Raw genomic sequence first — 72,089 nt, forward strand, 5'->3', positions numbered from 1 at the left:
ACTAAATCAGCCACCACAAACTAAGATTAACAACACAATATGAAGACAAGATGAACAATAACAACATGAAGAACAACAACACACGGCTTACATTACCAAGAACACAAACGAGTATACGATTACAAGAAAGGAAAGGATAGATAGTGTGACATACAATATTACATACTCTAAGAACCTAAAGATGTATCAAATCTAAGGACCCTTAAAACAGACAATATGAACACCTACACTCTTCGGTGTACACAAGAGGGACCTCAATCCTTTAAGAACCTAACGTTCCAAGCCATGAATCCAACACGAGTGATTCCACACTCAAGTTGAAACCTAGTTACAATTTTCGGTTAAGGCGGGCCTTTCTCACAGGAGAAATTTCCTAAGTGTTAAAACTTCAATATTCATCAAAATCTAATAAAAGAAAATCCTACAATGTTCTTTATATAGTGTATTACAAATAGAAGCTAAAAAGACCAAAAGGCCCCTTAGTAAAGGGGTGCCCCTCTAGTGTAGTATCTTGTAGTGTTTGGACGGTTTTTGGGTGCATTTTGGTGCTCCTTTGCACTTCTCTTGCTCACACTAAGTTGCGGGTCCAACTTACACCCTCATAAGTCTATCTACGTGATCGTGCTTGTATCATCCTCCCCTTTTTGAAAAAAATTCGACCTCGAATCCATACCTTGCAAAATCAAAAGAAGATAAACAAACACGTATCCTCATGACATGAAGGTTAGGGTTAGCAAAATAAACACATCAACATGCCATGCCGAGTTGGAACAAACTTGAAGTATATCCATGGGTCCTTTGTATTAAACATGAAAAGCTTAGTACAAATGTCACACAGGAAGTGGCTATAGTGAGCATGGGTCGAGACTACTCCTATCATACCCTAAGATGGCACCGGGATCAAATGGGAGAAGTAGCCATTGACATGGGTTTCGGACATACTCCCTTTCAAAAGGGTTATCCACATTTAGCTTCAAACCACCACGGGCAGCCAAGGGATTACGACCAAAACCATTTTCACAAGAACAATCATATTTCGGGTTCCCTAAACATTCAAGCAATTCAAGGTCATTTTCACCCGATTGACTATTCCTTTTCGAGACTACACATTCCCTACCCTTAAGAGTACTCTCATTTTCCAAGAAGAGATTTTCATCTTAAGGAGGAATGTTGTCACACCATAGTGGGTTGGCATATAAGCTATAGCCTTCAACGCAAGTTATGTCGTTGACATCACTTGCACCGCTAGGTTCATTAAGAGAGATTAAACTACCTTCAAACAAGACATTGTACCTAAAGAGAGAAGGTTTTACCCCATGGGCAGATTTGCGACAAGCAAGCTCGCACTCTTTAAGTTCACTATCAAGTTTCGAAGAGGTTTCAATCTCTTCTCTGAGAGGCAAAACCGAAACTACACCCTTTTGGATATTACTAGCCATATCACAACATTCGACACTTATGGTAATGTAGGAAGTAACGTTTTTACCTTGTAACTTATATAAGCTACGGTCTTTACCTTGGTGTGGGTTGGGGCAGCCCATCTCTTCCTTCGGGAAGCTCTTATCACAAGGTGTTTGGACAAGAGTAATTGGATTTTGTGGGAAAAGTTTGGGTATCAATTGGCGTATATCTTCAATGTGTCGTTTGATATCTTCACAATGGTTATGGAGGCGATCACACGTGGCATTGATATTATTGGCAGTCATGGTACCTAAAAGAAAATACAACAACAAACAACAAAACAAACTAGTTAGCTCAAAATAGCCTCACCACACTCTCGCTCTTTGATTGCATCACATGTAGCTTCACTCGTGTTGTAAGTCAGGTAAGGAACTGTGAGGAGTTGAGGGTCGATTCTACTCTTGTCCAAAATAGATTTTGGTTTGAAACACAAACAAAATCTTGTAGAACTTGAGTCAAGAACTAACAACGTATTCAAAACGATAAAAGTACACAACAAACGCTAACACAAACAAACGCACTCTACAATTAACTTACAATCTAGTAGGAGATTACTAGTTTGTCAATTAGTATTAGAATCAACAAATGAAACTAAGAATCCAAGATTTTAAGCCAAATTTTTTTTTTGGTATTGTATGGAATTTGGTGATGTGGCGGTCTAGGATTAGTTGCGGTTTTTGAAAGGTTCTTATTTTTTCCAACTTTGAAATTTTGGTTTGAATTTCAGTTCTTGAGGTGGTATGGCCGCCCTAGGAGAAGAAAATAATAAAATTAGAGCCCTTTTTACCTTTTAAAAAGGTTTGACTTTTCTTACATCTTTTAGGCAAGACACCTTTTTGGAGGGTTGGTGGATTTTTCCTCTTTTGTACACCTAGGAAAGTGGTCTTTCTCTCTTTTGGAAACTAGTTTTTTTGGTAGATCTTTAGTTCCCCTTCCCTTTTGGTTGGTCTTTGGGCTTTGTTTTCAAGACTAACAAAGACTTCACTTCTTTCCACTTGGTTTTTGAATCAAAACAACACTATTGAAGAGTCTTCTTGGAACTAGATATGAAAATTGGTCTAGAACAACAAGAACCTTCAATAGAAGTTTGAAAACCAAACATCACGTGAACCTTCAATAGAAGTTTGAAAACCAAGCATCACGTGAACCTCCAAGAATCAAAACACATCTTGTCAAGCTTATAACCCAAAACACAATATCAACAACTCAAGTTCAAGACAACACCTTCAAGATTTCAGATCCACAACAACAACACCAATAATGTTCAAGTTTTTGAAACCGTAACAACAATACCAACAACAATGCTCAAGTTCAACTTGGATCTAGACTCAAGGGTGTTAGTGAAGACAAAACTAACACTTAGAAACAACTAAGACAAGTAAAACACACCTAGATCTAGACACAAATCTCGACAACACACAACAAGAACATAATTTCGGTCAAGAACGCAAACACGAACAGATTGCTATTTTTCTAGAATTTTTAGTTTTCAATAATTTTATTTTTTGATTTTCATGTTTACGAGCCCAAGATTGATCTTATGGAACAAAATCAGTCTTATCTCTAATACCAAATGATGCGACACGAACAAGGAAGACACGAAAATACACTCCGAAACAGTCCACAATGCACAAGGAATCGAGGACCTTTTGGAGACCACTCTCGGATTCAACAATAACACCAAGAAAAGAAATAACAAAGGTATATTAGAACCAAATCAGCCACCACAAATAAGATTAACAACACAATATGAAGAAAATATGAACAATAACAACATGAAGAACAACAACACACGGCTTATATTAACAAGAACACAAACGGGTACACGATTACAAGAAAGGAAACGATAGATAGTGTGGCATACAATATTACATACACTGAGAACCCAAAGATGTATCAAATCTAAGGACCCTTAAAACATGTAATATGAACATCTACACTCTTTGGTGGACACAAGAGGGACCTCAATCCTTCAAGCACCCAACGTTCCAAGCCATGAATCCAACACGAGTGATTCCACACTTAAGTTGAAACCTAGTTTTAATTTTTGGCGAAGGAGGGCATTTCTCACGAGAGAAATGTTCTAAGTGTTACAACTTAAATATTCATCAAAATCTAATGAAAGAAAATCCTATAATGTTCTTTATATAATGTATTACAAATAGAAGCTAAAAATACCAAAAGGCCCCTTAGGAAAGGGGTGCCCCTATAGTGTAGTATCTTGTAGTGTTTGGATGGTTTTTGGGTGCATTTTGGTGCTCTTTTGCACTTCGCTTGCTCACATCATGATACGGGACAAATGGTTCTCTTATCTTTTGATGACATCTTTGGAGGCCAACACATAGAGGCTCAAGACTTGGTCATCTCTAGGATACGAAAGCATATATGTAGAGACCATTTTGGGCACTTGATGGAGCAATGCCGCATGTGGAAGATTGCTTGGAGCATTCGAGACTTGATGACTCACGGCCTTGGACAATACTTAATGGCTCACGACTTTGGACATCTTCATTAAGGGAATTTTGGTCACTTTACTTTGTCCAAATACACTCCATGGCCTCCTCTCCTCATTAAGGGCATTGTTGTTATTTTGTCTTGTCTTGTAATTGAATAAATAGAACATGTTAGGGTTATTTTCACTTAGTTGATGAAGGATGAAATATTGAAAGACGTATTCTCTCTCTTTGAAAGTGTTTCACCTTAGTGTAGTACTTAGATAGGGCTTGGAATAGCCATGGTAGTATAGGGCTTGGAAAAGCTAATATTGATCTTTGCTTGGAAATAATGGATCTTGAGGTGAGTTGATTACCTTGGCAGTCACCGTAAGAGTGTGGTTTTGATTATTACATTCATTAGGGGTTTTTGAGTTTAATACACTCTTTAGTTCTTAATCTTGTAATAATCTTGGTCTCACTATCTATCCTTTACTTTTGTTGTTGTTATCTTGTGTAGTGAACTGTTTTGGGTCCTTTATTGAATCCGAAACTTGCATTATTGTTATTCATCTTGTTCCTCATGTTTTGTACTTGTTTTTGGTGTTATATACACTATTGTATCTTGTATTCTTCTTGTTGATAGCGAATTCGAGAGTGGTCTCCATCTTGGTCCTCGGATCCTTAAGATTGTGGATTGATTTGAAGTGTGTTTTGTGTCTTTCGTTGTCATTCTCGTATCATTTGGTATCAAATCATGGCTTGATCTAGTTCCTACAATATCAAATATTGGGATAGCTCACTTGAAAAATAAAAAAAAATAAAAAAAATAAAAATCTGAAAATTCTAGAAAAAAAAAAACAATCTGTCTATTTTGTGTTCTTGGCCAAAAATTGTGTTTTTGTTGTGTCTTGGCCGAGATTTTTACTTGTATTTGTTGTCTCTAAGTGTTAGTTTTGTTTCTCTCTAACACATTGAGTCTACATCTTGATTTGAGCTTGTATTTTGATGTTGTTGTTGTGAACAAAAGCTTGGCCCTTTGTTGTTGAACATTGTTGTGGTAGAAATTGTTGTTGAGAAACTAGACTGGCCGTGTGTGTGGTTGTTGTTATTGAAAGGAATGTTGTTGTTGTTGTTCTTGGTGAATGTTGTTGTTGTTCTTGAAGTTCTTCACAACCTTCATCTCTTGTTAAAACCGAAGATACAACACCAAAGAGACTTGGCCGTTTGTTGGTGTGGATTGGAGTTGGCCGTTGGAATTGTTGTTATTCTTGAAGGTTATTGTTATTGTTATTGGTGTGGTTGTTGTTGTTCTTTAAGTTCTTCACCTTCCTTCATATATTTTTAGAACATAAAGTGAATGATAGATCCTAAAAGGTGAAGGAAAGAGGTATAAGTAATTGTTAGTCTTGAAAGACCCTCAACCACCAAAAGACTTTACATCAATTGTCAACCACTTTCCCATGAAACAAGGCTCCATGTTTTAAGGAAAAGTACTATAAAAGTCAAGTCTTGAAAATTGAAACTTGAAAAAAGGCTCCACGACTTATTCTTCCCTCTTAAAACAAATTCCACCAATTCAAATAAAAATTGGTTAAGACTTGGGCTTTGGAAAATAAAAATTGTAGAAACCGCAACCAATATGTGGCTGCCATGTCATCAAGTTACTATTCATGCATCAAATTTTGGCTCAAATTTTAGATTATTAGTTTCACTTTATTGTTTCCTTAGTTTCCTATCTTGATTCTAGAATTAATTAAAAACTAGTAATCACCTACTTAGTTGTAGATTAATTGTTGAATCCATTTCTTTCGTGTCTTTGTTATTTGTGTGCTTTTTCTCATTTTTAACTCGTAGTAACTTCTTTGTTTCAATTTCGTAAGTAAATTTTATTTTTGTACCTTGAGTCGATCAAACAAGAATTTATTCCAGCTGCCAACTAGAATTGACATCCTATTGACTACCGGGGTATAAGAAACTTTCAATATTCACCGCTCCAATTGTGAGAATCACAAAGGTGAGTGTATATGAGTGTTAGTGAGGAGCTTTTACTACTAATCTTGTTTGTTCATTGTGTAGGTACAAAGGTGATATAAGGGGAATATGTCTTTGATAGTTGGGGATTATTGTGACTACAACATGGGAGACTATGATTGTAGTGAGGGGTTTTATGGCTACGAAGTTGATAGAGATTGCAGAGGCTATGAAAATAGCTATGATAAAAACTTGGGCAGATTTGAGAGTTACAATTTTGAGGTAGAAAATGAGGTGAATGAAGTGCCTAGTTCTTAGGGTGACTTTGGAGATGATGTAGGACTTCGTGATGGATCTTATGATAACATTAGGGCATGTGAGGAGTCTTACACTTCTCACTCCAAACATAGATTTGGTGTTAGGTATAACCCTTTCGTTCGCAAAGCTTATGAGAGTTATGATGAGAGTATACGTGAGGAGTGTGAAGATTCATATTCTTCACCTTGTATTACTTCTTATCAAGGTCGATATAGTATGAATGGTTATACTAGCTCTAGTAGAGGTTGTCCAACGAGAAGAAAAGAGTATGTATCTCCAAAATCGAGGGGTACTTGTGTGCTTTATAATGTTGATCCGAGAAGGAGTGTACACTCCAGAAAAGTGACCATTTTTGGGATACCGGGATGCCTTATTGTGTTAAATGATAGGTACTATAAAAACTATATCATTCCATCCATGGTTGACTACTTGGGGTTGTTTCGCAAGCCTTTACTTGTTCCATACTTCTTGGACGGGTTTAAGGTTATCGAGAGAGTCAAAGTTGTCTTCTCACAATTTGAATACCATGAGGCGGTATGGTGCGATATTCTTTCATTGACATATGGTCATGCAGCTTAAGTGCCAATTGGTTTCCACAACATAGAGTCCTAAATGTACAAAATTAGCCTAATATTGTAAGAGACCGGTGGGGAAATCACCTCGTAACTTACATGCTGCCTGAGCCACAAAGAGCAGTGAATACTTACTCCAATCAGAATGCTTATAAAAGACAAAAGATTGAGAGAAGTAAGGGTGTGCAAGGTGGTAATCTGACAGTGGAAAAAGGAGAGGTTGTGGGAAGTGAAGTAAGGGGATTTTCACCAAAACGAGCTAACATTGTTTGTCCTTCTATTTCTAAGAACATTTGTGTAGGTACCGACATGGAAAGTGAAGGAGAGCAATGCCAAAGTAAATTTGCTGCCCAAGCTTGTGGAGGACCTTCACAACACGGCAAAGGAGAGTTTACTCAAGAACTTCAAGGTAAAATAGCTAACTCTTACACTTTTGTGCATGTGAATGATAATTGTGTGGCTAGTAGCCCATTGAGTGAGAGTAGTAGCTTACTTACTTGTGAGTCTAATGATTCTTTTCCTCTTGTTGATGATGTACATGTTGTGAGTGTGGATACACTAGTTGATCTTATTGATGACCAAATTGACTCTTCTTGTAAGATCAATTTATGTCCACCTAGTGTTGAAGCCTATATGTTGAACGTAAGTACATCGTCTTGTATAATTGGTATTGATTAACTTATTTGTGAAAAGTATCCACCACTTGAGTATGTGTGTAATATGATTAATAGAATTCAAGTGAGTAAAGTACTTGAAAATATTGGTCAACAAAAAGGGAGTGAACCCGAGTGATATTCTTGGGACAATCTTATGCTTGAAACTACTTTGAAACTTGATATTGATCTCTTAGAGAGTGAGGAACTTGCTTGTTCCAAATCTTCCCGTGGGTTAGATCATGCACTCTTTAGGTATAATGTCTTGTTTGAAGATGATATAAACACTCTTAATGAGCCTAATGGTGAAAAAGATGGTATAGCTTACCTTGTAGGCTATAGCCTACATGTTAACCCACTATGGTGTGACAACATTCCTACTAAAGATTGAAATCTCTTCTTGAAAGGGGAGAGTACTCTTAAGGGTAAGAAATGTGTAGTCTTGAAAGTTACCCCTTCTTATACATCATGTGACTTTATTGTCGAGAGTACTCATGGTGATGATTGGAAAACTAGTAGTGAGTACACACATGAGGGCACCTTAGTAGAAGTCGACTTGAGTGATACTTTTCTCTACTCTCTATTTGCTTTGGATGATATGTATGATATTGTAGAGAGTATGTCATTTAGTTTGGGTGGAGACCACGGGAAAGGGAAGTGTTGTCTAGACCCGTGTCTATGGCCACTCCCCGTTTGACCCCGGTGCGAAATATGGAAATGATGATGTTAGTGCACCCAACTTGTTGCTTGGTCTCCATGACAAGAAAAATGTCATTCTTGGTGATTCCTGTAACCAAGTCCTTTGTGTACCTTTTATTGAGCTTTTAATATTTAATGTAAAGGATCCTTGGTTATATTGCAAATATGTGCGACCTTGGTATGTTGAGATGATTTGTTGTTCTAACCCTAACCCTCATGCCATGAGGAGTTTGTATTTTCTTGTCCTCTCTTCGGTTTTGTAAGGTTTGGATTTAAAGTTGAATCTTTTTCAAGAAGGGGGGATGATACGGGACAAATGGCCCTCTTATCTTTTGGTGACATCTTTAGAGGCCAACACATAGAGGCTCAAGACTTAGTCACCTCGAGGATACGAGAGCATACATATAGAGACCGTTTTGGGCACTTGATGGAGTAATGCCGCATGTGGAAGATTTCTTGGAGCATTCGAGACTTGATGACTCACGGCCTTGGACAACACTTAATGGCTCATGACTTTGGACACCTTCAATAAGGGCATTTTGGTCACTTCACTTTGTCTAAATGCACTCCATGGCCTACCCTCCTTATTAAGGGCATTGTCATCATTTTGTCTTTTCTTATAATTGAATAAATAGAATATGTTAGGGTTATTTTCACTTAGTTGATGAAGGATGAAATATTGAAAGACTTATTCTCTCTCTTTGAGAGTGCTTCACCTTAGTGTAGTTCTTAGATAGGGCTTGGATTGCCATGGTAATATAGGGCTTCAAAAAAGCTAATATTGATCTTTGCTTGGAAATGGTGGATCTTGACGTGAGTCGATTACCTTGGCGGTCACCATAAAAGTGTGGTTTTAATTATTACATTAATTAGGGGGTTTTGAGTTTAATACACTCTTTAATTCTTAATCTTGTAATAATCTTGGTCTCACTATCTATCCTTTACTTGTGGTTATCTTGTGTAGTGGACTGTTTTGGGTCCTTTATTGAATCTGAAACATGCGTTATTGTTATTCATCTTGTTCCTCACGTTTTGTAGCTATTTTTGGTGTTATATACACTATTGTATCTTGTATTCTTCTTGTTGATAGTGAATCCGAGAGTGGTCTCCATCTTGGTCCTCGGATCCTTAAGATTGTGGACTGATTTGGAGTGTGTTTTGTGTCTTCCATTGTCATTCTCGTATCACACCATGTCGCGGGTCCAACTTCCACCCTCATAAGTTCATCTATATGATCTTGCTTGTATAAAGAGAGATGGGAGAAAAGCTTGTCATAGTACACCTATTAATAATGCTCCAATGGGGATAGGGTGCTCATGGTAAGGTTCTGCAAGACCAAACCAATCAGCTGTATTTTCTTCTTTCAATGTTTCACCAGCCTACTAGGGGCATCAACAACATCATAAGCATGGTGGTTCATCTCGTGCAGGGACCCACACTTGTAAGCTATGTGGGAAGCTCATTATGGTTAGTTCATGAAGACCAAGGAAGGACTTCAACTATCATTCAAACACCATCTCAATCAGTCGGGCTACTACTCAGGCTACCAGGGTACAGGGAGCTCAAGCAGAGACCCCTCCTTGTTTGTTTGATATGGTCAGACAAGATATGAATGCATTCAATGCAGTGGTTTCCGATTATATTGCTTGCACTCTCTAAAAATATTTTTGCACCCATATTGAATCCTCCAAAGCACACTGCTTTTCGAGACTCTTTGACATGCACCCATTGATATATTGAAGAGTCGAACAACATATGTTGCATGTATGCGTTCCTTATGTTCTCATGATGCTTTTGCACTTATATATCCGTGGTGTACTTCAATGTGTTTTAATTTTTTTGCTCCATTTTTTAATAGGAAAGTTGTTATACTTTATGTTCCATTTAATATATTGACCCCAATGAGAGAACCTGTTAAGAGTAGACATTAGTCTATATATTACACAAATTTTAATAGTGAACAAAAAATAACTTTATTTATCCAGTATTCAGATTAAAAATTCATCTTAATGATCAGACATATAAACTGATTCAAACCTTTCAATCTAATAACAAACGGAGCCTTATGTGATCCACTCCTAGCCATCTGTATTTTTGTTCTCTTCTAATTTATTAGTGGAAAATTTTCCTGTTATGTCAGCAGCATATTCTTTTTTTTTTAATCCGTTTGTAATTGTGGTTGACAGTGGAAGATAGGACAAAATTAAACCCACAAGCCTTTTGAGAATGAAGGGCTAAAATTGAATTTGATTTTGAGTGAACATCACATTCACAAAATGACTGGTGAATCCGGCTATGTTGATAAACTGACAAAGCTAGCCACAGCACGTTGATGCGTGGAAGATAAACCAACCTTACCCTTCTCCAAACCGCACTATATCCACAAGACCCTCTCTTGTTCAATCCTCATATCTCCAGTGAGAGCAAAGAAGCACAAAGAAAAGAATTCTAAAAATGGCTAGTGTTTCTGGTACCATGTTTAGCACTTCTTTCCTCCCAAGAAAGCCTGTTGTGACTAGACTCAAAGCCATACCAAATGTTGCGCAGGCTCTCTTTGGGCTTGACCTAGTAGAAGTGGCAGGATTACTTGCATGGCCACTTATAAAATAAAGCTTGTTAAACCAGATTGGCCTGTTTCTTGACCAAGCTGAGGAAGGAGGCATGAGCTTCCTTACTCATGCAGGGCTGGTTCTTGCTCATCTTGTACTGGAACTGTCGATCAGTCTGATGGCAACTACCTTGATGATGACCAAATTGCTGACGAATTTGTGCAGTTGTGCTCACCTGTGTTGTTTACCCACAGTCTAATGCTACCGTTGAGATCCACAAGGAGGAGCTCAGTGGCTAAGTTCAACATTTATTCACCTACATACATAAAATAAAATTTTTAAAAACTCTTCATTTGTAATCACCCCCCCCCCCCCCCCCCCCCCTCTTTTGTTATCACAAGAGATGCTATGTAGCTCTTTTAAGTCAATGACTTGGCTCAATATATCAACTCCTATCTCCTCTTTAGATAATGATTGAAGTGTTAATTTTCATTTTCATCTATTTTACCCTAATCTCAGACTGACCTGCTAAATTGTACGCCATTATTGAAATGGTATAGAAATTTCATGCGTAGATGGTAAATGTAATCCATGTCCAACCAAGATAAATGGAGTATATCTCATCTTTATCACATTCTGTTCAGCTAAATAAGAGAATCACCATTAATACCTTGGTCAATATGAAGATATTACTTTATTGAATGGACGTGGGGCTATTGAAAATTTATAAAGTTAAGAAGTCTTAGATGTCCAAGCACATCATCTTTGATGGTCATTAATTCTTATGAGAAGCCACAATTTTTGCGTACAAAGATATTAATGATGTGGAAGACTTTTCATTAATACTTAGCTCTATTATTTTACCCAAGCCTAGGTGAAAAAGAGTTATGGGTGTAAAACAAAAACATTTTGAAGGCCCAATGTTATCAACTGAAAATTAGGCATATATTCAACCATGTTCATCAGACTTTCTTTACAAATCAATGTATGCTCACTTTCTGAGTTACATAATAACATAGATTAATCCTAGAGAAGTGGTCTCTTTGTCAGATAGCAAATGCAACAATAAGTACTTGTGTAAAAAGGGCTTATCCCGTGCACGACTTGCTCTGCAGCTAGTCAGCTCGTGCAGCGTATGGGAAGGTGGGTGTACAATGTACAGATTAAATACTCTGTAGCATGAGAAAAGTTCATGTCTTCTGGAACAGCTCGAACAGAGTTTCTGTCTTGTCTGCATCATCATTATCCATATCATCCAGAGGTTCAGATGAATGCTTCTCATCATCCATAATCTCCAGAGCTTCACATGAATATTCCCTGTTTCTGAAGGATAGTTCATGTCCTGGTTGGTTTGAAGTTCCACCAATGCAATCTTCTTGCTGGTCATTTGACAGCACATTCTCATCTAGGTGGTGAAATGAGCCTCTAGAGGAGCATGGAGATAAAGTTACTGATGCCACTGTTGCTATCTCATCTCCCTCGTCAATCATTGATTCAAGGGAACATGTTGATCTTGTAGCTATAGAGCGTAGAGCATCTTGTTTCGACCTGTTCTTCACTCTCCTACACCAACTGTGAAGTGAATCTTGAACACTTTCAGCTACGAGAGCCTTTCCACACCGCGAACCCATCTGTAAAGTTCATGCAAAGATGATTTCTGACTATGTGAATAGCCCAAGACTAGTTCAATTGGCATACCAATGCTTGCTATGTATTATTAGAGATACAATAGAGAAAGATCACCTGTGAGATAATCACGTTTAAAGGAACAGTGCTGTGGCTACACCAGAACTGCACAAGCACCCTGTTCAAAGAGTGAGTACCAGATAGGTCTACAGGAATCTATTATGAATAATCAAAAGGCAAAATTATATAAAATAACTATTAAAAATCCTCTGTGCATCGTAAAGAATGACGCAGTATCTGAACTGCCCAAGAACTATTTTCAATGAATGCAGTTTCTTGTCAACAAAACACCTTCTTAGGGTCCCGCAGTGCATTATAGCAGAACATATTACATTACAAGACAAGTAACAAGAACAAAACCATGATATATGTGTTGATAGCTAGTCTTCTACTAGATTTTTGTACAACAAAGGTAGTGGGGCAATTTTAATGTCTATTATCCAAAGAATACAATGATTTAAATACAGGTAAAGAAAAGGCTAAGGTAATTAGATATTTAAATCCCTAAAAATCAGCTACTCCCTCCGTTTAAAAAAGAATGACCTACTTTTCTTTGTAGTCTGTTTCAAAAAGAACGATCCCTTTCCTTTTTTGACAATACTTTAATTTCAACTTTCCACATGGCATGTTTAGGACCACAAGATTAAAAAGCATTTTGGTTCATTTGACACAACTTTAATTTAAGGCTACAAGATTCAAAAGTCTTTATTATTTTCTTAAACTTTGTGTCAAGTCAAAATAAGTCATTCTTTTTTAAACGGAGGGAGTAGAATAGTATATACAAGGACACATTTTACTTTATGATTCTCCGACACTCCCCCCTCAAGTTGGAGCATAGATATTGATCATGTCCATCTTGTTACAATGGTTCAACTCAAGTTCCATTCAACGCTTTATTCACATAGCCAGTGAAAATCAGGTTTACCTAAATCTTCTCACGAATAAAATGACAGTTGACAATACGTTTAGTTCTTTCATGATACACTATATTTGATGCAATAAGAAGAGTAGCTTGATTACCGCATCAAATTTTTGCCGGTCTATGATGCTTTAACCCAGTTTCAGTTAAAAGATGATGTACCCACATAATTTCACACGTAAACTGTGACATATATCTGTAGTCGAATTCTACACTTCATCGAGATGCAACACCTTGCTCTCACTCCTTCATAATACAAGATTCCTCCAACAAAGACAGAATAGCTTGTAGTAGATCTTATATCAACTTTAGATCCAGCCCACGCAGCATCTACAAAATACAAAACACTCAACACAAGTATGATCGTGATTGTTATACAGTACGCCAAGTCGAAGAGCTCCTTTCAAGTAACATAGAATATGTTCCAAAGCTTCCCAATGTTTAACCGTAGGTGCGAATATGAACTGGCTAACAACACTTACTACAAAAGCAATACCTAGACGAGTCACACTAAGGTAGTTTAACTTCCCAAGCAGCCTTCTATATCCCTTTGGATCGTTAAAAGGATCATCATCACCTCTCATAAGATGCATGTTGGGAAACATTAGAGTATTGCAGGGTTTGGCTGCCAACTTTTCAGTATTTGCAAGCAGGTCAAGAATACGCTTTCTCTGAAACAGAAAAATTCCCTTCTAGCTTCTGTTCACTTCTACTCCCAAGAAGTATTTCAACTAGCCCAAGACTTTTGTATGAAACCAGTATGCAGGAAAGACATACACTGCATATGTTATGATAATGTCATCAACATTTATAACAGAGAGGATTATGCCACTTGTTGATTGTCGGTAGAGGACTGAGTGATCACCTTTGCTCATTTTCAACCAAAATTCCTGAAATACCTTACTCAACTTGTCAAACAAAGCCCGGGGACTTTGTTTCAAGCCATACAAGGACTTCTTCAAATGATAGACTTTCCCATACTCCCCATGCGCAATGACACCAGGTGGTTGCTCAATATTCACTTCCTCTTAAACATCACTATGAAGGAACGCATTCTTGATATCCAACTGATGTTGATGCATGCACGTCAAGCCAAGACAAGGAGTTTAAGAGCTTTGGGTCAAGTCAATATCTTGGAGGTTTGGAAGGAGCTTGAAACAAAGGCTTGAAGCTTAGGAACGTGCAAAAATAGAAGTACAAGGCTCCACGTGAAAGACCACTCGGATAAGGAGGAAGAGGCTATGAATGCAAAGTGGTATTCTTAAAATGCAAGCCTATTGACCAAGAAGACGCTTAGTTCATTAAGGGTATTGTAATAGTGAGATTAGGTTATAAATAATGGAGAATAACTCCTCTACACTTAGAAAATTTTGATTATTGATATCTTGATAAGTGAAACCCTTGTGAGAGTTGAAGCTATGGTCTTTGTTGTATTAATTGTTGATGGGATTGCTTGCTTGGTGAAATCATTCCTCTTGAGGGTATTTCTATAGTATATGTGCTTGTTTTGTGTTCTTAATAGGAGTTTTTGGCTTCGATATAGTCATTGTTGCTTATTAATCTTATTCTTGTGTCTTACTTGATTTATAGGTTTAGGTGCTTATCTTGAACACTCAAGGAGGTCTATAATATAGTATTGGTTGTCTTAATTTCAATTTATGTCTCTATATTTCTATTCTTTTATCTTTAATTGTTGTTCTACTATTAGGGTTTCCATTCGGTGTATTTCATATTGCGGTTTGGTAATATTAAAAAAAATCCATTTTTTTTGTTTTGATTTGTTATTTTTGACACTAGATCTTTGCTCCCTAGTGTCTTTTGAATCCAAATTCAAAAAATTTCATCCAATTTTGAGTTGTAGAGATGAATACACCATTGTTGAGCTTGAAAGTTTGGAAAGTTGAAATTGGGTCTTGAAGATTTAGTGTGAATAAGAGGTTAAAAATTAGTGGGATTCGTTCACTAGGTCTAGGGGGAGCTAATCCTATAATTTTAGTCAATTCCAAATTGATTTCAGGGATGTTGGAATTTCAAAGTGTTCTTGGTGTCTTTCAAGTGTTCTTGAGGAAGGAGCGAAGAAAGTATATTTGATCCAAAGACCCAAGAAGAAATTTATTTAAAGTTGTGTGGTACAAAAATTGGGCATGGTGGGGCCAAAGGAGTACAAAAGAGAATTCTATTTTTTTTTAAAAGAAGGATTTTTCAGTAATTATTCATGGCCAATTAGAAGTTGCCAAATCAGCGCGTCATCCGCCTGGACCGTATCATCAGCTTCCGCTTGAGCCATCTCCAGCCTCAGCAAAAACACCTTCCGCATCCAGGAGCTGCCTAACATCGACTTTCACGTAGCTTGGAACAACCAGCTATTTACAAATGGCTTCCGCATTGAGCCTCCAGCTTCTACCCCTCATCTCAGCTCCAGTGCTCAAGCCAGTGCCTCCAGACCATCCAGCCTGCTCCAGCTCCCTTCAGCGACGGCTCCAGCAATTTTTGGAGCTAATTTCCCATGTTTTTCCATGTTTAAGCTCCACTTTTGGATCCTTTTTCTCCATGGAATTCAACCAACTTTCTTCTCGAATGATTTTCTTAGTACAAATCTTTTTAAAATGGTTTATTTTTCATTAATTATACCTTTATTTGGCTTCATAACTTGAATCTAATTAGTAGATTACCCTACTAAATATTATCAAGTTCTTTGAGTCCAATTTTTTTTCTTTTGTGCTAATTTCTTTCTTGTGCTTTTCTAGTGTTATTTCATTGTTAATTTTCTTGATTCAAGTCCATTAGATTTTATTGAGTCATCTGTACTTCTAGGAACAAAAATCCATTCTACCCTCAAGGTTGTTTGTGGCTCTTAACAAGCAATTGATCAAATTGAATAGCAACTTTGGTCGGATCTTTGAGTGGTAAAAGGCTAGAGTATATGAGTACATTTGAGTTGTGCTAGCCAAACACAAGAAGTGGAAATACCAGTGATTGTGAGGAACTTTTATTACTAATCTTGTTTGCTCGTTTTGTAGGTGATAAAAGAAATGGACCTTGGGCCTAACTTAACCTCAAAAGCTAACTCATGAGGGGAGGATTGCCCAAGACCATATAAGGAGACCAAGAACCCTTTAGCCCACCGATGTGGGACTCCAACACCCCCCGCACGCCCAGGGCTGGACATTTGGAGCGTGGACAATATAAGACAGGGGACCCAACATCGAAAACAATGAACTGGAAGGGTCTGGCTCTGATACCATCTTGATCATTGCCGGTGATAACAATATCGTCAACATAAACCACCAAATAAATACACAGATTTGGTTCAGAATGGCGATAAAACACTGAATGATCAGCTCCAGTATAAATCATGCCAAACTCCTAAATAACTGTGCTAAACTTTCCGAACCAGGCTCGAGGGGATTGTTTCAAACAATAGAGTGACTTGCGCAATCGACATACAAGGTTGCTAGACTCCCCCTGAGCAACAAAACCAAGTGGTTGCTCCATATAAACTTCTTCCTCAAGATCACCATGCAGAAAAACATTCTTAATGTCCAACTGATAAAGAGGCCAATGACGAACGACAGCCATAGAGAGAAAAAGACAGACCAATGCTATTTTAGCCACAGGAGAGAAAGTGTCACTATAATCAAGCCAAAATATCTGTGTATATTCTTTGGCAACAAGGCAAGCCTTCATCCGATCAACCTGACCATCTGGACCAACTTTGACTGTATAAACCCAACAACAACCAACAGTAGATTTACCTGCAGGAAGGGAAACAAGCTCCCAAGTACCACTCGTATGTAAAACAGACATCTCATCAATCATAGCATGTTTCCATCGGAAAGTGCTTTACTTGTAGTCTTAGAATGAAAATAGAGGACAAAGATGATACAAAAACATAATAAGGTGATGACAAACGATGATAACTCAAGAAAGTATAATGTGGGTTAGCATTACGAGTGGATCTTATACCTTTTTGAAGTGCAACTGATTGACTAGGAAGAGGCAGATCCGCAGTAGGGGAAGTGTCACGCGCAGGACATGAATCATCTAGGACTGATACTGGACATGGGCGCCAGTGATAAGTCAAAAGTGGTAGCACTGAGGCTGGAGATAGAGAAGTAACCGTAGATTCCTCAAAGATTGGTGTGGGTAAGACTTGAGGTATGGGTAAAATCTCAGAGATATTAAGATGATCAGAAGATGTATAGTAAGGTTGAGATTCAAAGAATGTGACATCAGCGGACATAAGGTAGTGACTCAGATCAGGTGAATAGCATCAATACCCTTTTTGAACTCGAGAGTAACAAAGAAAGACATATTTGAGAGCACGAGGGGCTAATTTATCTTTTCCTGAGACTAAGTTATGAACAAAACATGTGCTCCCAAAAACATGAAGGGAGATAGTAGAGATGTGATTGAGGAAATAGTATGGAATGGGGAACCTTATTCTGGATCGAAGATGATGGCATTCTGTTAATGAGATAGCAAGATGTGAGGACCGCATCGCCCCAAAAACACAGTGGAACATGGGATTCAATGAGAAGAGTGCGAGCAGTCTCAATGAGATGCCTATTTTTTCTTTCTTCTATACCGTTCTGCTAAGGGGTGTATGAACATGATGTTTGGTGAATGATTCCTTAATGAGTCATAAACTCCTGAAACTGGGAAGATAAGTATTCTAAAGCATTATCACTACAAAAAGCACGAATAGAAACACCAAATTGATTTTGTATTTCAGCACAAAAACTTTTGAATATAGAAAATAACTCGGAACGATCTTTCGTTAAGTAAATCCAAGTACATCGATGAAAGTAACAAAGTCACGAAATCCTAACGGTGAACTGACTCGACTAGGACCCCAAATATCAGAATAAACTAATGAGAAAATAGACTTTGAGCGACTCTCAATACTATGTGAAAATGTAGCACGGGTGTGTTTCCCAAGTTAACACGACTCACAATCTAATGTGGACAGACTAGACAAACTAGGCACCATCTTTTGTAGCTTGGATAGACTAGGATGTCCCAAACGTTTGTGAATAAGGTTGGGAGAATCTGTAGCGGAGCATGCTGTGAAGGAATTTGAAGCGGTAAGATGGTAAAGGCCTTGTAATTCATGTCCTATGTCAATTGTCTATCCCGTTTTGCGGTCCTGCATTAGAAAAGAATCATCAAAAAAAGTTATACTACAATCAAAGGCATGTGCCAAACGACTAACAGATGCAAGATATAAAGGACAAACAAGGACATAAAGAACAGAGTCTAGAGTGATAGAAGATAGGGGTTTGGCTTGTCTAACTCCCTTAGGCTCTGTTCGAATTCCATTAGCTCAAGTAATAGCTGAAAGAGATTGTGAATAAACAATATCAGACAAAAGTGATTTACAACCAGAAATATGATTAGAAGCACCTGAGTCCACAACCCATGATCCAAACGTTTGGGACATCCGATTCTTTTGGTGGTGTTGTATTTTTCACACAACCCACAAAATAAAAATTGACCCAAATCAGTCACCGAAATTGACCCACCCAGTTCATTGTTTCCGATGTTGGACCTCCCGTCTTATATTGTCTACGCTCCAGATGTCCAGCCCTGGGCGTGCGGGGAGGTGTTGTTGTCCCACATCGGTGGGTTAAAGGTCCTTGATCTCCTTATATGGTCTTGGGCAATCCTCCCCTCACGAGCTAGCTTTTGAGGAGAGGATTGCTCAAGACCATATAAGGAGACCAAGGACCCTTTAACCCACCGATATAGGACTCCAACAGTAGATATAAATGAGTTGTAAGGAAACTCAATGTTATCGTGAAAGGTTAATCCGAAGAGGCTGTGTCTTGAAATAAAGGTGAATATTTGTGGATATTCGAACTTCTCTCTTATCCTAGACAATCTCCTACAAACTTTATCGCCCCTTATGCACTTGAATGCACTTGAATGGTTGAGGTCACCTTGTGTGAAGAAATGGAATCTTTATTATGATATGTAAGGGGATTGGATTGACAAAATCTTGGAGGTAGCCTATTCACGAGTGAATACCAAAAAGAAGTTTACGGCATACTTTCCCTGTGTACTCATCACTTGTGTTTAGGAATCGATTGGTTTAGTGAACATTATTAGCCTACAAATAATCTTCATCAAGGACTTGCGGGCTCTTATTCCAAATTCCCTAAGTTTGAGAGACGAGATAGAGAAGAGCAAGCATTCAAACTACATTCCGCCACACCGAAGAAATGAGAGACAAAAGATTGGCAGAAGCAAAGGAGTGAATAGTAGCAACTCAGGATATCTGGAGTGAATTGAGAGAGTTGCCACAAAGCCAATCTAACCCTCTTGTTTGTACTTCTCTTTGTAAAAATTCTTCTGTAGGTACATGAATGGTGATTGAAGGAAAACAAATGCCCAACAAAGAGGCTACATTTAGGGATTTGAAGAATTTGCTAGTCCATTAGACCGAGCAGATTGGCTTGCCTAATGACATGAGTGGGAGCTTCGTTTCAAGATAAAGAACATCCTTCTTGTGACCCTCAAGGTACAATAGCTAAAATTAAAACTTCTAAAATTTCAAATTAACAAAGTGAGAGTGATAGCTTGTTTTCATGTGAGTTAATGATTCTTTGCCATATAGTGATAATGTCCTTATTGAAAGTGTTCAAACACTAGTTGATTGACACTTATAATGTGATTGATAGTACATTGTCATGAACTTGTTTGTGATTCTAGTTCACTAGGTGACGGACTGTGTGATTTGATTAATGAGCTACAAATTAATGATGACATTGATAAAGTTGGTCATTTGAAAGGACGTAATTCTTTGAACATCTCTTATTGAAGATATTATTGCTTGTATTGCTCCTAGAAATCATGTGACTAAACTTCCTCAAAAGACGACACTTGTCTTTTTGAGAACGAGATTATATGCTTTAATCTGCACCCTTGATTTATTATTCTATCTTTAAGAATAGTCTCTTGTTTGATGATGATACAGTCATTCCTAGTGTAGTGCTTAGTAGTGTTAACAATGATGGTGACGTAGCTCTTTTTGAGGGCTATAACACGTATGATAACCCATTATGGGATGTTGAGAAGGAAGGTGATGTATGTATGCCAATTGCTACTTCTTCTTTGAGTGACCCAACTCTTAATAACATGCTTGAAATTCTTGAGTCTACTAGTGATCTTATATGTGAGGACACCTTATATAAAGTTGTTTTGCGTGATATCTTTCTTTACAACCTATTTGCATATGATTATGCTCATGCTTGTGGGGAGGGTACATTATTATGTTGGTAGGAGCCTATTTGGGGCAAATGATTGTTTTCTTTATCAAAATGCATGGATATTTTTTCCTTTTGGCCCCATTGATACTTTGAAAGTGTGATTTGGCCATGGTACTATATTGAAGGTGGTCTAGTTTGGGAATAAAGGATCCATTTAGTTGCATGTCTAATAGAATCAATTTGACATTGCTTGCATGCTATTTTGAATCCATTAGTTCTTTTGTGATATCATTATTTTTTGATTTTTGAAATAGTCAAGTATTTCATGCTCCATTTGAAAGATTGTTCTTGATAAGAATAGTTTATGCTTGCTAATATATTAAGTTTGTGCATCATTGACATATTGATATATTTGTTAACACTAACCCTCATGCTTTGGGGTCCTTCTTGTTGTTTGTTTTTCCTATAGCTTTGCTAGGTGTGGATTTGAGGACGAATCCTTCACAAGAAAGGGAGAATGATACACGCATGCCAAGTCAAGATAAGTAGTCCAAGAGCTTTGGAACAAGTCAATACTTTAGAGGGTTGGAAGAAGCTAGGAACGAAGGATTGCTTAGGAACGTGGCAAAATGGAAGTACCAGGCTCCACTTGGAAGACACTTAGATTAAGTAGGAAAGGATATTAACAAAAAAGTGGTATTCTTAAAAGCAAGCCTCTAGGCCAAGAAGACCCTTAATACATTAAGAATATTTTTGTAATAGTGAGATTATGCTATAAATAATGGAGAATAGCTCCTTTAGACTTAGACTATTTTGATTATTGATATTTTGATGAGTGGAACTCTTAGTGAGAATTGAAGCTATGACCTTTGTTGCTATTGAATGTTGATGGGATTGTTTGCTTGAAGAAATCATTTCTCTTGAGGATATCTCTACAATATAGGTGTTTGTTTGGTGTTTCTTAATAGGAGGTTTTGGTTGTGATATAGTCATTGTTTCCTATTAGTACCATTCTTGTGTCTGGCTTGATTTATAGGTTTATGTGCTTATCTTGAACATTCAAGGAGGTCTATACTTTAATAGAGTATTGGTTGCCTTGATTTCAATTTGTGTCTCTACCTTTGTATCCTTTTATCTTTAATTGTTGTTCTTTAGTACTAGGATTTCCATTCCGCGTAATGCATATTGCATCAAATGTAAAGGCCAATTCACGATAGCAGCTAGAGAAATGAATAGGTGGACAAAAGTGAGCTTGGCAACTAGAGAGAAAGGTGTTTGAATAATCTACCCCATACGTTCGAGCATACCCTTTAGCCACAAGTCTAGCCTTAAATCTTGCTATAGACCCATCTGGATTACCTTTAACTTTGAAGACCCACTTATATGCCATTAATTTCTTTCCCTTGGATAAATCCATCAAATCCCACGTGTAATTTTCCTCTAAGGCTTGTATTTCATCAAGCATTGCATCAGATCATCCAGGATAATTCAATGCCTCTTTCATTGATTTGGGTACAGAGATGGAGTCTAGAGAGGCTGTCAAAGATCTAGACATAGAGGAAAAGCCGCAATAAGAAACAAAATTAGCAATAGAATATGTCAATTTTCAACTACGATTACCTTTGAGAAGAGCAATAGAGAGGTCAAGATCTGATGGAAAAAGGACTGCTGCAAGACATGTATCATTGATCTCTCGCCTCCTTGAGTGAAACTTGAACAATTGGCGGCTTGCTACCACAACTGGAGTAGGTGTTGATGGGACAATAGTTAATTGGTTCTTAATAGGAAAAATGGGAGATGGAGAGACTATATCTGACTCTTCTGTCAGAACATGGGTAAACCAATACACTAGCCACTCATCCTCCTCTTTCTGACTTGTAGAGATTATGCATAGAAAACGATTTAGTCTCTGAAAATGCCACATCAAATTGACACCAAATATTTTCCAAGTTCATTAGAATAACATTCATATCCCTTCCGAAGGCGAGAATAACCTAGAAAAATGCACTTCAACGCATATCTCTGACATAACATGTGCATCCAAATACCTTAAGTTCCATCTAAAAAAGTGATGTGTTACAGTGGATGGCATGAGACTAATCAGAAAGTAAGCCGCAGAGACCTTCTCTCAGCAACTCCATTTTGAGAGAGTGTATCAACACATGAAGATTGATGGAGAATACCATGTTGTCTGATATATGACTGAAATAAATCTGGCCTATCTTCTTTAGCATTGTCACCCCGTAGAATACATATCAAAGCATTGAATTGAGTTTTGACTTCATCACAGAAGGCACAAATGTAAACACTTCTAAGCGACTCTTCATGAAACAAACCCAAGTCATCCAATAGAAATCATCCACAAAAGTGATAAAGTATGGCCAATCTTGGAAACAACACGACTTGGTCCCAAACATCAAAATGAACTAATTCAAAACCCCGAGATAGCCCTCTTATTAAGCCTCGGACTTAACGAGTTGCAATAACGCTTTGCAAATCAACATGATTCACATTCCAATGAAGAAATATTCAGGAACTGAGAACACAACTTCGTTAATAGATGTAGAAAAAGATGTCCTAAACAACAATGTGCTTCAAATGGAGACATGACACTAGAGCAAGCAACTGACTGAGACTCCCACTCATCAAGGATGTAAGATTATCATATACATGTCCTTTACCAACAACCTGATTTGTCTTAATATCAAGAAAAATATACTGATCGGGAAAGATAAAGATAATGATCGGGAAAAAACGAAATATAACAATTAAGACTCTGGTAAGTTTACTAACATAGATCAAGTTAAAAGATAATTTTGGTAGAATTAATATGGATGACTGGGTAATAAAGGAGGTTGGCTTAACAGTTCCAAATCAAAGACTGGTTAAATAGATCCATCAGCTACAATGACTGTTGAGGGAGCTTTATACAATTGAACGCTAGAAAAAAATATAAGAATTACAAGTCATGTGATTTGTGGCACCTGAAACAATCACCCATTTATTTGAAGAGGTGATGAGAGATGTTTCATGTCACTTGGCCATTTATTTGAAGAGGTGATAAGAGATGTTTCATTTCACTTAGCAAGTGCATTAGCTGAAGTGAATTTCTTCAATGATTCTGGATATTGACCGAATTTTGCAAACTCATGTATCCGATAAAAATTATTTTATCCGAAGATAAACTGTTGGTAGTGGCAAAACTCTCTCTCTCTCTTACTGGCCATTTTATTAATGAAGTAACAGTAACAAAAAGAAACCAATTCAGTAATGGAACTTCCTAAAGGAACGCAAATATAACCTGGAGCCTGACGAAGGTCAAATGCAGGTCATCGATCAAGGAAATAAAACTTGGTGCTTTCATGATGCCTGGCCGAAACTTGAAGAAAACACAAACTACATAATAAAGAATGGAACCCAAAACACCAAATACCATCAGGAAGCACCAGATAACAATCTATTAACTCCTCAAGATGCTGGCCAGAAGGAGGAGCGAGGTAATAACCACATTCTCTTGGCTGGAAACAGGTGTCCTCAGATCAAGGTCTGCTGAACAAGCACCACTAAATCTTGACAGGAAATAACAAGAAGATGTAGGAAAAGCAAGGTCGGCAGAAAGCAAAATCGCGACATATATTCCACTTTCCCTCACACACTCGCCGGAGCATGAGACTCACGAACTGAGGACCCGGTCGCCAGATCTTGGATTATTGTAGATCGGAAGTGGTTAATTTTAATGCAACAGTGATCGCACAATCACTATTAACTTCCAGTGAAGCAACAGCGTGTGCCTCCAAGAGATGGAGATGACTCAACTCCGACAAGACTGAAACAAGACAAATCACCTCAAGACTTCTTACAAAAAGGCAAGCACGAGAACTACAGACACTCCAAGGTTTCAAACCATCTTGGTATCATTTAAGGAGTGTTGTGTGTTGCCCAATGCATTCAAGAAGGATGGAGGTCCATTGGAAGGGTCGTTGGAGAGTAAGAGGAGATTGGAGGCATTATGGAATGGCCGGCGCCCTCACCTGCACCAGCAGATACCCAATTTGATATATTAGAGCTACCTGCGCCCTGACATGCGCTAGCAGTGCCCCATCTGCATGGACGGATGCCCAATTTCTTGAAAATGGGTCACTTTTGACCCAATATTTGTATTAATAGCCCATGGCTATAAATAATAGCAGGCCTCTTTCATTTTAGTTAGTTTTTTGTTGAATTATGATGAACTGTACACTTGAGAGTGTGAGAGCTAGGATTAGCTTGCTTTGAACAATCGTTTTGAAACGTTTGGTTACTTGGGAGATTGATTCCTAGTGGTCTATGTAAGATCTTGGTGCTTATAGTGAATACGATTAGAGGTCTAAGGGTTTGATATACCCTTAGGTTGCTTATCTTTTCATTGTTTGTGTCAATCTATCTATTGATTTCCTTTTTGTCTTTCAAATTACTTGTTATCTTTTTAGCCTCATTTCTTCATTTTCGAAGCTTGTTCTTATTTCATAGTTTGCCCATTATCATTTGGTATCAAAGCTTGGTTTAGATTTGTTCTTACGATTCTAAATCTTGGGCCGTGATATTGAAGAAAAGTCAAAATAAAAATCTGAAATTTTCGCTTTTGAGCAAAACCCCAAAAATATTTTGTGTTTGAGTCATTCTTGTAGTTTCAACACTAGATTTGTTTTTCCTAGTGTTATTAGAGTCGAAATCTTGAGTTTTGGGTGTGTTTTGAGAAGGTTTGAAGAAAACCCAATTGTTGAGATTGAGCTTGAAGAAATTTGAAAGAGGGTTCTTAGATCTATCGATTTTTGGGTTGGAATTGAAGGATAAAATTATTGGGAAGTGTTCCCCAAACCAAAAGGACCCTAGATTTGAGATTGGGTGTTACTTGGAGAGTTCTTGGAAAAATCCACTATTTTTGGGTTTAGACTTTGAAAAAAATTGCAAGTCGACTTGAATATTTGAAAATTTTGGTGTGGATTTGAGTGTTAAAAAGTGTAGGAAAGTGTTCTCCACGTCAAAGAGAACCTAGATCAGAAGTTGCGTGCCATTCCAAGCAAAAAAGAGTTAGTTCGGAAATTTTGAGTTCTTGGTGTTCTTGAAGTTCATTTCTTCAAGAGGAAGATTCGTCAAAAAGTTGTTATTAGATCAAAAAATGGAATAAAAGAAACAAGAAAAGGTGTTGGTCCCAAGGAATATCCAAAATGAAGGGATTATTCTTGGAAAGAGAGAGCAAGAGGGCCCACAGAAAGCCAAGTCTCGAAAGTTTCAGCTACACTGCCAAGGGGCATTTGTGCCTGCACCTGCCCACGCAGGTCATCCACGTAAGTGACTTTCCAGCAACACTGATTCTTGACCTGCGAAGTCATCTGCGAGGGCATGTGCCCCACCTGCGCCCACATCTCAGAAAATGCATTTCAACTACTCCAAAGCCAAATTTGCTCAAGTTCCAACTTCTTAGTTTTGATTTTTGATTCCTAAACTAATTAACAACGAGAATTTGATCTACTTAGTTGATTAATTTGTCTTAGAGTCTGTTGTTTCTTCGTCCCATTTCTTTTGTGCTCTTCTCATTTTGTTTCATTGTTATTTCTTGATTCAATTTTGTGTTTGTTTGTTTGAGTCACCTATTCTTCTTCAAACAAGAATCCATTCCAAACACAAGTAGTAATTGACACCATGTCTTCCATTTGAGTAGAAATGTGAGACAAACCAAGGTGTTTAGAGATGGTGACGTTGATTTCTTAATGTTAACTTGTTTGTTGCTTGTGTTTAGTGTCTCTTCTTAATAGGTACCATGGCTCCAGATGGTGAAACACCACAAGATTTGGATGACAACACCCCTAATGAGATCTTGACGGCAATCGAATCCTTGGATCGTAGAATGGAATCAATAGAAGGTCAAATGACCACACTCCAAGGATGTTTGTCGAATATGAGCGGGAGGATAGCCAATATGGCTGTGAGAAATATAAGAGAAAAATATTATTGAATTGTTGTAACTACACATTGAGGCCCTATTTATAGACAATACATTCCAATCCTTTACCTAATAGGACACTACATTACAATTCTTTTCCAAGTAGGATTGTGTATGTTATTCCTATTCCTACTCATATTCTAACACTCCCCTCAAGCTGGTGCATAGAAGACATATGTACCAAGCTTGTCATGGAAGTAACTAATATGAGAATCAGTGAGGGACTTGGTGAAGATATCTGCAAGAAAACTGATAAGGACTACTTTGAACGTCTAGGAGACCTCAATTGAAACGGAACAAACTGAAAAAGTGATCCGAAAAGTAGTAAATATTGTCGTAAAGTAGATGTGTCGCTGGAAAATTGTCAAAAACTGGTATAAAATATACGGGTCATCTCGAAATCAAGAGACGAGTAGATCTTGAACGTGAAAGTCACCGGAAACTTAGCCGAAACATGCTCACACGTCGGATTATTAGATTTGATGGCTGAAAAGTGACTACAATCCGAGGAAAAAAGGGTATACGGGTAGGGTCGGAATGATGACACGACCCTACTGAAAAAGAGAAATATGTATAGGGTCGGAATAACGGCACGACCCTATTGAGAAATAGAAATTATATGAGTAGGGTCGGAATGGCGGCACGATCCTACTGAAAAAGAGAAATTATATGGGCAGGGTCGGAATGATGGCACGACCCTACTGAAAAGGATATGAGGAGTCACCGGAAAGACATACGAGACTATGTAAATTAAATCTGAGTCACCAGAAAATGCATGATTCTATGCAACTCAGATATGAGACAGTAGTCCGAAAAAATGCACGGTGCTACGCAAATCAGATATGAGAAAATAGTCACCGAAAAAAAGTACGGTGCTAAGAAAAATAGATATGAAAAAGTAGTCACCGGACAGATGTATGGTGCTATGCAAAGATACGAGAAAATAGTCACTAGAAAGATACACAGTGAGCCAGTGACCCAACTTTTGCTAACATAATCATTGGCCAGACGGGCGGCATATATGGATTATAGCCGCCCTCAGGTAGCGGAAACTCTTTGATTCTTTACCAAGATCGTGGAAGCTCTGATACCATGTGAGAAATATAAGAGAAAAATATTAATGAATTGTTGTAACTGTAGAATATGAATAGGAATAATAGATTGAATTCTACTTGAAAAGGGATTGTAATGTAGTGTCTTATTAGGAATAGGATTGGAATGTAATGTCTATAATAGGGTCTCAATGTAATAATTTAGAGACAATAATTCAATAATATTTTTCTCTATTATTTCTCACATGGTATCAGAATATCAGAAAAGATAACTCAGTCACTGTGCGTCAATTCCGGTGACTGATTTGGGTCAATTTTTATTTTGTGGGTTGTGTGAAAAATAAAACACCACCAAAAGGATTGGAAAGATCAGGCGACAAAAACCCGACGAAAACCGCCGGAAAATTACCCTCTACGCGCCGCCACGCGCCAGCCGGAATCCAGAAATTCCGGCGAGATCTGCGTCACGCGCCGGCTCGTGAGCCCATCTCCGGATAATTTTTGAGTTGTTTCTTTTTCTGTTGGAGTCGCCGGTCTATTCTGACTCCAACCACTTGCTCCTTTCTAGATTCCGACAATTATTTTGAGATTTCGACCACCGAAACCCTAATTCCAACAACATCAGTTTTTTTTTTCGAGGATTTTTTTTTTCAAAAATTCAGATTTGGTTCTTGGGATTTTCAAGTCAAATTCCCAAGATATCTTTTGGGCATGATATTTTATTTTGGCTCCAAAAATATGGAAATTGAAAGTTCAAGGCCTATGATTAAATCTGACCCCTTAATGAGAAGATCAGAAAATCAAACGTCACAGTCCATGAAGAATCGACGAGGGGATGGTCGATTTGGAAGATCTCGTCCTAGGTGTAGTTATTGTAAAAGGCTTGGACATACTCGTGGCGTATGTTATTCTAGACCTAAGTGTAGTTATTATAATAGGCTTGGACATACTCGTGGAATATGCTATTCTTTGCATGGTGACCAACTAAAAATGCTCATATTGCTCAATCTAACACCATAGGTGATCAACGGGTGTATTTATCTGATAAAGAATATAATGAGTATCTTCAGTATTAAGCAAGTAATCATATATTTCTACCAATAGCCTCTACTGCATTATCTCCTACCTTTGGATCATGGGTTGTGGACTCAGGTGCTTCTGATCATATTTCCGGTGATAAATCACTTTTGTCTGATATTGTTTATTCACAATCTCTTCCAACTATTACTTTAACTAATGGAATTCGAACAGAGCCAAAAGGAGTTGGACAAGCCAAACCCCTATATTCTGTCACTCTAGACTCCGTTCTTTATGTCCCTGGTTGTCCTTTTAATCTTGTATCTGTTAGTCGTTTGCAACGTGCCCTTGATTGTAGTATAACCTTTTTTGATGATTCTTTTCTAATGCAGGACCGCAAAACGGGACAGACAATTGGCATAGGACATGAATCACAAGGCTTTTACCATCTTACCGCTTCAAATTCCTTCACAGCATGCTCCGCTACAGATATTGTTTATTCACAATCTCTTCCAACTATTACTTTAACTAATGGAATTCGAACAGAGCCAAAAGGAGTTGGACAAGCCAAACACCTATATTCTGTCACTCTAGACTCTGTTCTTTATGTCCCTGGTTGTCCTTTTAATCTTGCATCTGTTAGTCGTTTGACACGTGCCCTTGATTGTAGTATAACCTTTTTTGATGATTCTTTTCTAATGCAGGACCGCAAAACGGGACAGACAATTGGCATAGGACATGAATCACAAGGCTTTTACCATCTTACCGCTTCAAATTCCTTCACAGCATGCTCCGCTACAGATCCTCCCAACCTTATTCACAAACATTTGGGACATCCTAGTCTATCCAAGCTACAAAAGAAGGTGCCTAGTTTGTCTAGTCTATCCACATTAGATTGCGAGTCGTGTCAACTTAGGAAACACACCCATGTGACATTTTCACGTAGTATTGAGAGTCGCTCAGAGTCTATTTTCTCATTAGTTCATTCCGATATTTGGGGTCCTAGTAGAGTCAGTTCACCGTTAGGATTTCGTTACTTCGTTACTTTCATCAATGATTTTTCAAGATGTACTTAGGTTTACTTAATGAAAGATCGTTCCGAGTTATTCTCTATATTCAAAAGTTTTTGTGCTGAAATACAAAATCAATTTGGTGTTTCTATTCATGCTTTTCGTAGTGATAATTCCTTAGAATACTTATCCTCCCAGTTTCAGGAGTTTATCACTCATCAAGGAATCATTCACCAAACATCATGTCCATACACCCCTCAGCAGAATGGTATAGCAAAAAGAAAAAATAGGCATCTCATTGAGATTGTTCGCACTCTTCTCATTGAATCCCATGTTCCACTGCGGTTTTGGGGTTATTCGGTCCTCACATCTTGTTATCTCATTAACGGAATGACATCATCTTCGATCCAGAATAAGGTTCCTCATTCCATACTATTTCCTCAGTCACATCTCTACTCTATCCCCCCCTCGTGATTTTGGGAGCACATGTTTTGTTCATAACTTAGCCCCAGGAAAAGATAAATTAGCCCCTCGTGCTCTCAAATGTGTCTTCCTTGGTAACTCTCGAGTTCAAAAAGGGTATCGATGCTATTCACCTGATCTGAGTCACTACCTTATGTCCGTTGATGTCACATTATTTGAATCTTAACCTTACTATACATCTTAATATCTCTGAGGTTTTACCCATACCTCAAGTCTTACCCATACCAATCTTTGAGGAATCTACGGTTACTTCTCTATCTCCAGCCTCAGTGCCACCACTTTTGACTTATCACCGACGCCCACTTCCAGTATTAGTCCCAGATGATTCATGCCCTGCGCCTGACACTTCCCCTACTGCGGACCTGCCTCTTCCTAATCAATCAGTTGCACTCCAAAAAGGTATAACATCCACTCGTAATGATAACCCACATTATACTTTCTTGAGTTATCATCGTTTGTCATCACCCCATATGCTTTTGTATCATTTTTGTCCTCTATTTCCATTCCTAAGACTACAGGTGAAGCATTTTCCCATTCAGCATGCAAACAGGCTATGATTGAAAAAATGCCTGCTTTACATATGAGTGGTACTTGGGAGCTTGTTTCCCTTCCTGCAGGTAAATCTACTGTTGGTTGTCGTTGGGTTTATACAATCAAAGTTGGTCCAGATGGTCAGGTTGATCGGCTGAAGGCTCGCCTTGTTGCCAAAGGATATATACAGATATTTGGGCTTGATTATAGCGACACTTTCTCTCCGTGGCTAAAATAGCATCAATCCATCTTTTTCTCTCTATGGATGCCGTTTGTCATCGGCCTCTTTATCAGTTGGACATTAAAAATGCTTTTCTGCATGGTGATCTTGAGGAAGAAGTTTATATAGAGCAACCACCTGGTTTTGTTGCTCAGGGGAGTCTAGCGGCCTTGTATGTCGATTGCGCAAGTCACTCTATGGTTTGAAACAATCCCCTCGAGCCTGGTTCAGAAAGTTTAGCACAGTTATGCAGGAGTTTGGCATGATTCGTAGTGGAGCTGATCATTCAGTGTTTTATTGTCATTCTGAACCAAATCTGTGTATTTATTTGGTGGTTTATGTTGACGATATTGTTATCACCGGCAATGATCAAGATGGTACCACTAACTTGAAGCAACATCTCTTTCAGCATTTTCAGACTAAAGACCTTGGCAGATTGAAATACTTTCTAGGGATTGAGGTTGCTCATTCCAGCTCAGGTATTGTTATTTCTCAACGCGAGTATGCTTTAGACATTCTTGAGGAAACAGGAATGATGGGATGTCAACCTATTGATATTTCTATAGATCCAAATGCTAAACTTCTGCTAGGACAGAGGGAGCCACTCAGTGATCTTGGAAGGTATAGGATCACTGTGAGTGTTGTAAGTCAGTTTATGACTTTCCCCTATGATAGTCATTGGGATGCAGTTGTTCGGATTTTGCGATATATAAAGTCATCTCCAGGTAAAGGACTACTCTTCGAAGATCGAGGCCATGAGCATATCATTGGATATAGAGATGCTGATTAGGCAGGATCACCCTCTGATAGACATTCTACATTTGGATATTATGTTTTAGTAGGAGGTAATTTGACATCCTGGAAGAGTAAGAAACAGAGTGTGGTTGCTCGATCTAGTTCCGAAGCAAAGGATCGAGCAATGGCTGCAGCAACTTGCGAGCTAGTTTGGATCAAGCAATTGCTGAGAGAATTAAAATTTAGAGAAACTGGTAAGATGGAACTTGTATGTGATAATCAAGCAGCCCTTCATATTGCATCTAATCCAGTGTTCCATGAGAGGACCAAGCACATAGAAATTGATTGTCACTTTGTCAGAGAAAAGATACTCTCGGGAGATATTGTACAAAATTTGTGAAGTCAAGTGATCAACTTGCAGATATCTTCACCAAGTCCCTCACCAGTCCTCGTATTAATTACATTTATGACAAGCTTGGTACATATGACTTGTATGCACCAGCTTGAGGGGGAGTGTTAGAATATGAATAGGAATAATAGATTGAATTCTACTTGGAAAGGGATTGTAATGTAGTGTCCTATTAAGAATAAGATTGGAATGTAATGTCTATAAATAGGGTCTCAATGTAAAATTTAGAGACAATAATTCAATAATATTTTTCTCCATTATTTCTCACAGTAACTACATTATTATATTGAGGCCATATTTATAGACAAAACATTCCAATCCTTTTCCTAATAGGACACTACATTACAATCCTTTTCCAAGTAGGATTTTATATGTTATTCCTATTCCTACTCATATTCTAACAATGGCTTTGACACCCTATCAAGTAATCATGTGAGATCTCAGAGGAGCACTTAAGAGAGCGGAAACTGAGAAAGTGGAGAAGCACATGGTTCAAGAAGGGGAGTTCTGTAAGAATTTTGAGTCAAGGAATGAGTTAGAGGAGGAGGACAAGGAACACCTAGTTGTGGAACTTGTCAATCCTAAACCTTTGATACATGCTAACCATGGTACTAGCATTTTGCCTAATGCCAATACTTCTTTTGTGCAGGTTCATAAACAACGTCCTTACGAACATATGCTTAAAGGCCCAACTGAATTCTTAGCTAAGCATTCCAACTTCAGGAAGAGTGATGAGGAGATGACTCAAGGGAGTAGAATTGACACACTCTCTGATTTGTGGATAACTTCTCAAAGCAGCACATGTTCTCCCATGTTGAAACCCAAGGTGAAGACCATTACTTTATGAGCTACTAGGTAACAATGCTAACTCTTGCACTTATTTGAGCTTGAAATGTCATGATGTGGCTAGTTGCCAAGTAAGTGTAAATGGTGGCTTGTCCAATGTAGAGCCCCATGTGTCTTCCCTTTGTGATACTTTTGATAGTTTTAGGTTGTATGATGACCATGTTCTTGTTGTGAGTTTACAAACACTAGTTGATCATATAGATGACAAAACTGACTCTTGTATTAAGATCAATTTGTGTCCATCAAATGTTGAATTATAGCTTGAATAAGGTTCCATCGCCATGTGATACAAAGTATTCACACAGTAGTTAACTATTGTGAAAATCAAGGTGAGTTTATATTGGCATGTGAATTGCCCACAACTAGTGAAGCTGTGCGCATTGATCAACTTATGTGGATCGTTAATCCCTTAAGTGAGGAATTGTGTGATGTTCTTAATGAACCTCAACTTAGATGACAAAAATGAAGTTGATCTTACGGATAGTCATGTAGGATTCTTACTTAAGGGTGGTAATTCCTTAGATGTTGAATCCATTACTTGTTCTTATCATGAGAGCTTTGATGTGGAATGTGATCTTGAGGAAAACCCCTTATTTGGTGATGATATGACTAAGGGGACATGTACTGATCAACTTGTGAAACTAATCCGCTACTTGAGCATGTTTGTGGTTTGCTTGATGAGTTTCAAGTTAGTGATGATGTTGATTGAGTTGATCATGACTAGAAATAATTCATTATGTCATGTGATGAAGATCCTATTACTAGTTTTGCTCATGGATATTATGTGGATGAAAATGTCTTAAGGAATGATAATTGTCTTTTTGACAGTGAACTTACATGTTTCAGTTCTCCTACTTAGATTGATCCTTCTCTCTTTAAGCACAATGTTTTGTTTGAAGATGTTGAAAACACTCCTAGTGAAGAACCTAGTAGTAAGGATCATGTTGACGATGTAGACTTTCTTGAGGGCTATAATCTATACAACAACCCACTATGGTATGACCACATTCCTCCTGAAGATGGGAATTTTTTCTTGAAATATGAGAGTCCTCTTATCGGGAAGGAGTGTGAAAAATTGAAAGGTGTTCTTTATGTCCCAATTATTTCTACTTCTTCGAGTGTCCCTATTCTTGAGCATACTTTTGATAATGTTCTCATACATAGCACTGAGCATGCACTCGAGGACACCTCAGTTGAAGTTAACTTGTGTGACACCTTTCTCTACTCTCTATTTGCTTATGATATTGCTTATGGTTGTATAGAGAGTATGACTTTTGGTGATCATGGCACCTTTGGGGAAAATGGGTATTGCATTGACCCATGTTCATGGATAGTTCTTCCATTTGACCTCGATGATCATTTGAAATGCGGTGGTTTTCATACGCCCCAATTGGTGCTTGGTCAAGAGGACAATCAAGGTTTGGTTGAAATTGTTGGTACTATTCCTTGTGATGAAGAAGATTCTTTCTTGAGGAATTCTAATCCACTTGAGGAACCAAAGTTGCATAAAGGAAAGATCTCCAACAAAGATGAATGTTCTTTAAAGAAGGGGAGTAATGAAAGGATCCAAGAGATTCACCATTGTGTGTTTCCATTCTTGACCGAGCTTTTATTACTTGTAGGTCGGAGAGTGAGTCTTGTCTTGAAAACATCTTGGATGAATTCCATTATGAGATACCTTTATTCATTACCTTTTTGCATATGATGTTGTTCATGATCATGTTGAATCAACATCTTATGTGAGCATGAATTTCTTTGAAAGGAAGAGTATAGTGAGCTCAAATGCTTTGACTCTTTCCTTGAGGTGCATTGTTTGGTGAATCTTTTGAGCTTAACGACATTCTTGTAGATAGGAACACCTTGGATGGGACTTTTATGCTCGACTCTTTTCTCTACTACCTTTTTGCTTATGATGATTTCCATGCTAGTTTTGAAATTGTTTCGAACACAAAAGACCCTTGGATACATGTTAAGTGTGTGCAACCTTGGCATGGTCATTGGATTGATTTTGCTATCGCTAACCCTCTTCCTTGAAGATATTTTGGTTGCTTGTTTTCCCTGTGGTTTTGTAAGGTTTGGATTCGAGGTCGAATCCTTTTCAAGAAAGGGAGGATGATATAAGTCAAATCACCTCAAGACCTGTTACAAAAAGGCAAGCACGAGAAAACACTAAGGATTATTGATGAAGCTAGATGTGTTTGAACCCATCTTGATACCATTTAACGAGTGTTGTGTGTTGCCCAATGCATTCAAGAAGGATCGAGGTCCGGGGAGGAGTTGTTGGAAAGTCAAGAGGGGGTTGGAAGAATTCTAGAATGGCCTAAACCCTCACCCGCGCAAGCAGATGCCCAATTTGATGATCTAGTGCCCCATCTGCGCGGGCGAATGCCCAATTTCTTGAAAATGGGCCACTTTTGGGCCCATGTTTGTAATAATAGCCCATGGCTATATATAGTAGTAGGTCTCTTTCATTTTAGTTAGTTTTTTGTTGAATTATGATGAAATGTATACTTGAGAGTGTGAGAGCTAGGATTAGCTTGCTTTGAACAATCGTTTTGAAACATTTGGTTACTTGGGAGATTGATTCCCTACGTAAGAGCTTGGTGCTTATAGTGAAAAGGATTAGAGGTCTAAGGGTATGGAATACCCTTAGGTTGCTTATCTTTTCATTGTTTGTGTCAATCTATCTATCTATTTCCTTTTTGTCTTTCAAATTACTTCTTATCCTTTTAGCCTTATTTCTTCATTTTCATAGCTTGTTCTTCATTTCGTAGTTTGCCCGTTATCACTAACTCAGCCGAAGCTACAAGCTTGGTCTGATACCATGTTACAACAAAGGTATTGGAGTAATTTCAATGTCTATCATCCAAAGAATACAATGATTTATATACAGGTAAAGAAAAGGCTAACTAAGGTGGTAGATATCAAAATCCCTAGAAATCAGCTAGAATATTATATTCAAGGAAACATATAACTTTATGATTCTCTAATAATTTTACTTCCATGCTTTAACCTATAAAGACAGTCTAATAGCTCCTACTTTAGTTCAACAACTATTCAGAAGCCATAACAGCCATCAATGTATGGACACAAATTCTGATGCAATACTTGCCAATTATCTCTTTTGGTATTGATGACCTGGCCACTTTTACCTTATTTTGAAAGTATTGGACTTGGTCCAAGTTGAAAATTAGGCAACGATGGACAGGACTGAAGCTTGAGGCTTTTGGCTTAACATACAAGGTGAAAATGGACAAAACAGACAAAACTTGTACAAGAAGACGTGGTTAACTGCTTGGGTGGAGGACTCGAATTTTAGCATCTCCTCACTGCTGCTTAATGTTTTAGGCTTTTAGCTGCTAATTTATGTGGTTCTCACCAATGTTCCCCTTATAAAAGTAAATTGAAGCATTCTTTCAGTAGTAATGCATTATATTTTTGTGTGAACAGGTTTCATCGTAAGACCTGATCAGAGAAAATTGAGGGGTGCAGTTACATACTAGAAAGCGAATTAGTGGATAAGTTCTAGTTATAGAAGATGCGAAGTTTAAGTATGTAGTTGAGAGAGGACTGTAAGCAAATAGACAATGCAAGGCAACCTTAACCAAAAGACTGATAGACAATGAAGGAGCTACCTCGGCAACAACGGGAGTCACTTGACCCAGTACAATGTTTATACTATACTATAACACACAGACTTTTAAAAGGATCTTTCGCAATCGTTTAAGATAAGTAAGCATAGCATGTTTATCCCCCATAAGAAGCATGAAGGGAAAGTGAGACTAGACGGTTCTATGTACAAACAGCTCAGATAACTAGGCTCAATCTTATAGGAGAATGACATGATCAATGAAGATGTAACAAGGGAATTGAGATAGGATGACCAAAAATATCGTACTATCGAAGCACTAAATGATAGGAAGATACTTAATAAAGTAAAAGGCAAGAATAAGCAAGAAGTGGATATGAAAGTAAAGTTCTTCACAAATTGGACTATATTAAATGTGGAACTGATTCCATGATATTACTTTCATCACGAAGTACAGAGGAGTACTTAAGAGCACAAAGATGTGCTTTATTTTAAGAGAGAGTTTTATGGGACAACTCAATATGGATTGAATTCATGGATTTGGCCTACTAACTTTAACTTCAAAGGGGATCGGATAGGTGGTTAAGGCGTATAATACATACCCTGAAATCAATCTGATGACAACCATTGCATGGTTCTTCATGAAACATGACCGTTGCTTCATTCCCCACTGCACAATTGGATTAATACTGATATGAAGTGAACCATTAATCTAAAAGAACAAAACTTTGTCCGGAGAGAAATGAACTTCTAAGCCAGTGCAAAGTACATAGTTTGAGAATGAGAACAGCCTATATGAGTAGCTAACTCTCCAAAAGGTGCAAATATCAGTTATCTGACATTCTTTTCATGTTTAAATCAGTCAATATCAATAGAAAAGGTATCTTTCAATTTAGGCCTACGATGTTGGGGAGAGTATAAACTGAACTTGTACATTATCTGGGAATCTTAGTAGCTTAGTTGGTTAGTTACCTGAACTCCCACCTTGTTGGTGAGGGTTCAATTCCCCACATTGTAATCCCCTCCCCCATTCCACTTCCGCTACACCCATTTTTTTTTTAAAAAAAAAAAGAACTTATGCATTATCTCAGATAAAAAGAAATAAGTTTTCACCAAATAGAGAGAGAAGTGACCTGTGAGTTGTCATTCCTAAACCACCTGAAAAGAATCCAGTACTAATGACAAATTTAAGGTCACTTGTATTGCACTTGTTAAGTGTCTGCTATTGGTTTAATGGAAGTATTGTTGTCTCCTCATATGGTCTTGGTGATCCTCACCTCATGCGCTAGCTTTTGGGATTAAATTAAGCTCAATGTCTATTTTCTGAATATGGTATCAGTGTGGCACTCATTCTTGTTCTTGATTTACCCAATGTTCAGCCCCTGCGCTCCAGGTGTCTTGCCCTAGGTGTGAGGACAAGTGTTAAGCTTCCACTATTGGTTGAGGGTAGGGTTGTTGTTGATATGTTCTTGGGAGTGCGCTCACTTCATGAGCTAACTTTCATGATTGAGTTACACCCAAGGTCAATTTTCATAGCAGAACTTTGTCATAAGAAACATGTGTCGCCAGTTTAATGCAACATATGTGTGATGTGTGAGATATTGAAAGAATGGAGTTAAATAAAGAAGCATGTGGATGCCATTTTTTAGAACAGCTTCCTTGCATAGTGATTATCCACTCCACATTAATTCATTTTTAGCAAGAACAGAAATCTATTTACGTATTTACCTAACAAAAAGTAATAATCTTTAAACAAGAAGATGCTCCATCAATTATAGAAAAGAAGAAAGGCGATGAATCTCACCAAGGACCAGATAAAGGTTGCCATTTCAAAAGCATTCTGTGCACACAAAAACATCGCTGTTAGGACATTTAACCATGCAAATCCTTTTTATCTTTTCACTTGTTTTGCTGGCAATGAATATTGAACAGTGAATTGAGCATCAGAACTATTGAGAATTTCACCTGAAATGATATAAACTGTATCAATCGTAATAGTATCTTCGGTTTCCCAAACCAAAACAATTCATCGCGTGGCTTTACTTGTGTTCCAATAAGTGGACCCTTTGGCTCTGCAATTTCAAGTGCCAATGAGGAGACTACATGCTGTAGTTTTGTTCCAACCACCATGACAAGCTTTGGCACAATTAATTGTTGAACATCAGATACACAGATCATTTCAGTCAGATAATGGACCAAAGAAGGTAAGCTGACTTACAATGCCAGGAATAAAAGAGAGCCAGAAGTAGATATTAAGACCTGCTACACAAGAACGATCATTCGAAACTTCAACAAGCCAAAAATGGCGTTTTCTTGTTACAAAATTTTCATTACCATGAATGTTGATGAAGATGCATATGATGGCATAACCCCAAAGTAGCCAGCTGCAAAGTCCCGGAATAAGTCGGCACAAATATTCAACTATCAAGACACCAATTTCTAGAAGAAACTAAGATCAAAATTGAATAATTTCCAATTGGTAATAGGACTACATCTCATTAACAATGCAAAGAAGGGTTTTCCTCTACTCTTTATTTGATGCTGAGAAAAATGATCCCAACATATTCCAAACTTTGCACGTGTTATGCCAAAGTTTATGCAAAAGCACCTCGAAACATTCATAATAAACATCAATAGACACTAAAGGAGGACCTCATGTTTTTGTAATAGAACCAAAATACTATCCCAGCTACTGTGAACTAAAATGTTCTAAACCAACAACAATATACCTGATCCCTACAATTTCATAAAATTCATCTTCCATGCTACGAACCATGTAGTTATGGAAATTGTAAGTAAGTGGAAGCTTGTGATTCTGCACGTTATGGAAGCAAGGGTCAGGCAATGAAAATAAATAGTGAATTTTGGGAAGAACAACAGTGCTGCTTCTTAATTTGGGCAAGTAATAAACCTGCTACAAATGTGTCCTGTCTGGCATTACTTATGATGGAGTACTAAGTATGACCAACTAAATAAAGCACCCTTTTCTACAAATACCTCCTAGCAACAAAATCGTACAAGGATACTGAACTTTGGTAACAAACAGAATCAAAGCATTCAACTTAGAGCTTCAGAAATTACTGAGATATATATTATAACTCAACATCAACAGCATTTTCAAAATATCCTGCCCTCTTGCATAAAGTTTCCATAATAGGCCACCTTTCAATTTGAATGCAGCTGCACAAGCATGTCGAGAATGAGCATTTCTACCTCATCCCTTACCTTCCAAGACTAACAGAGGAGTTGAGATACTATTCTAAGTGGAATAATATAAAGGAAATACCAAAAGAAACTGAATACCTACAGTGATAAAGCCCAATCTCAAAGCCAAGTAATCCGCCTTACGGATTGAAGTCCTGAACTGCCTAATAAAGCAAAGCTGCAAGATTACAAAAGAAATCAATGTTACGGATTTTTACATGCAGGGATTCCGTTTTATCTAGTTCACTTATACATCCAGAAACAAGTTGCTGAAATAAATTCAAGACAAAATTGTGTAGAAATTTTGTAATATTTGCAAGGAAGGCTGATAAGTGTTAGTCAAGGTGCTAAGATTTGCTTGGCATGTTATTGTGTGTTACACTAAATAATAAATGCACATATAACTCTAGGCAACTCAGATTAAATTAAAGGAACTAATAATTACTATACAGATATTTAATTTCTACCTAGATTTTCCATTCTATAGTATTTACAGTAGTCCCTTAACTACCAGAAGAAACTAACAGTTTGAATTTAACATGTTTCAAAAGAACAGAAATAGAATATTTGAGCCCATTCGGAAAAAGATGCATAGATAACCTATTCATATTTGCCTCTAGTTAAGAACCATCATCTTTCTATCACATTCACTGTCACCATTCCAGACCCTCTGCTGCAGAAAATCGTATGTTAGACTAACAGTTATATTTATATTTTTGAATGCTCTCGGATCTTGTTTAAATTGTGCACTAATAAAAGTGACCGGGCTTCTCTGTGTTCTAAAAGAAAATAACCTGTGCGACCAAATTAGGAGGTGGAGGCATATTAAACCTCAAGGAAAAAGGATTATAACTTGATCCAACCTTTCAGTTCTGCCATACTTTCTCTAACTGACATTCCAACACAAAAAGACTTGTTTCATTCAATCCACCTGGGTTAGAAGTAGAAGACATGCATGAGAAGACAAAAGTAAAATAATGACACAAAGATCAAGGTAATTAATATCATCCCCAGGAAACACTTACTTATTTTGCTATGACGTTTTTGCTATTTTAGTTCGTCCCAAAGAATTGACTCCTTTCCTAAAAGACAGTCAATAACCTTTTGGAAATAATAGTTGTATATGTTACACCCCAGATTTTTGCCTCTGAAATTTCTGAGTTTTGAGCTCACTGCCCAGGGTACAACTTTGGTAACAAGTCGTGGAAACTCTATACGAGTCGGATAGTGTCATCCATAGCCAAATCAATGTTGGTTCCCTGAGTTTCTGTCCTGATCACGATTGGTACCTAACGAGCCATAAGGTGAGGTCACGAGTCGTAGCTTGGGACTCGTGACCAAACCAGTGAGATGGCCCAAGGTGGTTGTCTTGGTAACGACTAAGACTCCACAAGTCGTAAGGTCTGGTCAGGAGTCGAAGGGTGTGACTCGTGACCAAACCAATAAAGGTACCCTGAGTTACTGACAAGACGACGAGTCGTGGTGACGACTCGTAATGTGTCCTCACAAGTCGTAAAGTGACCCATAGTCACTTGCGGCAGTTTGCTGCATTTTACTTAAGGGTACTTTGGTCATTTTCCTCATTCCCCAATTAAAACCCACGAACTAAAATACTCTTAAGGGACCCCATAACACTAAGAATCTAAAATTTGAGCTTAGGTCGTTTTTGGAGGGTGATGACGTGGTCTCAAAGTTGTATTTGATCAATCTTCAATTTGGAATGCTGGAAATCGGCTAAGGGGGAAAACACAAGACTTGGAGCCCTGTTTCAAATTCAAGAAGGAGTTCGACTTCTTTGCATGTTTTTGGCAAAACACCTTTTCGAAGACCTTTTGGCTCTTTCCTCTTTTGTAAGTCTTGGGAAGTGCTCCCTCTCTTTTGGTAAACAAGACTTTTGAAAGCCCTTTTGTTCCATTTCCCCTATGGATGTCTTGGAGTAGTGTATTTCAAGACTAACAACTAGACACACTCTCTTTCTTCAATTTCTAAGATCAAACAACCACTTTCTCTTCAACAAGATATGAAGATGGTGAAGAGCACCAAGAACACAACTTTGAATCTTGGAGTTCTAAGGTTCACATTGGACCCCCAAACATCAACAATACATGTTCAAGATCAATTCTTCAACAACAAACATCAACAACACGTTTTTCAGCCACCAATCCTCAACAACAACATCAATAAAAGACATTCAAGCTCAAGATTTAGATCTAGACTCAAGTAGTGTTAGTGAGGAAGAACCTAAAACAGTGAGGAAGAACCTAAAACTAGAAACATTCAAAACAGACAAAAACCTCCTAGAACTAGGTTCAAACTTTCGACCAAGGAACAACAACAAGAACAACAATTTTTTTTTTGAGATTTTTCCAAGCTTCAGCCAAGATACAAAACGGACAAAATGTGTTCTTTTTTTTGGATTTTCGATTTTCTACACCTTTTTTTTATTTTTTAAGTAACAAACCCAAGATTGATCTCGTAGGAATGAAATCAATTCTCGCTCTGATACCAAATGATACAGATACGATTACGAAACACTAAAACAGTCCCCAGCAACAAGAGAAACCGAGAGTAGGATGGAGACAAGCCACGACAGCAAAACAAACACACGAGATAAGATAACAACAAAACACACAAAACACACAGGATTTGCAATAAAGAAAGGATAGATAGTGAGACATACACTATTACAAGAAGTAGGAACTAAAGTGTGTATCAAACACTAGAACCCCTAAGACTTACAATAGTAACACCACACTCTTACTTGAACCCAAGAGGGAATCCACCACTCAAGAACCCAAGTTTCTAAGCCAAAATGCAACACAAGTGAATCCACACTTGTTCTTGCCCTAGTTTCGGGTGGAACTCTCACAAGAGAGAAAATCTCACAATGTTTCTTTAATAATCCATATTCAACAAAAACTAATGAAATAAACCCTAAAATGTTCTACTTCTATTACAAGATGATGAAAAAATGACCAAGATGCCCTTAATGAGTGGGGCGCCTATGGAATGTAAAGGAGGGGCATAAAATGACCAAAACACCCTTCAAGAAGGGGCAGACATGGAGTGTTTTAAAACTCCCCTTCACCCTTCAACATATGTAATCCTTTGTGTCATTTTAGCCTTCACAATTATTCTTCAACACTCGGATCTCTAGGGTGTCTCATCAAGACAAGCTCCCAAGCAACCTTCCACACGCGGCATTGCTCCATTAAGTGCCCAAAATGAGCTCTCATTGCATGCTCTTGTGTCCTCGAGATGACCAAAGCTTGAGTCTTTATGTTGGCCTCCAAGGACGTCATCTAAAGCTATGATCGTTTGACTCGTATCAACCTCTAAGCAAGAATCCTACATGACTATCCGCAAGATCTACTCCATCTTCGTTATCACTAAGTTGAGGTTCATTAATAGCATCACACTATTTCTCACTTAGAGAATCAACGAACCACATAAGTCGATCAATGCGCTCACCTTCACTAATTGTAGGCAATTCACAAGCCAACATAGACTCACCTTGATTTTAACAAGGGCCAACTAGGGTGTGAATACTCTTATCACATGGCAATGGATCCTCATTTAAGCTATAAGTGCCAACACTAGGTGGACACAAATAGATCTTACTAGAAGAGTCAATTTGGTCATCTATAGGATCAACTAGCGTTTGTAAACTCACACAAGAACATGATCATCATGCAACTTAGTGCTATCAAGAGTATCACAAAGGGAAGACTCATTATGCTAAAAAAATAGATAAGCCATCATTAACACTTACTTGGCTATTAGCCACATCAAGACCTTTCAAGTTTAATTAAGTGCAAGAGCTAGCATTGTTATCTTGTAGCTTATTAGAAGTAGAATCTTTACCTTGGTGTTCAACATGGGAGCTCATTTGCTTCTTTGGGAAGTTCTCAACACATGAGAGTTTGTCAATTCTACTTCCTTGAGTCAATTCCTCATTACTTTTTTTGAAGTTGGAATTCTTAGATAAGAACCCTGTTAGGCCTTCAAGCATATGGTCATAAGGAAATCTCCTTGGATTCTCCTTTGGAAGTGTTTGTTCATGAACCTCCACAACAGAAGGGGTGATACTAGGTAAAGTGCCAGTATCATGGTTAGTAGTTATCAAGGGATCGGTGTTGACAATTCAAACAATTCCTTGATTCATCAACTTTAGTCAACTCTTTTATTGGAGCCAAGTCTTTCTTTTCTTGCACAATGGATTATTCCTTTTTCCGTCTTCTCAACTCCTCCCTGCTGCAATACTTTTCGGAACCCTTTCATGATCTCATAGTGCCTACTGAATTGCTCGGGTTTCAAGGCCTCAACAATGTGCTTTCATCCTCCAAATACAAGTATGTATTTGTTGGACTTGTCTCGATATTGGACCGACCTACCGTCTTTCCACGGCCTACCAAGCAACACATAACATTCTCTTAAGGGCATTACATCACATTGCACTTCATATTGATACTTGTCCACTTTAAAACTAATGACCACTTGCTTGGTCACCTCTATTAGACCACTATCATCATACCATTGGACCTTGTAAGGCTTGCTGTTCCTTTGTGTGGGAAGTTTCATTAGGTCAATGAGTGTGCAAGGTACAACATTAATACTTATTTCCACATTAATACTTAAGGAACATATATCCCCTATTATCTCAAACCTTATATGAAGTAAGGTTTTACTTTGGTCAAGTTCCTCTTTCAAAGGTTCCTACAGGACGTGCCTTAAGTCACGAGATAAGCTCCTAGTTACCTCCATTATGGGTTCCAAAGTAACACCTCCCATGTGGTTTGGTGTCTCTTTATCCGAAGACATTGTACCTAGCAATTAAAACACTCAACAAAGACAACAAACAACATTAGCATTAGCAAAATAAAATCTCTCAATCACTTATGTTTACACACCTTTGATTGCCTCACAATTGGGTCGGCTAATGTTGAAGATTGCTTATACTATGGTGGTACACAAGGTGTCGATTTGCTACTCTTGGACGAAGTGGATTCTTGTTTCAAGAAAGGCAGACGACTCAATTACAAGATAACGGACTTGAATCAAGGATTAATAATGAAATAAAACTTGAAAAGCATAAAAATGACTAAGAGATGAAAAGGACTCAAGAATTAATCAACAACTAAGTACAATAATTATTAATTGGAAAATTAGTTTTAAGAATCAAAGAAGATGAATTAGAATCAAAGGAATGAAACTAGGAATTAGAATCTGGGGTTGGCTAAAAAAGATAGGACCTTAGTTTTTGGAATCATGTTGTATCGTCAAAATTGAGCTACCATAACCGAATTTGCTCATAGGTTCACCAAAATGGACAGTAGCCTCGGCTCTTGCAGCTTTCCATCGCCTTAGTGTATCAAGCATCACATAAATTGACAGTTTGTTGGCCTAGGCAACAAATTATCGTCAATTTGTTAGATGGAAGTTGGGCAATGCCTTTGCACCTTTGTGCATCGTCAAACTATTTGGCTATGCCCTTTGTATCGCAAAATTTGGCAGTAGCTCAAGCCAAATGTTCAACTAGAGTCCAAATGAGGAAGCTTCCAAGAACTGTACCCTGTGGTCCCTCCTGTACTTCCTTCTCTGTCTTTTTCCTCTTTTGGAATATTCTTTTTCGTACCTAACACCCAACTACCTTCCTTTTCTTTTCCTTTTGGATCTAACACACCTTTTTGAATATTCTTCTTCTTGTTTAAGACATCAAGAATATGAAGAACACGCAAGAACACTATGAACTTCAAAATTAACGATTTCTACGTTTCAACTCAAAATTTGACGAAATTCGAGATCGAGGCTCCCCTTGTTATGGGAAACAATCTCCAATACCTTTTAGCCTCCAATTCCAAGCCAAAACCTTTAATTTTTAAAACCTATTTGCAATTTTCTTCAAGTCATAAAGAACACCATGAACATGAAGAACACCCAAATAAAATCCCCAATGGATTTCTACTCCATTTTAGCTCAAAAAATTTCAGATTTGAACTCCAAATGTGAAGGAGAACAAACCCCAATAATCAAGCACTTCTAGCTTCACCTAGATCTACAAACCCACTTGATGAGTTTTCAAGTTCTTCACTTCCAACAATTGTGGATCCTCCAAATCAAACCCAAACAAGCTAGTTTCGGAACTAGACTGAAATAATACTAGAGAACACGATTCAAGTATTAGAAACTCAAGACATAAAAATCAAAGCTCAAAATTTTCAAAAATACCCAAAAGTGTTTTCGCTTTATTTTTGTGATAATAAGACCCAAGACTAGAATTGTTGGAATGATCCTCGTCTCGACTCTGATAATAAAAGATATGAACCAAAATACAAGAAGAGAAATAAATATGAAAACTAAACGAAAATGATAGAATTGAAATGCGAAAATAAAGGATAGAAGATAGAGATAGATAAATACATGAAAATAAAGAAAAGGGTAACCAATGGATGTTTCAAATCCAAAGACCTCCGTTGTTGATTACTAACAAGAACCTAACTCTTACAATGACCTCGAGGGAATTGTAACGCCCTCGTAACCAACTAAACAATAGTCAACACAAGCTTTTCCAACCTCTCATGCTCTCTCAAGAGTCTCACAATATCAAGTCATAAAAATCTACCTAAGAAAATGAAAGACTAGCTATTGATACCCTAGGCTACGTCTTATTACAAATGGGCACAAAAGTGACCCATCAAGGATGGCTGCCCATTTAGGCAATGAAAGGGGCAATTGGCGATCTGCCACTCATCTTGGTGATGCTCTTGGTATCGCCAAAGTGGACAGTTGTCCCTTGGCTCTTCATTTTCTTTGTTGAGCCTCCCGTGTTTCAAGCTACCTTACTCAATGTTAGAGATACCACTTGTCAAATATAATATCACAATATTATTTTATTCTCTCTGGTCTGAATTTACTGTTATAATAACAGTTTCGACTTTATTAATAATATTGGTGTTATCACAATAACTCAAAACTAGAGAAATTAATTTCTCAAATAAAGTGATTGACTAATTCACTTTTTCACTACAAGAATGTATGAGGTTCAAAGTCTTTACTCCAAGCATATATTAAGCCCCTAAGGTAGTATATACAGCCTTTTGACAATACGTCCTCCAACTCCTTATCTTGGCTTCGAAAACTTTGAGAAGCCTCGGATGACATCAATGGCTCCTAGGATTATATTATCTCGAAAGTTCAAAATGGCCCACCAAACACGTTTTTGCAACCTTAAGGTGATCATGGCTTGGTCCTCTTTGTGTTGACCTCAAAGTATAGGCCTTGAAAGGTTGACGTCAATTTGGATTATATCACCATCCCTACCTGATCCATACATGCCAAGCCAAAATAAGGAGCTCAAGAGCTTTGGATCAAGTCAATACTTTGGAGGCTTGAAAGGAGCTTGGAACAAAGGCTTGAAGCATAGGAACATATTAAAGTGGAAGTATAAGGTTCTACAGGGAACACCAATCGAATTAAGGAGGAAGAGGCAATGAATGCAAAATTAGCTATTCTTGACATGCAAGCCTCTTAATCAAGAAGTCCCTTAATTCATTAAGGGTATTTTTGTAATAGTGGATTAGGATATGAATAATGGAAAATAGCTTCTGTAGACTTAGACTGTTTTGATATTATCGATTGATGAGTTAATCTTTCTTGAGAGTTAAGGCTTGCCTTTATTGTTATTGAATGTTTGATGGAATTTCTTGCCTGAGGAAACTATTCCTCTTGCGAATATCTCTATAGTATAGGCGCTTGTTTGGTGTTCTTAATAGGTCTTGATTTTAATATATTTATTGTTGTCTATTAGTTCCTTACTTGTGTCTTGCTTCTATTCTCTCATCTTTAATTCTTGTTCTTAGTGTTAAAGTTTCCATTCAGCGCTTTGATTTTATTTTCTTTGTTATTTTGTTATTCTGCATATCCAATATTACATCACCCCCACCCCCCACTCCTTAATGTTAGAAATCAAAATCCTCCTCAAACTTTAGACCATAGATACTGTTTATCTCCTTCCTCAAAATCTAGCAGCTGACTTATAAATCTATATATGCAATTCTATTTTGTTTTTAACACCTACTTGGATGGGAAAAACTGATTTTCAACTTTTCCTATTTCATAATCTAACCAGGCAGCTATGGGATAAAAATCCATGATACATAAAAATTACTTGAATAATCCTTTATAGAGAAGTGTGTGGTATCGCTATAATAAGGCAAGAACTATTACCATCCATATAAGAATCCGACTCCTACTCCATGGATGGGAAGCATGATGCAGAGCAAAGGTGGACTGTCGCCTCATCTCCTTATTCTTTAGCACTAAATAAAACAAGGAAAAGGTATGCAGAGACAATATTTAGAAGCCCAGCTGTATGCTAAAAGATCAGAACACATTTAATATTTAAGACAATTCAGGCAATTAAATTACCTACTTGTTCTATCAAGGATAAGTTTCCTTAAATTTGTATTTTGTGCAAGTATTACTTGTATGGAATTTATATTGAGTGCAGATAGTTTATTATCGCTAACTCCACCCACCTTGTAAGTTGTTCTCTGCCACAGAGTTTACTTGGTTTTCCCACTTCCTCCAACTGTATATCTAACAATCAAATTCATTCAAAACCACAAACAAGTAAGAGGATGAACCCATCTTTTTTGCAACAAATGATAGGGGTATCATCCCACACCATTCATTGAAAAACTTCACCAAGTATAGATATAAATAACACCTTCTTTTAAGAACATGTATTCCACAAAATAGACTGACATTACTTGAAAATAATGCAAAGTAAATATCAATTTGATACAGTAAGTAAAGCCTTAGAATATCTTCATCCCTAGAACCAAACTCACATACAAGCTGAGTTGTGACTACTTGCATAAAACACACTGCTGTTGGTATTAATGGATACTAGACGTCGAGTGTTTCCACCCTGACTTAGAAAATCTTGATATGGAAACTCTACCTTGGTCATGGCCAAGCCCACAACAATACAACTGTAGAGAATGTGGGTGATACCAAGAACAAACAGGAAGCGGTGAAGCTGCTCAAGACCTTCATAGGAGACAAAAGGTTCACGTCCCTGTTACGTTGTTAATACAAAAGATTTGTCCTTAATTAGTTCAGTGGCAGAAAGCATCATTTTGTGCAATATGAATACAACAACAACATACCCAGTGTATTCCCGGGTCTGAGGAGGGTAAAGTGTACGCAGTCCATGCCACTACATCAGACGAAGTAGAGAGGCTGTTTCCGATAGACCCCCGGCACAGGAAAATAACAATGATAGAAAAGATAAAAACACAAAAACAATTTACCTCACCACATTGATGTGACGGTTGATAAATTCCCTTGGGAGGAATATCAGTATCATTAGAGAGAATGGAGGACCTTGACAAATGGATCGTCTCACTTGCACTGCCATAATCTTCTTGAGAACAAAGGTAGAATTTACTACTGAAAAGGGACGAATTCACACAAATTTGAGAAATCTGCCTTGCGCATTGTCCCAACAACAAAGAAATTAGCCCAAGTAGCATCAACTCTGCCCCAGTAAGACATAGAAGAGAAAAAGAAAATCACCCACATGGTTTATATGCCATAGGTGCTTCAGGTAAATATAAAAAGATCATCAATCAGAAGTAGCATAATTGAGCATCGAAGTTGAAACTAAGATTCTGTTTTTGCATTTCTGGTTGTTAATTAACCAGCGAAAGGCAACTGTTAAGAAAGAATGGGAAGCAATGAAAGGCTCTTGTGAACTTTATACAAAGCCAAAGCTACGAATAAAGTATAAAATGAAACAAAAAAAAGAATGACCAACTACTTTACAAACATTTCAATAAGACTATACCTCAATCACAAACTAGTATTGGGAAAAATTATCATGAAAACATGGCTGTATAGAACAAAGGGCCACCTGACATCAAAGTGATTTTGGAGAAAGAGTTAGCATAGAGGTATCGGATGGAGCTTCATTCTACGTGTCACTGTGTTAAGTACCCGGAACATAGCATATTCATTTTTTCTGCTTCTGTCTTGTTGCTGGATCAACAGGATAGTTGTTAGGAAAACAAGCAGGAAGTTTTGGACCAAAGTCATAAAAGAAGAAGAAAAGGACTTGTGGCCATAAGACACATCAAAAGGACAAAAGGACAGACACGTCAGCTAGGTCCACACAAGATCCCGCAAATTGCAGGAGAATAATAGCTGACGACACATAATGGTATTTTCAGATGGAATATTGCTCCAGTCAAGCATTCTTATTGGCTGGTGTATTTCCTTTCTTGCCTATAATAGTAGAGTGGCTTTTATTCACTTGTAAAGAGGGAATTTTGATAGTACGAAGGACTATACTATTATTATTGTTCTCCAAGTTTTCTCTTGTACTTACTGATTAAGTCTTATCCTCCACAACTATTCATATTTATACCTTCGATTCTGGAACTTGCTGCACTAAGTTATCTTTGTAATCAAGCTGAAACAACAGCATCTGAGCATTACTATCTCGTTACTTATTTCTTTAAGTGATCGTTTTTAATTAACTTATCTCAAAAGATATTTACTTGTTTAACAACTAACTAACAAGTTAAATTGATCCATGTGTCCTTGTCCTCGACCTCGTGACAAATTTAACTGACCCAATTTCAAAATAAACAAATAGTAAGGCAATTATATGAATCTTGTATGCTTTACGTTCAGTTTGTTTTATTCAGGCCCATTCATTCCAAATCTAAAAAAAGTTAGAAAAAGTTCCAACTATACTAAATCTTTTAGTCCTATTGCAGAGAGAGGTCAGGAATATAAGTCAATTGCGTTAGAACAAGCATTAAAAGATAGATGTGAAATAAACAATTGCTCACCTTCCTTTATCTTCTCCACAGAAGCAAAAAGAGCTTTTCTTCTAGTCTTTTTCAACCACTGCATATAAACACAACCTCACAGCTTAGTAAGAAAAGAGTAGCGTTGGTAGTGTGCTTACTAAAATAGAAGTCCGATATTGACTACTCACCCTTCCACATCGGTAAATGGAACGTTCCACAAACAAGCAAACAAATACCATAACTGTGGTGACTGTTGCCACTGACCACGTTGGTGTTTCCTCCAATGACCTTCCTTCCCTGAAAACGCCTTCCATATATCCTTCTTCACTTTCTTGGAAATCAAGATCTAGCTAGTGGCGGGGTACTGAAAAGGCTACACATATTTGTCTTCAACAATATATATATATATATATATATATATATATATATATATAAAGATCTAGCTAGTGGCGGGGTACTGAAAAGGCTACACATATTTGTCTTCAACTATATATATATTACGATCCACCATGGAATCTTCCTCTTAATTTCTTTCAATCGCTTTTGTTGGACTAAAATAGAAAGAAATTTGGCTAACTTGCTAATTCCTGTTTGACTAAAATAGGAGTAAACTGTAAGGTAAGAATAAAAAATGGGAAAAAGCCCAGCTACAAATGCGTTGGGAGCTGCTAAGATCTCTTTCCTTTTGCTCCCCCCGAGTCCGACCACTCACATGCATGCTGACTCTAACTTCCAAACTTCCGGTTTTTGTGCGTGTAATTATAAAACTACGCCATTTCATAATAAATAAATTATTGAATTTTAATATACATATTAAGAAAAAATATTAAAAACATAAAATTAACATAATTTTTCATTTTTATCCAAAAAAAAAAAAAATTGATCTTATAATTTAACCTTTTCAAAAGTTAATTAGTTATCAAATTATAAGGACAAATTTAAAAAAAAATTCAATGATTCACTTATTTTGAAACACCAATAAATACCCCAACAATTCACTTATTTCGAAACGGAGGGAGTACTTACTTACAAGGCTATATAAAGTCTTTTCATAATTATAATCAAATTTGGATCAAAAAATTGTGATCATTTAACACATTTCTTTATTTAATATTATATAATATTTAATTTTATTCTTTATTTTATATTATTTAACTTTACCTCCTATTTCAGTCCATCCAATCACATCAAAACAAAAATATTTTTTATTTTTTAAATTTCTTTTTTAAAAAATTTTAAACTTTTTTCTTATTTCACCCTCTATCCCAACCTTGACCCCACCTCTAACCAAACCCCCAGCCTAATTCATTTAAAAAAATGTATCTCAAAAGAAAAATTCTAAATTTTTTCTCACCCTACCCTCACCCATCCCCTACCACCCCCAACAAAAACATATTTTTTTAATTTACTTTATAAACAAAAATTTAAAAACAAATTCTTACCCTATCACCTAACTTACTCCTACCCCGACCTCCCACTCTCCCACCGTTATCTATTTTTAAAAAATTATCTTTTTTTTTATCGCACCTCCTTATTCTATTCGTTCTCATTGTTTTGTGTTAAATATATATAAATGCTATTAGAAAACATTTTTCTACTTGCATAACACAAGAAAATAAGTAAGAAACAATTTATTTTCCTAGAAAATATTTTTTTGATTCCATACCGAATATAGTTGTAGCATACACAAAAGAATCATTCAAACTTTGTACTTATTGTTGGTGTCACATCTCAAAACATCAAAACAAATTAAAAAATTTACTATAAAAAATAAATCCAGTTACATTTATTTTGATCTACACTTTTATTGATTTTGATAAAATTTACATAAATTTAATAACTTAATATATATTTACATTGCATAATTTGTGACAAATTCGTAGGAGAAAAGTTATTGTATTTATAATTATTGATAAATTTAATATTTATAATATTTAAGAGTATTTTAGTAAACTTGTCAGTTACAATACAATATAATACCGTCAAACCAAACAGCAAAATTGTCATTAAACAATAATAAACGATACAAATCATTCAAATATTGTATTGTATTATATTGTACAGTATAATATCATACCATGCAATACCGCACATTATGAAATCATGATAAACCGCCATCCAAATTGATACAAGCATGAAGAGCACAAAGAAATACAAGGCATGGTCAAAGGCTCAAGTTTTGAAATTAGCAAGTGTTTGGAGCTTTTAAAGTCTTGTCAAGTTGAAGGAGAAGAAGGAAATCAATACACTCAAGAGGCGTCTCACTTAAAGGGCAAGAAGAATTTTTCACCTTATATTCCAACACCCAAGAGGTGCCCTAAGTTAGGGCTACTATGGTCCTTTAAGACTCTCCTTTTACACTCCAAAGAAGCACCCTTCATTAAGGGTATTTTAGTCATTATTATGTCATAGTATAAATAGACCTATTAGCTTCTATTTTCCTTAGACTTTGATAAATTAAAAAAGGGTATTGCTCTTAGTGTAGTTTCTTTCCTTAGTGTAAGGCTTGGAAAAGCCATCTTAGTATAGGTCCTGAAAAAGATATCCAAATTTGATAGATTAATACATTTGATGGATTTCTCTTGTATTGATCAACTGGCAAGAAAGTGTGATTGGGGAGTGTGAGTCTTTTGGTCTACCTAAGAGGAAAGTTTGAGCTTCTATTGGTGAGGTATGATTGATGGTTTGATACACCATCTTTTGTTAATCACTTGGTAAGAGTAAAGGTCTTTCTATCTATCTTTATTTTTATGCAATCTTCTTCATCTCCCTTTCTTCTAGTTGTTGTTTTTTGTTCCTTGTGTGTCCATTTTTGGTTTTAGCCTTCCTTTAGGCTATAATTTGGTATTAAGAGACATGTATTAGAGTTGTTCCCACAACTCTAAGTCTTGGATCTAAGAAAATCTCAACAAAAAAGAGTGTAGAAAGTCAAAAATCTCACAAAAAAATTGTAAACCCGTTTTTGTGTTTTGGCAGATTTTTAAATCTTAGATCTACATGTTTTAGTGTTATTTTATTGGTTTCAAGTGCTAGATTCTTGTTCCCTAGCACCTAGGGAGTCTAGATCTACATTTGGAACAAGATCTGGTTGTTTTTTAGCTAGATCCACCATTGTTGTGACTTGTTTGAAGCTTTTGTAGGTGAGATCTATTTTGGTTTTGTGTTGGTGACGTGATTTGTGGATGATTTTATGTTGGTTGTGTTTGTCTTGGCAAAAGGAACCTAGATGTAAAACAAAAATTAAATTCGGGGTTCATTTGCCTAGTGGTCAAACCTTAGTCAACTCTTGAATATTCTTATTGTTCTTCCTCAATCTTCATATCTTGTTGGAGAAGAATATTCAAAAGTTCTTGTTTGATCTTGAAAAGAGAGGAAAGAGAGTGTACTAGTTGTTCAAGGCAATTTCCTAGAAGCTTCTTAGTCTTGCCAAAAGAAGAAAACAACAAAGACAAAAGGAATCTTCAAGTGCAATTACAAGTACAAGGGGGGGCCAATTCATTTCTAATCCATTTTAAAGCTTGAAAAGGCTTCAAACTTGAATATTTTTCCTTCCAAATGAATTCTCTTCCTTCCCTAACTGTTGTTTGGCCGAGACAAAAATTTGAGAATTGAAAAATTTGAAAAAATGATGTCCAATCACAAGCTGCCACGTCATCACCATATAAACAACCAAATTGAGTTCTAAATTTAGATTTTCTTAGTTTCTAATTTTTTATTCTAGTTTCTTATGAGTTAAGTCTATCACTAATTAGCAAACTAGTAAGTACCTACTAGGTTGGTAATTAGTGTAGAGTTAATTTAATTCGTGTCTTCGGTTTTTTGTATGCTTTTCTCGTTTTAAAGTCGTAGTGTTTTGTTGGTTCAAGTTCGTAAATCACTTTATTTGGTTTATTTCAAACAAGATCGATTCCGAACTAAAGCTTCTCACCACTCAAGTAACTTACCAAGTATTTCCAATTATCTAACACTTGTAAGGCCAATTGAGAGGTGAGGTTGAATGTGAATGAAGTGAGGTTTTTGAACTAACTTGTTTGTTCGTTTTGTAGGTTTTTGCCTTTGCTGTTTTTTGCTTTTTTTAGGTACATTTGACCATGGAACTCGAGGGTTCTTCATCCCAACCTTTGGGAAATGATATTGTGGGGGCCTTGAAGGCTCACTTTGATGCCTTAAGCCAAGAGTTAAAAGGTGATATGGATGCTAGAGGAGAGACATAAAAGGTGATATGGATTAATTGAGGAGTGAAATAGCATCTTTGACGGGTGGTGTGATTAGAATAAAAGCGAGGGTTGATAGATTATATCCACCAAAGCCTCCATAAAATTCAAACCACCAACTCCCAAATCCACTTGACCAAAGACCCTACACTCCACAAAACCCCATGCCATAAATCCAAACCCATCATCAACCAAATCTGGTTCCCCCTCTTCAAACTTCCCTAAACCAAACTCAATCCATCCAAGTAGGAGAAATGGGAGAGTTAGCACCCAAGGAGAGTGAGTCTAAGCCTCAATATGGAGAGAAAATAAATAGACTCAAGAGGTGCCTCACTTGAAGGGCAAGAAGGACTTTTCACCTTATATTCCAACATCTAAGAGACGCCGTAAGTTAGGGCTACTATGGTCCTTTTAGACTCTCCTTTTACACTCCAAAGGAGAACCCTTCATTAAGGGTATTTTAGTCATTATTATATAATAGTATAAATAGACCTATTATCTTCTATTTTCCTTAGACTTTGATGAATTGAAAAAAGGTATTACTCTTAGTGTAGTTTCTTTCCTTAGTGTAGGGCTTGGAAAAACCATCTTAGTGTAGGTCTTGGAAAAGACATTCAAACTTGAGAGATTAATACATTTGATGGATTTCACTTATGTTGATCAATTGGCAAGAAAGGTGTGATTGAGGAGTGTGAGTCCTTTGGTCCACCTAAGAGGAAAGTTTGAGCTTCTATTGGTGAGGTGTGATTGATAGTTTGATACACCATCTTTTGTTAATCACTTGGTAGGAGTAAAAGTCTTTCTATCTATATTTATTTTTATGCAATCTTCTTCATCTCCCTTTCTTCTAGTTGCTGTTTTTTGTTCCTTGTGTGTCCATTTTCGGTTTTGTCCTTCCTTTAGGCTATCAAAAATAAGGTGTTACTCTAAGTTTTTTTTTTTTTTTAAAATCATCGCGTTTAGCAAATACTATTTTTCATAAAATACACTTCATAAGAATTTTTTTTAAAAATAGAATCCTTTAAAATAGGAAAAATAAATAGCATTATCTCTTCCCATTCGTAGTCATTAAACCCCATTTCCCGCCCCAACCCTTACTTCTACCCTAGCTTCACTCATTCCCTACCTATTTGACATGACCCGAATTGGGGCCTTATCGTGATGGGCATCCCAAATCCAATCAGGACTGGAGACCACTCTCGATACCCAACCCAACCTCCAAACACATACCCTGAGTCGGATGAATTTCAGAAATATAACAAGATAACGTATTTGTAGATATACTGACTTTGGGATAGGTCTATTTTCTAAACTAACCCAATCAAGTCAATCCATCCAATAACCAACTAAACCAAGACAATAACACAATATGTTTATATATATATATAATCCAAAACAAAATGGAACAATCATAAATCAAATAAAGTCATACGGTATCAGCCCCAATGCCAATATCAATGCCAAGGCTGACACCACTGCCGACACTGCCTATATCAAACCATGTAGTTCCACAAAGCCTCTAACCAAAAGTAAAATAATATCCAATCGGGACATGTCCTCGACCATATCCAAATTCATAGTCTATAAAATGACCAAAGTATATAAGGATATCCATGACATGAAATGAAGCCTTTTAGAATATGGAAGCTCACCACTTCAATCTAACACAAGCTGATCCCGAATCTGATCACTGAGCAGGAGAAGTAGAATGGTTGGTTCCTGTATCGTGTGGGGATACGGCGCCCGAAAGCAGATTAACGAGTGAACGCTAGCATGTACTCAGGATAATGATAAAATAATGTCAACTTTTAAAACCAAGTAAAAAACCATATGCATACACAACTACACACACACACACATATATATATAATACACTAGATAGGTATGCCCGTTCATTGCACGGGCCCAACGCATATAGTAGAATAAAATGAAGATGTAATAGTAAGGGACCATCCCGTTTGATTGGATCAGTTGATGGAAATGATCCTAAGTGTATGTTTTATACAATCATAAGAATAACATACTACTGGATGCTCACATTCTCATATGATAGTGATTGTTGTCTATTTACATTGATACAGATAATATCTATAAATTCTTCAATTGGAGATACATTTTTATTGTTGTGATCAATCTCTTGGGCATTCACGATCAAACACATGTTAAATTTGATTTAAAGATTAAATTAGTTAAGAAGTTCAAAATGTGATAATAAAACAAATCTTTATTAAATGAAGACGAACACAATAGTTTTTAGAATAAAAGTTCCAATAACCTAAGCTATTATGGTATCAGAATAAAAATCCATTTGTAAATTGAAAGAACTACATTGTAGGTAGCATTAGTAGCTCCGTACATATCTCTCTATTTTTAAAATTTTGGATAAACATTTACATACCTATTGACAAAGTAGCTGCATTGTTGTGAAATATAGATACCATTGACACCCATCTCCTCCAGTAAAGTACTACATTCTCTCTTAACTTACTATATTTTCAACCTACTGAGATAACTTATGACTCAAATTAACATCCTTTTCTCAGATACTAAGATAATAATTTGTTATCATCATATCATCAGTAGAGTAATACTTGAGCTCCGACTGCACCTACCCCCATCCCATCCATTAATTTTTTATCATTCCAACAAGTCATATGATAAAGATGGACCAACTTTAAAAAGTTGTTGCGGTCACTTTTTATTTAATGGTTATGTCCAAATTCTACGATAGACCTCAGAATGAAATTGGTTAATCATATACCTGTAGGAAACTACTTTGACTGACTTCAAGAAAATCATCCTTAATGTACAAAAGTGCACCAGATATTACCCTTACAACCAAGTATAAAATTTGTGAGATAATTTAATCATAGTAAGGTTAGATAATTGATAATATAAGATACAAAAACAAATAGAGAGAACATATTTGTTTGAGAAAACAAATGCAATAAATTCATAACTTTTAAAATAAAGATATAATTTGCTTTTTCGTCATGAAGATTGTTGCCGCTAATTAACTTATCCTGATAGATGATATAGCATGTTTGAAAGCCAATTTCATGACCATAATGTAGACTAAATTATATCCCAAGGTTCTCTTCATAAGCACTTTACTACAACCTCAGACAATTCCAGCTAATCCTAAGTAGTTGCATTAAGGACATAAAAGAAGAGACCCTTAACCAATAAAATGTTCTTTGTTTTGGTGTCAAAGAGCTGAAAGTACTAAATATGGCCTTCGTAGATGCTAACTTTGGAAATTATCCTTTGAAAATACCCACCTCACTGCCTTGGAGACCAATCATCAGAGTTACATAAATTCTTTTAAAATCAATTATAAATGTATGACTGCGCAATGAGTACACTAAGTACGCAATTGAATGGAATCCAGACAATAAACTTTATTCAAGCAAACAACCAATCAACTTGATTAAATTACCATGACACAAGAATAAGTTCTTGATATGGGAAATTTTAGAACATAGGATAATTTTTTTATAAAATAGGAATTTACCACAACAAAGACCTTCTGATAGAATAAAATTTGTCATCATCCAAATTGTCAAACTCTTGAACACCTCCAGCAGCACTAACAGTTTTACTTTGTGAATCTACTATTCCTTCTGCATTGTCCTTACACACACTAACATCTACCTTGACATCTGAAGAATAGACACAATGCTTTTGGAGCCACCTATCCATATCCCAGAGTACATGCATTATACTTTTTTGTACTGCATAAACGTGACTCTCATATGTTTGAATTAAAGGCGACAAAGTGCACCATGACCTTTCAGTGCATCAAAGAATTGGTCTGACTGTATATTTTATGCAAAAAGAAAAAAAGTTATTATGATTAAGACTTTTGAGTCGAGGCTAGCAAACTCATTAAATTAATCTGGGAAGGACCAACAAATGACATAATAAACCAAGAACATCTTTTATCTTGCCCGCTCTAATTTACAGGTGCAATATTAAAGAAAAAGATGGCAATCTTGAAATAGGCTGCTAAAAGAAGAATAAGAGGACCATCATTTTACCTGCATAGTCAAGGTTCCTGGATTTTTGTCCTCCTTCCCATGGATAAGAAATATATGCTACTTAATCTTATTGGTCGAAATAAAGATACTCATCTCAACATAAGTATTGGTCGCCTCCCAAAGTGTTCTCTCCTCATTCTGGAAAATTAAGTACTTAGCAATGCAAGTGAATGAACTAAATCCTCCTAGAATACAAAGATAACCACCAAATCATAAGGACTTTAGACTAGTTGACCTTAAACAAGAATTGGGAGGACTACTTGGAACCCAAAAGGTATTAGTGTTCTGTTATAAGCACCAGAACGAGCAATTCCACAACAGAAAAGATGAGGGGGATGTGCAAGGAGCTTTATTGTCATAAATACCCCGTAGGAATGACCGCCAATAACAATTTTTTTCGGATCGGGCACTTAAAAACAAATGACAAGAAAACTCAACTATGATTTCAAAGTTCCATGCAACAATATATGTTCAGCAAGAAAAAGAAGCAACTTACTCCACTACGTATAACTTCTTCCACTGCAGCCTCAACACTTGCAACAAGTTGTTCTATGTACCTATTTAAGCCAACATTTATTAAACAAACACCCAAATCTCCAAGTTGTAACTGGAAAAGTAAAAGAATTAACTTCAGATAAGAGAGAGACATGGTTTATCCTTAAAATAGATCCAGAACATCAATTATCTAGAAAGAGAAGCAGAGGAAAATCCACTCAACATCCCACGACAACTACCCTTCCCCACCCCCCGAATAAAAGAAGTAGTACTAAGTTCATTTAAACACTAATTGTATATTTACCTTATATCATAAAAAAGCTAGGTGTATAAAGCAAATAAAATAAGAAGTACCAAAGGAATGGAAGGAACCGAAACCACAATCTATTTCAAAACATTACTAGGCCATGGCTAAGAACTATGGTAAGCAACTTGTCCGACTTCAATTCGGTCTCCTCCTATGTTTCTTTTCTCACATACTCTTCCATACTTTCTTCTGGCTACTAATAAATTTAGATAGGAATTAACACATATTCATAAATAAATTGCAAAAGACAGGATCAAAAATCAATGCGGGCCAATTATACACATATTAAGAAGGAAAAGAGGACAACAAACCAAACATAAAACAAAAAAGAGCTGAGTTACTATGCAAGAAATTGAAAAACTCACTCCATTCCATATTATATGACACCTTTTCCTTTTTTGTATCAAAAAATTAAAATAGTTTCTTTTTTATGATAGGACATGTCATTTTGTAGATCACAACATACTTAATTAATTTGGGCTATTATAATATTTAGCTTAGTCAAAACCTTTTTTCCTTGAACTCCTTACGTAATAAAAATTAACCACTGGCTAAAAGGAAATAACTAATATACTGATGCAAGAATGAGGTTCTAATGGATAATATCTCTTTCTCACCATGGACAACATCCATAGAGACCAAGACATATAAATGCTACTTTTTTTTTTACTAAATTAGACAATTGTATAAATGAGTAAAACAACCTATGCGCAGCTGATTGAAAATTCATTACATGCATTCTTTTGCAGCTCTAGGCTTTCTTCAAAGTCAAAAGTGCAACACTTACCTCCATGAAACTAGCTAGACAACTCCATATGTGAGGCACAAATCTTGACTGCCTACTTAACAACACACGGTCATTCTCTTTGTCAATAACTAACATTATGAAAACCTGTTGCAAGGGAGAGATATGCCAAACAAAGTTAGGATTCTCATGTAGCATTTCAATATATGCGTCCCATAACCTCCTCCATAAATAAATAAAAATAAGTAAACTAAAAAAGTGCACAAATTACAAGTAAAACAATAATCAGAGAGAAAAAAATTGATCTAATTGGCATACTTGATCAACTTAAGGATATATTTTCTTCTTGTATAACTCATTAGAGCACTGTCTCCGTCTCCTAGCATCAATTAAAATGTTCTTACCTCCAAAAAATCCATAAAAAAGTGATATTGTGTGCCGTTCTAGTAACGATCTGGCTTGATAAAATGCCAAAGCCAAAGAGTAAAACTTTCAGGAAAACATGGTAACCATCTTTGGCATTAGGGCATTCTAATAACTATAATAGAACGCTACCCAATCTTTAGATGTGCACAGCTCAACAATGACAATGATATGGATACTGTAACCCAAATTCATTTGCTCTATATTAGAAGAAAATTGATGCTAGATGGTATTATCTGGACTCTTGATTGGGCGCATTCACACTGTCGGAGACAACCCTTAAAACACTCTAAATATAATTGAGGTTAAGAATGCTTAAGATACTAAACTTTCAATTGCACATTTACAACGTGATGTTAACTGCATAACTAGGTTGTAATCACATGCAAGAGATCATTTGTTAAGCAGTTCTAAATAGAGATTATTTAAGATCACTTTAGTAGTATTCTAAAAAGACGCCAAAAACAACAATATCCAATGTAGATGCAACATCAATGAAATGAAGGAGATTCCAAGGCAAACAATCAAACACCAAATTAAGAACTCACATAGATGATGAAATCAACCTTGGAGTAGAAAGTCATCCATTATGTGAGTGTCAACTCTAAGTTCCTTCTCTTTATTTTCAAGAAGAGGCTTCGCGTCATACACGCACCATTGTACCTTTCATTCTTGTATAAGATATATCAAGTTATTTTTAATATGGATTTTCAATCTGATTCTGTAAGTTGTAGCCAAAAATTTTAAACATGAAATTTATATTAAATCACATAACCATAAAATCATATAGCTTCATTCCTAAATTCCTAAACAAAAAACAATGATTAAGCAAAAAAAATAACCAGTTCTCCAAACCACAATGTATAATTGAATTTTATTATTCGGTTTATAACCTGAGAATGAAATATTTGAGACATAATCCTTTTTGTTTTACACATTAAATTTGGACTCTTTCATCAAACAGTACATGGAATTCCAAGAGAACATAAATTCCTCAGCATAAATCAAACCAAAAAACTCCTAAAAATAGTAGATGCAAAACATTAACAAACAGACTAAGCAGTTACCCTAGCAGAAAAGGCTAAATCGATAACACACAAATGGAAGAGGCAGGAGAAACAGATGGACGACGACCAAATTGAAGAAGCAAAACAGAAATATGAAGCGGCTTATATGGAAATGGTTTTTCTGTGGTGGGGATAGGTAAATATCAACTCAATATAATGACCATTTTGCCCTCAATAATATGTTTATTTACGAGTCTACCCTTAGTTTTCCTAGCACTACCTTTTCTATATAGTAGAAATATATATATATATATATATGTGCCGAGAGAGAACCGATTTAGCTTGCCTTTAAAACTATTAACCTGGGTATGTGTAGCTTAATCATCCTAGAACTATCCATGGGCTATATGTGTCTAGTGTTACCTTTTGAATGGGCCTCGATATGCGTGTATTTGCATGAATTAGAGATTCCATAGAAGTATAGAATTCTCGTGTACCCTTCGCTTTCCATGATACATATATACAAGTGTAACTTAGGGGATTATCGTGTACCCCATAAGTATTATATATGTGTTCACCATAACTAATCCTCAAGTCAGCAAACATGAGTTTCCAGTATCCGTCCATTGGACTTGTACCTTCATGGTTAGCTATCATACCCCGCTATTATTGCCCAATTAAAACCATTAGTACGTAACCAAACACCAATTCCATTTATTATTAACCAAGGTAATAAGTAGTGGTATCATCATACCAACCATAACTTGCAAGCAATGTCCTTAGCCATCCTCTTTAAATAATGGATTCCCATGTACCCATAGATTACATTATTTAGTTTTTTGGAGGAATCCCATGTACCCCACAAATGATCACTGTTAAGTTTGCTTGGGGGATTCCTATGTACCCCACAAGTGTATTCAATTAATCCATAACCATGACCACCAAGACTTTACAATTTAACCATTAAAGACCATCCAAACTAGTTAGGGTTCCATTACCACTTTATACCATGCAAAGTTTTCAATAAAAGTTCAAGAATATAGTAAAATCATTGTCATAGGTATTTTAGCAAACATATTGATGGCATATAGTTTTCAAAACCAACACCAAGTACCAATTAACCATTCCCATGCAACCAAATGTTCAAACCATCATTAAAATATGAAAACCATAATTAAAACATGGAAAAACCATAACCAAACCATTTATATCCAAACCCCCAACATATATTCAAAACCCAAAACTATACCACAATTATGACATAAAAACCATACATAAAACATGACTTTAGTTGGAACTAATAATGAGGAAGGAGTAACATGCCTTAGATTACAAAGATGACAGAAAAAACCCACCCTTATAAGCCCTAAATTGATCTTATTGAAGAAACCTTAGCCTTTCTTGACCCAAGAGCCTTGAGAGAATTTGAGAGCATTTCTAAGTGTTTAAGATTAGAATAATAGGCTAAATAATGTCCTAAGAGTATTATAAGTCATAGGGACTTAGGAGGTTAAGAGGGAAAATGTCCAGATTACCCCCAACTTAAACTATATAAAACTCCCGCAGAAGGGTACGACCACCTCCCCAAATCGTACCCTAGGGTATGAGTGCTACCCTTATCTTGTACCCTAGGACCCATCTTGGACCCTAACACTATCTAAAATACGGCCACCAAGACCAATTCGTACCCAACTATACGACCAGTACCCTTAATCTATTCCTTAGGCAGAATAGACTCCTCTAGGTTAAACACATAGGGAAATATACGATTGGTATTATACCACTCTTACCCTAATATATGACTAGTATGATCTATTCGTATCTCTAACAGAAACCAACCAACCTATACTAGTTAACATATGACCAAGACCTACCAACCATACCTTATCATACAACTAGTACCCCTAATCGTATGATGTCCAGAAGCTAAAACTCAGGAAATTTCTAAGGATCAAAATCTAGGGTGTGTCAATTATCTCCCACTTGGATCATTCATCCCCAAATGATGGAGCAAGGCAGTAAAAGTATGATTTACACCTTAACACATTGAGTCTAACCTTTAACTAAGTTAAAAAACAAAGATGCAAGGAAATCAATCTTTCTTTTAACAAAGTTTGAAAATAAAAGTATGATAAAGAACACATATCTTCCGCTTAAATCTCGGGATAAAAAATAAGAATGGATATTTGGATTTTATGTCCTCTTTTACTTCCCAAGTACCCTCTTCCACCTTATGGTTCTGCCATAGAACCTTAACTGAGGCAACATCCTTGGTTTGCAATCGACGAACCTACCGATCCAAGATCTCAATCGGGATTTCTGCATAAGACAAAGAATTTGAGATACCCAATCCTTCCAAAGGAACAACCGATGAAGGATCACCTATAAAATTTTTCAACATAGAGAAATGTAATACCAGATGAATGAAGTTCAAACTAGAAGGCAACTCTCAACCCTTTGTAAAACCAAGTAAGGACCCACATACCAGGGACTGATGTTCCTTTTCTTCCCAAACTGCATTACTTTCTTCATGGGAGACACCTTTAGGAACACCCGATCCCCAACCTCAAACTCTAAGTCTCTATGCCTTATATCTGCATAGGATTTTTGGACCTTTAGGTAGCCTTAAGCCTTTCTCAGATCACCTTTACCTTCTCCATGGCCTAGTAAACCAAGTCTGGGCCAAACATATCCGCCTCACTAAGTTTGAACTACCCAATAGGAGATCTACACCTCCTATTATACAACGTCTCAAAAGGAGCCATCCCAATGCTAGAATGATAGCAATTATTGTAAGCAAACTCTACAAGTGGTACATGCACAACCCAATTACCACCATAGTCAATCACGCATGCACAAAGAATATTCTCCAATGTTTGAATAGTCCTTTATGCTTTCCCATTTGACTATAGATGGAAAGCAGTACTCAAACTCACCTTAGTCCCCAACCCCTTCTAAAATGACCACCAAAAGTGAGATGTAAACTATGTGTCATGATCAGAGATAATAGAAATAGGTACCCCATGCAGCTTAACAAACTCATAAAGATATAAAATCGCATAATCCTCAGCCAAAAAGTTAGTCCTTATTGGCAAAAAGTAAGCCAACTTTGTCATCATATCCACGATGAGCCAATTCGAATTATAGATTTTGAGATCAAGGGAGACCAGTAATGAAATCCATATTGATTACTTCCCATTTCCATTTTGGTAATTTAATTTCTTAATACAATTCTCTTGGCCTTATGTTCTCAACTTTCACTAGTTGACATACCATGTATTTGGCCATATCCCTCTTCATACCACTCTACTAATACATCTTCTTACTATTATGATATATTTTTATCAAACCTAGGTGAACAACATAACACAATTTATGCACCTCATCTATTATCCTTTCTCACAACCCATCGACATCAGGAACACAGAACCTTCTTTGGGTTCGCAAGGTACTAATGAGTAGAGAATTTACCACTCATTTATATTTAACATTCGGGCACATTACTATGTTTTGAATGAATAAGTAAGACATAATTATGATTGAATACGCTAATAACCATATTTTGCAAGCATACAGGCTATGAGAAGGAATGATGTAGATGCAAGCTGAAAAGTATCAAAAAGGATAGAAGAAGTGTAGCTAGTAGACCTGGAGCAGAACACGATCTCAGTTACTGCGATCGCGATTCTCGGACTGTAATCACGACCAGTCAAGACAGTTTAAAGGACCGCAATCACAGGGATCTTAGTGTGTTCGTAGTTGACATGATCGTGCATAAGCTGTTGTGATCGCAGACTAGCGAGTTTATGTACAAGGAAAATTATGTCATTTTGGCTAGCCAAACCCAAATCCCTTTTAAGGCCCAAAACTCATTAATTCTATGGCATCATCATCATTCCACAAGTCTACCACCCATCCTTAATTTAGGGTTTTTGTAATTTTCTTGGAGTTTGGAGCAAAATTTGTACTAATCTTTAGATAAAAAGACATTAGAGTGACTTCTAAGTGACGAATTGGCAAATCCCATTGAGGATTCATTAAAACTTAAAGTGGTTTGCATTCTATTTATTTTTGAAGAATCAGGTTGATGGAAATTTTGGTCTATTTTTGTTTATTATCTTTACGAGTTTCTAGTCCTTCATCTTGGGATTGTGTTAGAATAAGGTGAAATTATTGTGGGTTGTGATATATTTGTGTAGATTCTAGTGTGTTGATGATGGGTTCTACTATTACTTGATTAAATTGGTTGAGATTTATTGGTGAAAACCCCAAATACCTAAAATGGGTTTGTGGGTGAAAATCCCAAGATCTTAAAAGCTTAAACTATCCTTTAAAGAGGGGTTTGGGTAAACTTTAGGAACCTTCATCATCCTTGAAATATGGATGTGAGATCCAAGGCAATAGTAGATAATTATGGTCATAGTTTGCCAATTTTCACTATCTTAGACATAAGGGTGTTGATGAGGTTGACTATACCTTGGGTATCATCCCAGATTTAGGTATAACCAATTGAGGTGTTGAGTGGCTTTAATTGACACACTCGTTAGGTACTCGAAAAGGTCAATGAGTGACATCTTTGAGGTTTTGATGAAGAACTATCCTCAAGGTCTCTCAACCTAGTCTACCCATCATTAACAATTAGACTTTACGCCGAATTATCATGTACCCATGCATAACTTGCCCCTAGGATAGCATAATACCAAGATCTGTGCCTAATTAATTACACTTTAATTATTCTTAGTATCGAATTAGTCCCTTAAAATTCCAAGAATTAGTTTCACATTTGAAATATTTTAAGAGTTGGGTCTGATGAAACTCCTTACGAGGAAACGTTGGGTCTGATGAATCCCTTATCTAAGAGATCCTTCAATAGTTCTTTCAGTTCTACTGGTGCCATTCTGTATAGAGAAATAGAGATAGGATGAGTATCTGGAAGAAGATCAATACCAAAGTCTATTTCCTTTTCAAGAGGAATTCCTGGAAGATCTTTGGGAAATACATTTGAATATTCATTCATTACTGGGACTGGTTCAAGACTGGGAGTTTTAGAACTAGTGTCCTTAACTCAATCAAAATGATAGACACATCCTTTAGATATTATTTTCCGTGCCTGAAGGTAGGAAATAAGCTGACTTCTGAAAGCGGATACGCTACCCTTCCACTCTAGGATGGGTTTATTCGGAAACTGAAATCGGACTATTTTGTTTCAGCTGTCGACTGTGGCATAGCAAGAGTGAAGCCAATCCATACCAAGAATGTCATCAAAATTAGTTATCTCTAATTTGACTAAGTCTGCTAAAGTAACTTTCTGAGATATCATAACCGGGCAGTTCCTGTATACCCGTCGAGCTAAGTTGTTTTTATCCACTGGGGTAGACACTGAAAAGGGCTCTGCTAGAATTTTGGGACAGACTTCGAAATCGAATGCTATATAAGGAGTGACAAAAGACAAATATGCTCCTGGATCAATCAAACTGTAAATATGCACATCAAAGATCTGTAACATACCGGTAACTATATCAGGAGAATTTTCCTGATCTTGTGGGGACTGAAGAGCATAGAAATGATTTGGGCATTGCCCACTAGTAGCACTGGAGGTGGCACCCTACTGATTTGGGAGACCGAACTAGGCTGAGGGGCAATTTTTTTGACCCTGAGGACCTGGCTGAAGACAGTCTCTAATTTTGTGGCCTGGCTTGCCACATCAGAAACAAATACCACTGCCAGCTCTGCAAATACCCTGATGGTGCTTGCCACTTGTCTGGCAAAGAGGATAGGTGTGGGCACTGCTAACACTGCCCTAGGACTTAAAGCCTGGTGCTCTATCTTTGTTACCCTCTCTGAACTTAGGAACTGAAGCACTGGCTGAAGAAGGAGATGGAACTGATGACTTAGGATGAAACTGGGAAGGATTTCCTCCTTCTTACTTAGGCTGATCTAAGTTGAAACTACCTATCTTCGCTCTCTTATTCTGCTTCTCCATCATCTTAATCTTCTGCTTCTCTACCTGCTGAGCATGAGTCATGAGCCTGGCTAAAGTCATGTCACTATTTAGCATGGCGGATCTGCACTCATTAACCACGCTATCATTCACCCCTAAAACGAACTTACTCATCTTGACCCTGCTATCTTCCACCACATGAGGGGCATATCTAGATAATTGAGTAAACTTAAGAGAATACTCTTTCACTATCATATTGCCCTACCTGAGGTTGATGAATTCTAACACCTTTGCTTTTCTAAGCTCTGGGGGAAAGAATCTATCAAGGAAAGTAGAAGGAAACTTCTCCCACTCAACTGACCCTACATCGTCTGGCCTCTCTGACTTCCACTGCTTCATGTAAGTATGAGTAACATCCTACAACTGATATGCAGCTAGGTCAGCACTCTCACTAGACGTAACTCCCATTATGTCTGTAACCTTCTGCACCTAATCTAGGTATTCCTGAGGGTCCTCATCTATCTTAGACCTAAGAAATAATGGAGGATTCATTGGGTAAAGTCTCAAATCTTAGGTACAGCTGAATTGGCCACTGGTTTGGCTAGAAAGATAGCTGGTCATTTATTTTGAGCAGCAACTGACTGAGAAAAAGTAGTGAATGCGACCCTGAACTCCGAATGAGAAACATGTTCGCCCAAAGGTTCTTCGGGCTGAGGGGCTGGCTGATTCTCGTTTCTTCTTTTAGGAGGCATGTTTTGTAGAAGAAAGGGAGAAATGGATTAGACTGAGAGATTGACTTGAGATTATTCTCACTGGCACGACATGAATACTGAAAGAGGGGAAACTGTTCCTAAAACATCTTATAGCCTTCTGCACATAAATATGGCGCGCAACACACCCATGTACAAGACTCTACTAGATGCTGCTTTCAGACTTCCTACAACTCTATTGAACCTTAGGCTCTGATACTAGGTTTGTAACGCCCCGGATCTTGTACCCGGAATGCTATATGATGCTCATGACCCTGAAGGACCACAAGCTAACCCATGACTGATATCTGTACCTGTATACTGCATAAAATACTGAATAATGCAGAAACATAAGCTAAAAGGCGGTAAGGTTCAAAACTGAATATAATCTGAATAATATAACATCTGTGTGGGGTAATAGAATACCCAAATCATAACTGAAAATACTAAAGTCTGAAACATGATAGTTTGAAAAGCCTATAAACATGATTGACTGAATGAATAAGAAGTTGATGGGACATGTCCCTAACTAACCCCAACTAATAAACTGATTAATAGGATGATAGAGAAATCATCATGTCCTCGAAGGATGAGGACTCACTTCTAACTCTGGCGGCTGAACCTAGAATCTACTGATGCTTTGGAGCTCGTGTCTCTGAACCTATGGTATAAGACACTATAATGCAAATACGTTGGTACTTTGAATGTACTGGTATGCATGTAAGGTAGGCTGAATGCATGGGGTTTATATGCATGAACAATACTGGCTAACTGACTAATATGAACGTGAGAATACATGCATGCATACAGAGTAACTATATTTGAAATTGTGATAATATGAGTATGCTGATGACTAACATGACTAATGACTGAATTCTGATAACTGATAATATGAGTGACTGTATCTGACAGTCCTAAATATGATGAAACTCGCTGAGATCCATACTGTATCTGAGTTGACTGTATCTGATAGTCCTGAATTCTGAAGAACTATCTGATTTCTTCTAATGAGACTGATACTGAGACTGTGGGAGATAGTCATCTAACCGACATGCCCCAAATAATGCATTATAGCTGAATTGGGGTCCAGTCTATGCCCTGATTGGAAGGGTGTCAATACCACGCCACTGGAAAGGACAATATGTGAGTGACCCTAATATAACAAGTAACTCTAGTGAGAACGGTAGGAACCCTCATATAGCAGGCTAAGCCACCTCATCTACCTTCATATAGTAGGCTATGATGTCTCAACCTATGCTGGCTACATAGTTTTGGAATGCAAGGATTGCTTCTAAGAATCACACCCTCATATAATAGGTGAGTCCCATCCTTGGGCTCACTCGGTGCTAATTTCTACTCCCTTCTGAATAGACACTGGACATGATTTACTGAACTGAACGTGGACTGAGTTAGTTAATTTCGTTGACTGATGGAATACTACTAATATCTGATAACTGACTGAGTTCATGAGATCATGGAGATTTCCTGAGACATAAGACTGTCTGAAGTCTAAGGGTCATAGCTTGACTGAGAGTATCGTGAAAACATGACATGGCTTTAGGCACACAACTAATGTTTCAGGTACAAGTAACCCCAGGAATCAATAGAAGGGAACTAACGAAGCATGACTTTATCAAGTACAAGACCCACATCAACAATACATAATTTAATAAGTTGTGGATTTCACGAAGTACAAGGTTATCATACTATCTAACATGGACGAGACTGCTGATAATCATATCATAATCTCATATTCTAATATCATGGCCATTCCGACAACATACACATTTCACAACTATAACATAGAAATCATTTAAACATAGGAGGATGACAAACATGTCACATTTAGCTTATGTCTTGAGCTATAAAACATGATTTCTACTTTTTCAAGCATTTTATCAACCACCTTGCATGCTCAACTTAGGGCATAAGTGAATTCATCAAATTACACATCATAAGCAACTAAATTCATGGATTTTATCTTGCATGGTCACTTAATAACATGATAAACACACAAAGATTCCAACTTTGAAATCAATCAACGTCAACAACACGATTACAAATAACCCACAACATAAATACCATGATTTATAGATAAAACAAGGTTCTTGAGCTTCATGGATGGAAGGAATCCATGAATGAACACAACGCATACCTTAGTTTGTGATTTCATGAATATTGACGGTGAAACCTTCTTGAATTTGAATCCCCGATAGAAACCCTAGCTTGTTCTTGAGAGAAACTTGAGAGAAGAGAGTGTATTTTGGGTGAAAAATGGATGAATCATGTGTTAAAGGGCTTAAATAGGGTGGGAAGTTGACCCATTTAACCCTGGACACGTCATTTAATTTAGTAAAAATTTCTAGAATTGGACCCCTGGCGTGACGCGGCGCTATCGCACCGTGTCACTGGAATTTGACAATTGAAAAATTGAGGGATAGCGCGACACGGGGCCATCGCATTGTCACTTCCTTTGTGACCTGAAACTTTGGCACGACGCGGGGGAAATTACGCTGAGACACTGGGAAATGGACATATCTAAATTTGGACCCCGGCGTGACGCGCCATAATCGCGGACCCCCAATGGAATTTTCCAAATGCCATTTGCTCTTGTGGCGCGGCGTGCCACTGACTAATATGGTGTTGTTTTATGACAGGAACTTGAAATAGTCGTAACTTATGACCCAATTATCGGATTTGAACGAATCTTATATCATCAGAAAGCTTATTGAATTTCCCACATAACAAAAAGTGACAATCTTGAAAATTCCTCATGGGATAACCATTATTCAATTTAGAAGCTAATACTAGACTTTTTTGAGATGAAATTAGCTAGGAAAAAGTACGGGATATTACATACTCCCACAGAGGTGTACGGCCACCTCTCCAAACCATACCATAAGGTACGAGTGGTACCTTTATCTCGTACCTTAGACATCCCTTTGGACCCCAACACGGTCCTACATACGACCACCAAGACTATTCGTATGGACTACACGAACAGTACCCTTAATCCACACCTTAGACAGAATTGACTTCTCTAGGTTAAACATAGGGCAACATACGATTGTAATCATACCACTAGTACCCTAACATATGAGTAGTATGATCCATTAGTACCTTGGACAAAAACCAACTAACCTACACTAGTTAACATACGACCAAGACCCACCAATCGTACCACATCATATGACTAGTACCTCCTAGTCGTATGATATCCAGAAGCCAAAACTCAAGAAATTTCTAAGTATCAAAGTTCAGGGTGTTTCACTACCCCTCCCAATGCCAATATACCCTCACCATATCCTCCACCCTAACTACAATCAGTGGTAACTCCATGCTTAGCAAATAAGGGTGCAGGCTTAAATTTTTAACAAGAATAATTATTTGTTAATTTTTCATAGGAAATTGATGATTTATGACTTAAAAAAATTAATTCACGTTATTTATTCACTTTACCTTTTTCATATAGAAGAAACTAAGAATATGTTATATTTTTTTTACATCCTTATGATATACTAACACAATTAACCCAAACATATATTTCAAGATCTACATAAGGGGACCCAAGTCATACTCAATATAAGGGAGCTTGGTAGAGTCTTATTTGGCTCCAATTAAAGCAATCAATATTTGTATAGTAGCTTGGAGCAAGGGAGAGATAGGAATGAAGGGGAAGAAAACTATCACAACCTAATTTGCAAGTCATGATGGCACATACTCTATCTCACCAGTAGGTAAGTCGAATCATAACCCAGAGTTAAACATAATAGGTTAACTTGGTGGAATATG

The 72,089-nt window shown here is 37.0% G+C and overlaps 2 protein-coding genes, 1 long non-coding RNA gene and 1 pseudogene across 8 annotated transcripts; 2 read left to right on the forward strand and 2 right to left on the reverse strand.

The window, feature by feature from the left end:
• Positions 1–7,718: 7,718 nt before the first annotated feature.
• LOC124888017 lies at positions 7,719–11,333 on the forward strand (annotated as a pseudogene).
• Positions 11,334–11,581: 248 nt separating this feature from the next.
• On the reverse strand, positions 11,582–51,090 carry LOC107845695 (MLO-like protein 4). 6 transcript variants are annotated; one of them, XM_016690147.2, is made up of 15 exons: positions 50,565–51,085; positions 50,416–50,473; positions 48,871–49,097; positions 48,519–48,635; positions 48,091–48,151; positions 47,780–47,871; positions 39,657–39,731; positions 39,079–39,164; positions 38,684–38,733; positions 38,568–38,611; positions 38,315–38,485; positions 38,154–38,189; positions 36,952–37,019; positions 12,402–12,462; positions 11,582–12,289 (listed from the first exon to the last, which is right to left on the reverse strand). In XM_016690147.2, the coding sequence occupies exons 1-15, from the start codon at positions 50,688–50,690 to the stop codon at positions 11,849–11,851; spliced, it is 1,713 nt and encodes a 570-aa protein (XP_016545633.2). In that variant the 5' UTR covers positions 50,691–51,085; the 3' UTR covers positions 11,582–11,848. The 6 variants fall into 6 exon arrangements, 5 of the variants coding, with proteins under 5 accessions (XP_016545633.2, XP_016545635.2, XP_016545636.2 ...); XM_016690149.2 differs by having other exon boundaries at positions 38,568–38,608; positions 50,565–51,084; XM_016690150.2 differs by adding an exon at positions 49,473–49,597 and having other exon boundaries at positions 38,568–38,733; positions 50,565–50,646.
• On the reverse strand, positions 17,857–23,004 carry LOC124888018. Its single transcript, XM_047398124.1, has 2 exons — positions 22,095–23,004; positions 17,857–18,412 (listed from the first exon to the last, which is right to left on the reverse strand). The coding sequence occupies exons 1-2, from the start codon at positions 22,396–22,398 to the stop codon at positions 18,387–18,389; spliced, it is 330 nt and encodes a 109-aa protein (XP_047254080.1). The 5' UTR covers positions 22,399–23,004; the 3' UTR covers positions 17,857–18,386.
• On the forward strand, positions 24,536–35,255 carry LOC124888019. Its single transcript, XR_007045846.1, has 3 exons — positions 24,536–24,567; positions 24,795–24,796; positions 35,126–35,255. It is a non-coding gene; the product is annotated as an uncharacterized LOC124888019 (long non-coding RNA).
• Positions 51,091–72,089: the final 20,999 nt, after the last annotated feature.

This window comes from Capsicum annuum, chromosome 10, assembly GCF_002878395.1.
Source record: "Capsicum annuum cultivar UCD-10X-F1 chromosome 10, UCD10Xv1.1, whole genome shotgun sequence".
NCBI lineage: Eukaryota > Viridiplantae > Streptophyta > Magnoliopsida > Solanales > Solanaceae > Capsicum > Capsicum annuum.

Coding starts and splice junctions, on each gene's coding strand:
- LOC107845695 (XM_016690146.2), bottom strand. CDS start 50,690: ATGGAAGGCGTTTTCAGGGAAGGAAGGTCATTGGAGGAAACACCAACG. Junction 39,165..39,656: donor TGAGATTGGGCTTTATCACT/GTAGGTATTCAG, acceptor CATAACGTGCAG/AATCACAAGCTTCCACTTAC. Junction 12,290..12,401: donor TAAACGTGATTATCTCACAG/GTGATCTTTCTC, acceptor TGAACTTTACAG/ATGGGTTCGCGGTGTGGAAA.
- LOC124888018 (XM_047398124.1), bottom strand. CDS start 22,398: ATGTGGCATTTTCAGAGACTAAATCGTTTTCTATGCATAATCTCTACA. Junction 18,413..22,094: donor CTCTATTGCTCTTCTCAAAG/GTAATCGTAGTT, acceptor TTTCTAATGCAG/GACCGCAAAACGGGATAGAC.